The 72,089-nt window shown below is 47.4% G+C and overlaps 1 pseudogene; it reads left to right on the top strand.

The window, feature by feature from the left end:
- Positions 1–19,105: 19,105 nt before the first annotated feature.
- Positions 19,106–61,824, top strand: LOC146184856 (uncharacterized; annotated as a pseudogene).
- The last annotated feature ends 10,265 nt before the right edge of the window (positions 61,825–72,089 follow it).

Below are 72,089 nucleotides of genomic sequence, written 5' to 3'. Positions count from 1 at the left end.
CGGGCAAAGTTACATTTTCCGCTATCTAACGACACCAGCACTCTCGTCTATCTCATGCAAGTCTGTATCCTGGCCCTTGCCGTGCATGTGCCGGGTATAGATATTGCAACTGACATCAGGTGTAGGGTCTACTACTCGCGCACCAAGGTCCTTTAAGGTTAGCGCATGCGCCAGTCACTGTGATCGCTTTTTGTGCAGTTTGGAGGAACACTAGCAATATATTAAGTTTCTGTGTACGTTTTTTTTTTCTTTCCTGGTCTAAATCCTTGAACTTTTTACCACGTATTCCGCCCTGCTTGCAGCTTTAGTGTTAGCTGACTGAGGGGCAGCATATCGTTTTTCTTCTTTTTTTTTTTGCCTGAGCTCAGCCTTCACACATCCTACCGTTTAATCCAAAACTCCTCCAATCAGGGACTACTTTCAAAACAACGCCAACTTGGAGAACATAGTTGCCGAAGCTGTCGTCAAGCAATACTTTCTCTGTTCCGGTAATTCCTAAAATAATTCAAATCTTTGCTTTAGTTCTTCGGTATTTTTAGGTACTCGAGGGGTCCTTTGCTATCAGAGCAGCTTACTATCTCGGAATTGGAGTTTCGCTAACATTTAGTCTAGCGACCAAGAATCCTGAAAACCACGCCTCTTAAGAGCACGAGAGCAAGCCGAAAGCGAAAAATACACGTATTCAAGCTGCCTTCTTCCCTTTTTTCCAATAGATGGAGTTATTGAAAAGAAAGGCAGTGAGGTTGGCCGGAATGTTTAAAATCTGGCCTCCTACTCTTCTGCACTGGGGAAGGGGAGAAGAAAGAGGATCGTGGTGGGTGGAAATTTGGGAGAAGGCATATGAAGGAATATACAGACACGACTGTTCGCTTTACAAGCGCGAATTGGGCCCGGTGGCGCACAAAAAACGACAAAGATCCTGCGCTGCCTGAACACCCTTCCCCTTGTCCTGCCAAGCGCCCAGCAACAACTCCTCCGACAGATGCCTCTTGTGCAAACGCTTCAAGGAAACTGCTAGCACACTTCTTTCACGCGCATACACTGGGCAAATCAATAATATATGGTCCACAGTCTTTGGGATGCCACAAGCGGAACATTCCGCGGAGTCCCCCTGTCCAATTAAATGCAAGTACCAGCGCGTAAATGCCACGTTTAAACGCAGTTTGTGTAACAATTCATGATGGCGCGGAATTATGCCAACGTATGTAAGCGTCAAATGGTTTGAACCTACCACTTCGTCTCGTGTGTAATACACAGACTGGCCCGCTTTTAGGGCATCTGTGGAGACTCCCTGCATGCATCTCCAGTCACCATCTGAAATGGAGGATCTGATTACGCCCTCTCTCCGTGAGCACACTCGCGATGTTTGCGTACCTGCGTATCGACGTAGAATTCGAGAGGCTTCGCGCGGTCAGTCGGCGGCTGAAAGGAAGTACAGAAGAATGAAATCCGCGTACGATCTCGCACTATGTCGCCGAGCTAAACGACAAGTTTTGCGCCACCTGGAGAGGTTAGGATGACAACGTTAGAGACAGTTCTGCTCATCACTGGATCCCTATAAGCCACTGTCACGTATCTGGCATGTTGCGAGAAGTTTGCGCTCACCTCCGCAAGAAAGGTACCCTTTTTGTGCCTAGCTCTTTATCAACGCCGCAATGAAGTTGACGTAGCTGATGATTTCCGTAAAATGGTTGTGGGCACAAACCATTTTGCGAACCTCTCAGCCCTACTAAAGGCAGCGCGTGGTCTGTTTCGGCGATTACACCGGATAGCGCAAACGCTCAACATAGGTTGTCTCGGTGCTCAAATTATCGAAGCGGCACCTGATGCCACTTTCTAGTTGTGAACGGCTAGTTTACAGTAAGAGTGAGGATACATAGCTGCCTGGAAGTGACGAGAGAGCGGACGTTTGGCATCAGGGGCCGTGGAACACAGGTATGCCATGCTCTCCCTCGTCGAGCAATATTGTATTCTCCAGAGTGTACACTCATTAGTGTGCAGTCGTAATTTACCACATTATGTGAAAGGCAACCCGACATCGATATGAAGCCCCATTTTAATCTGTGTGTAGCGTTGGAATAGGTATCCAAGAATCCCGATGGCTTGAATTCGCATATCAAAAATACTGGCTATGTTGGCAGGTCCTGCCAATTCGGCCGTGAAATGCGGTATTATGACGCCACACAAACCGCTGACAAAGGCGTGTCCCACGAGCGCCACTGCTGCGCGAGCCTGTAGGGTTCAGGCATCACACAATGGCTAAATGGCTACGTGACCTCTCTAGTACTAACACACTAAAACCTCACAACATATGGTGTAAACATTTCTATGGTACCTACATTTGGAATCGAGAACCTTGAAGTGTTTTGTGTTCGCCCTCATCCTTATGTGTGATGTGTTTGCGGGCAGCATTCCACGCTCTTTCCTTTTTTTTTTAATTTTGCGTTAGCATTAACATTTCATAAAGGAAAGTAAATACAAGCTCTGGGGCATCGGAAGCGCGGTCGAAGTGCCATAAAAGAGAGCACTTAAATGAGACAAAATAACTACGTACTACATGACCATACCGCGTCCAACGCAGCAAGTGCACATATGGCCTGCCTGTCCTTATAGCCTCTTTGCAGCTTGTAAGCAATGGTACTGCCGCCACTGTGAGCGCAAGTCCTGTCCAAAGTGATCGCAGAACTAGGCATTTAAAAAAAATGGTGTCTCACGAGTCAGTGGACGAAGTTGTCGCCATCTTTCCAATCAGTCCTGGTGATTCTGTGGCGTCACCGTCAGTAGCCCTGCCGCTTTATTTATGTCTATAACCCAGCGACCCACGACGCGGCAGAAATCTCCCGCGAGACGTCATTCAGCCAGCACAGGACGGCAGAGGCGTTTCATAATAACGGCCGGGACAAGGGAGCAAGTATCTGCCAATCTCCACGGATTGATGGGTTTTCGTTTGGTTGTCAGGGACTCTGGCTCAGCAGTAATGACCCAGACCAGGGAGCCGATGACCAAGACAACACTGGCCATGCTTTATTACTGACGTCGCTGTGTAGTAACAGTGTGAGGTATAGGAATCCTCCAGACAATTACAATGAGACGGATGACGTCTTTATTGAAAAACTTCGCTATCAGCAGCAAGAGAAGAAACACATTTCTCGACTCTCGCCTTCCTTCTATACTCCTTTTCGTCTGGTTTGACAACTTTGTGATGCAACCCAACACGGGTAGTTTTCTGCCAAGAAACTAGAGCAATCTTTTATCGAATTGGCGGCGCATGAGTATCTTATCGTACGTCCAAGGCCATTGTAACTACTTTTGAGCTCGAAGTATGCGCGCTTGATTCTCCTGTGGCGGCAGGGATGTCAAACAAATGATTTCGTGCATTTCCTTTACTAATTAACAAAGTTGACATAGTTTCTGTGCACTTGGCAAAAAAAAATGAATCAAAGCCCAGCAATAGTCTAATGTAACACCATCTCAACTCCTCCCACCCACCTTTCCTCTACCACTGCTCTGTGTGCATGTGTATGTATTTTTTAGTCGGTAATTAATGTTCGCTTTGCTATAAGCAGGTAATTGTAGGGACAGGTTTCAAACCCATATGTGATTATGTTACTCGACGTTTCCGAACTTTCCATCACTTGTTTCTGCACGAGTACAAATATCCCTTTACAATATACCGCTTTTTCTTTCATTAAAGCTAGTCGTTTTACTTATCAGATGCCTAGCGAGAGCAATAAAAAAAATTTCTATGAAAAAGGGTAAATTGTTCATAGCTTATGTAACAACGCGCTTTCAAAATCGTTCAAAATTTTCGCCGTCATATTGTGGGGCCGTGTTGCGTCTTTATTGTTTCATACCGCGCGAGCTTTTTCTTGTTTGTATTAGTGTTCGCCCGGGCAGCACGAGTGCGCATGAGCGAGCGGGAAATCGTGGGGGCGGACTTTTATTTGCGGGGAAACGAAGGTAGATAAACGCATCGAAAGCGAGGCTTGTGGCTTTTGCCCGGCAGGAGGCCAGCAAGGAGCGGCCAGAAAGCGTCATAGGCCAGCGGGATGTGCACGGACGACGGAACAAAGACCTGCAAGACGAAGACTGCAGCAGTGCCTGCAAGGATGGCTTCGGCGTATTTGAGTGAGTTGTCTCCACGCGAGGAGCAATGTTTGTTGTGCCGCCGTTAGCGCTTTGGCCCTATTCCTCGCCCTATTCTCGCCGCAGTGTGTTTTGTCTTGCCGCGGTAAAGCTCTGACCCTCGTTTTGTTTATCCGATGTTGTTTCCTTTAGAGCGAGGCGGTTTGGCGCCCCTTCCTACGTTTCGCGTCGCCGTTGTCCCTCATAACCAGATCCGTAGCCGGGGTACCACGCGCTCATCCCGCCCCCCGCCCCTCTTTCTCCGTGACGGCTATCGCGCGTGTTTTGCTGCGCGCACCTGCCACCAAAGTTCGCTGCTGGGTGCGAACACCAAATTCCTATAAAAAAAGGATCGGATTTTTATTCAAGTTCATTATTCGTCTGCTGACAGAACATTCACTCCCTGTCAGGGTTAAAGGGGAGTCTAATATGCATTTTCACCAAAACCAGTTTAATTTCCGCTGCAGCCACTCAATTTCTTAATGTGAATGTGCGAAACGAAAAGCGAAAATCTTGCTGATACGCAAAACTTCACGTGTTATATCGACGTCACCTTCTTGCTCATGCGCGAAGAGACAAAATTTGTTTTTTGGCCTTTTGTCGTGGAGACTCTGCATGGCCCCCGTCCTCTAGGCCTGCGTTCCGTCGGTGGGGAGTAGGGGGCCTCCATTTCCGGGGGACATAAGTTATCTATCCATCCATCCATGCATGTGCAACATATTCTCATATTACAATTTTTCCACGCCTGTCCGCGATACATTATGAAATATCCTCCTGGGTACTCAACCGTATGTGTTGTGCGTGCTCTGCGGTGTCGTGTATAGGAGGTGAGCGTTGAAAAGAACTGCAAAATTGGTCTACAGGCAAAGTCTGCTGTGCGGGCGGAGCATACCGAAATCTCGCAGGTGCTTTCACTTATTGTCACTAAGGTTCCTCTATTTTTTATAGGTAGCGACAGGTCTTGATCCAGCGGCCCCTCCCTCCGATAGGCCGGTTGGCTGCACGTGACCTCTTCGCCGCCAAGCTCCGCCCAAAGGGTCCAGCGGAGCTCGCTGCGCCGCTGAAATGCATGGCGGTCTGCGCTTGCCAGCGTGATATTAGCCGATTAGTTAAGCAAAAAGTACTTCATATGCGTTTATTGCATCTTTAGGAGTGCATAAGAAGTACTTAATGTTTAAGCGGTGTCAAGAATTACATCACTGAACTCAAATCTTAAGAGTGCGCGTGACATGCGGCTGCGTCGGGCTGCTGTGCTTTCGGCTGCCGGAACATTTCTGAAGACGCAAAAAACATTCTTCGCGGTGACGATAATAGCAACAGAAGAAAGCTATGGCCTCATGAAATCAGGCGTAAAATTTTAATGGCCACGGAAAACACCCGACTATGCGAAGGGATTTCTGTCTGCTTAAAAAGCCGTTCGCTTACCCGGGATGGCCTTTGTTTGGGCATATGTTATTTCATGAGCAAACTATCAAGAACGCTATGACTATGTAGTCATTACTTGTACTGTGGATGTCTAGTGAAAAGTCACTGCCGTTTCGAGCCCCCTTACTTTCCCGAACATATCAGGACTGCAATATTACGCGTGGAATCAATGCTGCCAAAATGCTCAGAATGAAAAGCCAATGCTTGATTATGCTTATTACGAAAATTTAGTCCGTACTATTGATCAGTTAATTGAAATAAAAGAAAAATCAAACATTGGAAAAAAAAGGAGGGTGCGAATGTGTCAAAGTGATCGAGATGGAACGTCAAAATTTGCCTATGCTAAATATCGGTGTATAAAATTAAAAAATAAAAACAAAACCTTGTACCATAAAAAGTGGAAAAACAACCGTGAGTGTGAAACGCTATAGAGCCATTGTTTTAACGGAGGAGTCTCGCGGCGTTGCATCGAATGCAAACATGTTCCGCTGAACGCGCGCAGGGTCTCGTCAAGTTTCAAGAGGCGGCACCCAAGCTTACTGGTGACATTATTGCTCAACAGGCTATAAGGAAAAGAATATAAAGCAAATAAAGAATAGAAAGTCAGAAAACATTATCCGCAAGCTTTGTATCACATCATACCCGATATTTTTTTTTGTATTTGTTGGAAGATATACATGCCTTGGTAATGCACAGCTGCAAAGAAACTGACTTTTTCTCCAAAATAAAGCTATTGGAATACTGTAAACGAAATAAACTCGAGCCAAGAAAGTGTGTACAACGGAGTATACCCGAACAGTTACAAACGCAATGACGCCCTTATTTCATCAGAGCTCTGTGCGCAACGACGTTCCCAAAAATTGCAAACTCGCTGTCTACTTATTTTTTGGTAAGGAAACGAGCCCAATAAGTTTACTGAAATGTCGTTTCTACTTAAAGTTTGCTACTAATTTCAAAGCATAATTATTGTACAGTTTCCTAGCCGCTTTACTGAGTCGAGAATGGTTCAGAAGAATGAGCTGGCTTTTTAACGCACGCGTTTTTTTTTTAACGTTTATGCTGCACACGCATGTTTAAGTTATTATTCCTGTCTTTTGCAGTTGCCTGAGCAGCAGAGGACACAAATTTGTTGAATTCATCGGTTTATATGTGCACCGAGCGCGGCTTCACGAGTACGCGGTATACGCTCGAAAGAGTGCCACGCGTCGTCTGCTAGCGCTGCCCCTGGACCCCTCGAGAGGGCGCTCGGGTAGTTGTCGCTACCTTTAAAAAAATAGAGGAGCCTTAATTGTCACTGGGATCCCAGGCCATCTTTCGGGCAGCGCCTCAACTACGACGCTATAACGACGTTTGTTCTTAATGGGGGGAAAGCAACAAATAAAATCTTGGAAGACGCCATGGAGTAAGATAGACAGGAGCGCCGACTCCGCTTTTCTGAAGGGCGAAATTTTGCTAAATCGGAAAAAGTTTGGTGACAGATCCAATAGATGGCGCTAGGGTTTATCACCGAAGTCGATGCAGGCGCTGTCACTCTTCCTAAAGCTCTGGGATTTAGAGATACAAGTGGCGGGGTGAATGAGCCAGCGGTGGAAGCTAGCAAAATACTTTTGGAAAATTGGTGGTTTAAAAGCAGGAAAGTGACAATGTTAATAATGTAGAAACAAAAATTCAATACACTGATGGTATAGTGAACCAATCTAAAACAAAAAGATATAGGGGGAAAAAATGAGCATGATAGCAACTGCTACCACCCCGTTTCAAATGGGACGCTCTTACATTCCATCCATCCACCCATCCATCCATCCATCCATCGACTTATCACAGATTCTGCTTAAAGGGACACAGCAGCACTTTTTGCAAAAGTTGGGCTTTCAGCAGAAAGTCAGTTTTTCATGTTGCGAACGCAAATATCAGATTAAAAGTACGCACAATAAAGCAGAAATAGCCTTTTTTCAGCAGAAATACGCAGCCCGTGCGACGGGGCTTACCGCTGGTCGCGCCGCCGCCCGTGATTGGCCATTACGTCGCGTGACGACATTCTGAGGACAGGGGGAGCTGCCGATGAGACTCCTTCACTGCGCGGTGTTGATCGCAGCTCTCTGCGGCTTTGTGAATGTCATTACGGCATGCCATTTCCACAAGAATGACAATCGGGAATTTTACCGCATGTATCCGTACTAGATACGCCCATGCGATGAGGTAGACAACAGACGACACCTCAGTGCGGACACCACGATTTCAAGGGATATATTCCCGCGGCGATGCAGGCGATTCGCAAGTCCAGCGACAGGAAGCAGACGACAAACGCTGCGGCAGCACGGCACCGCCGGAGCGGCGGCGGCACGCTTCATCAGCGTCTGTCATCTGCTTCCTGTTGCTGGACTTGCGAATCGCCTGCATCGCCGCGGGAATATATCCCTTGAAATCGTGGTGTCTGCACTGAGGTGTCGTCTGATGCCTGCCTCTTCTCTAGCATAAATCTTTCTGTCGCGTTGCGCTCGTATGCTTCATTCAGCTGACCTGACGCGTCCCGCTGACTCTTTCCTATATGCGAAGATCCCCATGCAGACAGCGCGTTTTATGTCTGTTTTCTCTTGTGTGCTGTGGATGGAAGTGTTGTGAGTGTTACGATTCGGTGTCTGGCGCATGCACATAGGTGAACAGAAGCTGAAGTAGGTGTTTCTGGATCAATTTGGGCAACCTAGGTCTCTTGAATGTGCGCTGACATCGCACAGTGAGCGCATAATCTGCGTGCCTATTAAATTCCCGCACCTCAACGTTGTAGATGCGGCATCGGTGGCAGAAGTCTAGTTCACCGCGGATCAAACATTTTATGGTGCAAATGACTGAGGGTATGTCTGAAGACGTAAAATTGAGCAGCTTTTCGGCCATGTAGCCAAGGCCATGTAAACCCACAGCGGGGAAAAAGTACTTTAATTCAGAGCGACTGCTGGAAGCTTCTGTGAATATTTAGAACTTTATTCATTCCATAAAAAGAAAAAAAGAAACAGACCACTGCAGTGTGCACTGACCTTCACCCATCATACAAGAACAGCGAGTAGCAAGGACACTCCAACAGACTAATATTTCTGATGCACTAGAAGCGTCATTTCAAGTTTTCCCCATGATGCTGAGCGGACAACAGCTTTGAGTTCTCGATTTTGCTGAAATCCGGTGGGAATTGCGCCCTTGACGAGTGAGCCAGTTTTTCTTCATCAAGTAATAAATTTCATTTATAGCTGCTGGGGTATTTTAGGGAAAGAAATTCATCCTTGAAATGCCGCGCACACACTCTGTGCTTTTGAGTTAATTCTCGGCCAATCTAGGGATTGTTCCGCTTCCACAGCTCGAAAAGCTTGGAATCAGATGGTGGCCAAAACAAGGTGACTTTTTCGTTTCCTTTGCCGCCGCCTGAAAAACAGCAAACGACAAAACACTTCACCGCCTATCCTACCATCCGTATATAAAAAAAAAGTGCACAGTATTCGCTGCTACCACGTCTGCCGTCCTGCGTGCCGTACCGTTTGCGTATACTGGTGCATCTCGCTGCGTGGTTTGTCGTCTGCATGTCCCGTTCGACTCATTCTCAGCGGAATACGCAGACGACAAAATAAAAACGACACTCGCTGAGCTTTATATTACTTTTATCTAAAAAAAAAACACACAGGTTGGCGTACGGGCAATGATGACCACGATTCCACTTATGCGTTTTCCGGCTAGCAGACGGTGCGCAAAGCTACCACTCCGTCTACTCCGCCCGTTTTTACGCGACGCTAGGCGGTCGCCTGGATCGAGCTCGGGGGCGTTTCGTTTCGCAGCACTGTCTAGAGGTGGTGCACCTATTTCTCTTTCAGAAAGGACTGGGGAAGGAGGAAAGCGTGACCAAAGTCGCGTCAGAGAGGAAAGGGGAGCGGAGAGAAAGAACAGTGCGAAGCTGAGCGCCGGACACGGGTTCGGCGTTCGTGTAGAAAAATCGGCCTACGCCGATTGCTTTACAGCGCGCCAGAGTCGGCACTCCTTGTCTTGTCTTACCTTACTCGCTCCATAGGGCGCACGAGCAAGGCGCCTACGCGCCCAGTGCCGTGCTCTCACAACGCTGGAAAAAGTACGCATCTCGATGAGGCGTCTCTGGCGCGCGCGCTCCTGTGTTGTTGCAAGACATCGTACGCTGAAACCGGCCAAAGCACTTCGACTGCTACTTGCCGGAGCGACTTCCATCGCCTTTGCACACGCTCGATGCTGTCTGCGCGATTGCAGTACGAAGATTTTTAAACACATTTCACTTATTCAATGCTTGCCGTAAACAATGCACCTACCTACGCGCGGTGCTCCCGGCAGCACCTCAGACGCCACTTTTCGCTATAAAGCTTCTTTAACTTGTTAATCATATGCGGTTTGTAGCTGGCGAGCCACAGCGAGTGGCGCCGCTACACTGCGGCGATGAACCTTTCCTTGTTGATCGACAAACTGTACGCACACCTCTACGTACCGCAGCCATAGAGAAACATACTTGCGTAAAGAACAGACACTGCTATAGACCTTTTTAGTTTAGATGCCTGCGTGCAGCCATATTAGTTTGATGGTGGCGCCCCGTATCAGCCAAACTGCGGAACGTCCGCTCCGGCGCCTCTTGACGCCATCTTGGACTGTGCTGTGCGTGTTGATGCTGCGGTGCGGCAGTGTAAAAGCGTCGTTTCTCGGTGCGCGTGAAAGCTATCCGACACCTTGGTGCTATTTGTGCTTTGAGCGCGCCAGGAAACCGTATATCATCCGTTTGACATAGCGGCTGCTATTGGAAACAGCAGAGCAGCCGGAGTGGCTGCGAAGGACTGCGCTCCACTTCCGCAATGAGGATGTATCTGTCATATCTTTCACGACACATGTATTTTGAATTATATTTTATTATCGCAATGGTAACTGCACACACAAACACACTGCGAATGAACCGTATGGGCAGCTACCGAATTCGGAATGCAGATACTGCGAAAGATGCTTTCCTGTTATCGCCGCATTAATTTAACATGAAGTGCGACCCATTTCGATATACGATCGAGCTGTCCTGCTTCAACAATGTATACTTTCAAGTTAAACTGCAGTTCAAGACTAGCACTTAAAAAAAGTAGGGTCTAAAGTACCATCCTTCGACGTTTTTATAGAGCCTCGATGTTCGGCCTGCGGCGAGACAACATCGTATACCCCCGTCCCGTACGTCGTAGCAGCATCGTTTGGACGACGTATTGTTGAGCAAAACGTCAAAAAACGTGCGCTCTCAGCGGCACCATGAAAGAAAACGACAAATTCACAGCACATACAGCACCGCTTACGAAAGCGGCGCCGCCCGCTGGCGCGGCGTACTATGGCACTCTCGTCGAGCGCTACTCCCTAGTCGTCACTAGGCCTAAATTGTTTCGCATTGAAGGCAGATCCGACGACGCTTTGCAATTGCTCAGCGCTTGAGTAAATGGTCTCTCATGAAACTGCCTTACTGCCGATCCCATAGTATCAGTAAAAGAAAGATGTAAATTTCGGTGACTACTTAGCAGCGCGGAGCCAGCGTGCAGACGATGAGCCGTGCGCCGCACCAGCGGTAATGTGCTGCGTAACTTATTTGTATGGCAATTATCAATACCACGGTATGGGTCAGAAATCCGCAAGAACTTTTTTTTTTTTGCTGTCGGCTTATTGTTTAAGTGAAGAACAGATTTTAGCACGCTCTTGCGTTGGCGGAAAAGATCCACCGTATCGTTGGCGCGAAGGGCTTGCGGGAGGCACGGCCTGCCCGGCGTGCATGGCTACTACAGCGGAGGAAGTGAAGTGGGCATCATATTCGCGAGTCCGTCATTGGTACTAAGTTTATCTGGCTTACATAAAACGTTCATAAGCGAATTAAATAAGGTTGGACTGGAAAGCGGTGAAGCAGAAACATATCACAGCCGAACTCTGACTGTCGATGCATGCTTCCCGCATACGCTCTCGGCAATCATGTTGCAATTTCTTTGATTCTTTGCGCAGTCCACGATCACGCATTGCTGTCCCGATGACATTACCACTAAAAGGGGCGCTAATAAAGGTGTTTAAGTCTCTCAAAAGACAATATACAGAGGTGCAAGGCCGCTCTGCTATGCATGAAGCGTGCGAATGCACAGCCCACTCGGTACTGGCAACAATGGGCCGGCGCAAGGAATCTGGTTAGAGTATTTTCCTCCTCTCCTGCTCGCAATCGGTAAAACGGTCTATTGGCCTCGAGATCGAGCAGAGTCGCCACCTTGCGGCTCAGCAGCGAAACCTACTCAGTGTGGATGCGTTTTCGCGTCGCATGCCAGCCCGCAGTGATTTACGCGCGCGCATGCGGCGTGTACAGGAGTGCTTTTGTTTGTTTCGCGGTTCCTGTGAGCTTTTGCTTACCTATATGCCTCTTGCAAAATAAATATGAAGTCTATAACCCCACGCTTCATTAATAAAAAAATACTTGTCCGTATCGAGCATGTCATGCTTGGATAAGGACATCATCCATCGCGGTTTTCGGCGCTTCAGATCCTTTGACATGCAATGTCTCAAACAAAATGTTACTGTCGTTACCGCCGTGTCAAAGCAAAACAGGTTGTTGCCGTCAATAAAAGTTAATGCAAACGCTCAGAAATCGCATATTCCCGTTTCTGTTTGGAATACCGCAGCTACTAAAACATATGCCACCGCAGACTGCTTCATATAGCAGAATGCAGTTTGAACAGACCACTGTTTGCCTACTATGCCGTCTGTATGCAAATAGAGTTGTGTGAGTTATATTTTTTTTTTCTTTTAAACCTCTGACGCGGTGTCTCAATGGTAAGGGCGCTCGACTGCTGATTTCGAGAACGGGGGATTCAATCACAACAGTTTTTGAAGGCGTCACTGTTGTGGGATTTTACTGCACAATAAACAATCCCACGTAGTAAATGTGGTGTTAATAATGAAAAAAAAACTACACCAAAACCAGTCTCTGCAATCATCCCTCATAGCCCGGGTTTCATGCGTTAAACCCGGACCAATATACATTTCTTTTCGTTTTTTTTTTTGTTGTTGTTGAAGGCTTCTGTGCATCCATAAAAGTTTTAGTGAACACATTTTGCTTTAGAGAAATGCTCGAATGTTTGGGAAACATATTCCCTGCACCTAATTGTTACCCTAAATATTACATAATACACCTAGATCAATGTACTTTACTGGTAGCCTATTATAATCAATATAATCCCTTTTTGTCCAAGTGCGCTCTTCCGAGCAAACTCGTCATTTCTGACAAGGGGAGTAAAACAGCTTCATGCGGGCTTAAATATGTGTTTAGTTCGGGAATAAATACATTTTTATAGTCGCATGATATGATGACCTCCATTTCCTTCGGAATAGTTTTATATCCGGCATCTGTTTTGGAAGCAACCCTAATATTCTACTCCGCATAAGATTTGTTCACTGCTAAATAATTAGTGATAAAGAAACTTTCAGCCTGTAAAATTGCTTCCCAGAACATGACAGTGCCCATGCGCAGTTTATAACGATGTCTTCGTAGCGAGTAATTCGTAGCTTGCACTTAAACGTTACTGCAAATTAATCGCTGAATATTGTAAATTCTGTCAAGTGTGTAAAAGTTCTCTCACACGGTGAAATTTATTTGCATTGCAAAACAAAATAACTACACTACTAATTTACCGTTATATATTAACATCACACACATCAGAAATCCCTTATTCTTTCCTCGGTTTCAGGAAATCATATACATTTAGTGGCGCATGCAGTAATACACTCTCACGTTCTATGACAGCGGCCGCAAAAAGCTACTCGGCAAATTAAATCCACTCAGCGCAGTACACGGGAACAATCAACTTTCCTGTGCGGCGAGGTTTCCTGTATAGTGTAGGCGTGATCTCATTTTTAAGGAATACTTGTGCCTGGTTTTCTAGGCCAGAGCTGATGTGCACTCAGTCTAAAGCAACTCGCCATGCAGTGCGCTGCCAATGCTACATTTAACCTGCTTATTCCTCGAGTCAAGTACGATATAATGAACCAGACTTTCTCGATTCATTCTAAAGTACTGCAGGTCAGAGCACGAACCTTGTATCTGCGTGGGCTTGACACTAAATTCGCCAGTCTCACTCGCATGAGACACGCGCAAACTGTTTAAAAGCCGATAAGGAAAACAAAGCTGTCATTAGGCAGGCCCAAGCATTAGGCGCGTGAGCGCGGTGCAGCGCCGGAAACGTGCAAAGTAAATCTAGAAATCTGGTGGCTGCGTGCTTTGTTTTCCTAAAATCCGCTCTTCTGCTGCATTGGCGATATCCTTGGATTTGTTTCTGCAATATTGCAGAAATACTCCAGAAGACACGCTTTCATCGCCAACAAACCCGCCGTAAACTCGGAAGCAGACCTACGCTGCGTGCGTGTCTGCGAGCGCCGCCGGTCGCCGATGCATACTACCGGAGTGACGGTGGCGCCACCTCTAGGTCGATCTCGCGTCGAATAGGGCCCTGCGGCCGAGCTACTGCACTGGCGTCAGCGCTCCAAGCGGCTGGTCAGACCGCATTACGTCCTCCGAGATTTTAGGCGTGTGCTTTTGCTGTTACGGTTTCGAAAGCAATGCTTTCTATTCTGATTTACCTTTGGCTGTTAAAATATTCAACTACAACGTCTATAGTGGCGCGTAAGGTCTTCAAAGATGTCATGCGTACAAACGTAATAAAGTCGCGGATCGCAGCCTTCTTACTGGAAATACCAACAAGGATCTCGAAGAATCTAAGCGCAGCTTACTTTATTCAAGCAGGCTGGAATAGTACGATAGAGGCTGTTTTTATCGTACTTTTTTGATGTGATTTAGACGGTTTTCTCAGTTGAACACATAGGAGGCATGGGTTTCACACAAAAAGTTTATTTCTCTTGTTTTTATTTTGAATTGTACAAAACGAATACTGGATCACACATTTTATAAAATGCAAAAAAGCACAAAAAGTAATAAGAAAGAGGGCATAGTAAAACACCCTGCATAGTGTCACGAAGAAAAGAAAACTTTGCGTATACTCGCTCTGTTTTTCCTCCAAAACATCACCAGTGAGAGCAGCTCAAAAGGAGTTGTGAACGGTTGGACACAAGGATGAAAATATGCAAGTACAGCTCACGTGGAACTTCTATACTTCGACTTTGAGCAATGTATGCTGTTCAAACATTTAAACACAACAGGCTGAATACATAATAGTATCACAATAATATGCTTATACTCCTGATCCTGGTCAAAACTGCTCTCTGCCCGTATCAGCATTACAGGGAGCCCATTGTACGCGGCTAATGGCACTAGATGTCCTCAAAAATGCAGGCCACGAACAGGCAGCAGTGCTTTTCAGACCACAACGAGAATGATTTAAACTTGGCTAGTAAAAACGGTGCTTACGAAACGTCAAAAGCGCATACATTGTGCTAATACAGCGTAGTAAACATCATTCACAAGACGATCTCAAATGCGCATACGGTGTTCTTGTAGTGCGAAATAAATGTTTGTGTCATGATACGTATAACCCACCGATAAATTCAGTGTTTGTTATGGGTTATTTCAGAAAATTACGAAATACAAGCAAGCACATGTTCTTCCGAAAAACACGATCAAAAATCAAACAGTAACTACACACTATACATTAAAAGGGCATCATGGCTCATATTCTATGCTACATGTAGAAAATACGCCCACGCAGCGCAATAAAGTTCAGTTCAGTCGTTCAGTCGTGTCCGACTCTTCGTGACCCTATGGACCATGTCACGCCACGCTTTCCGGTCTCTCACTATCTTCCTAACATCACATAACTTCAGTGCCTCGAGGATGCCATCTAACCATCGCGTTCGCTGCCTACCCCTTCTCCGGTGACCCTCAACCTTTCCCAACATCAAATCTTTCTCCAGCGACTCCAGTCTGCTCATCAGATGACCAAAGTAGCTGAGCTTTAACTTTAGAATTTGACCCTCCAATGAGCAGTCAGGGTATATGGACGACAATATCGACTGATTTGATCTTCTGGCAGTCCAAGGAACTCTCAAGAGTCTTCGCCAGCACCACAATTCAAACGCGTCAATTCTTCGGCGGTCAGCCTTTTTCACAGTCCAACTCTCGCATCCATACATCACAACTGGAAAGACCATGGCACGAGTTATACGGATCTTGGTTGGCAGACTAATGTATCTGCTCTTTACTAGGCGGTCAAGGCTAACCATTGCTCTCTTTCCCAGAAGCAGGCGTCTCCTAATTTCATGGCTGCAGTCTCCTTCCGAGGTAATCTTGGAGCCCAAGAAGAGAAAATCTGTCACCGCTTCCACTTCTTGTCCCTTGATGCTCCAGGACTTGATAGGGCAAGACGTCATGATCTTTGTCTTTTTGATGTTCAGTTCAAGCCCAAACTTCTCACTCTCTTCTTGTACGCGCATCAGAAGTCTCTTGACTTCCACTTCACTTTCTGCCATTAAAGTGGTATCATCCGCATATCTAAGGTTGTTGATACGTTTTCCAGCAATCTTCATTCCAGCTGAAGACTCGTCCAGACCGGCCTTCCTCATGATGCACTCTGCATCATATAGGTTAAATAGGCAGGGCGACAGTATGCAGCCTTGCCTCACTCCTTTCTCAATCGGAAACCAATTAGTAAGACCATGCCCAGTTCTGACTGTGGCCTCTTGTCCTTCATACAGCTTCCTGAGGAGACAGATGAGGTGAATTGGAACTCCCATCTCTTAGAGCTTGCCACAATCTGCTGTGATCTACGCAGTCAAATGCTTTCGCATAATCAATGAAGCAGAAGTAGATGGGTTTCTGGAACTCTCTTGCTTTTTCCATGATCCAGCTAAGGTTGGCAATCTGGTTTCTAGTTCCTCGGTCCTTGCGAAACCCAGCTTGCATGACCGGAAGCTCGCAATCCACATACTGCTGCAACCTACCGTGGAGGATTTTCAACATCACCTTGCTAGCATGCGAAATAAGCGCGATCGTGTGGTAGTTGGAACAATCTTTGGCACTGCCTTTCTTTGGAATGGGGATGTAAACTGACCTCCTCCAATCCTGTGGCCACTGCAGGGTTGTCCAAATCTGCTGACATAATGTATGCAGAATGTTAACAGAGTCATGGTTGAGGTTTTGAAGCAACACAGCTGGAATGCCATCAATTCCGCTAGCTTTGTTCTTAGCAAGGCTGGCTAAGGCCCATTCAACTTCTCTTCAGGATGCCCGGCTCGAGATCAGTAATCACAACCGTCTTATGTTGGGTTTGCACATACGGGTCCTTCTTGTACAGTTCTTCTGTGTATTCCTGCCACCTCTTCTTTATCTCTGAGGCTTCAGTGAGGTCCTTGCCTCATTTGTCCTTTATCACCCCCGCTTATAGCACAGAAGCTTCCTTTGATATCTTTGATTGTCTTATACAGAGCTCTTGTGTTCCTAAATTGGCTGTTATCCTCAACTGCTTGGCACTGTATGTTCAGGAAGGCATTCTTATCTCTCCTTGCTATTTTCTGAAAATCCGCATTGAGAATCTTGTATTGGGTAAAAAATTGCGCAAAAAAACACAAAGGACAAAGAAGAACACATAAGACATGTGACAAGCGCTAACTACCAACTCTTTATTCAAGCCGAAGACACAGCTTATAAATGAAAAAATCGAGCATGCGCAGGAGGGGGCAGATAAAACAGTAGCAGTCAACACAAAAACATGTCAAGAAAGGCACATTCCGCCGAGTACATGTGTACAGACGTATCGCTAACACAACGATCGGATAGCTTATCGATATGATATGCCTCTAATAGAAGTCTAGCCTTATAATTCCCACTTCTGCCCAGAATCGTCGTCTTCCCAAATCCTGCCCTACACTTACAAGAGGCAATGTGCCGCACAAGGTTGGCGTTTTCATCTTTAACTTCAACGTTTCGAGCATGCTCCCTCAACCGGTCATTGACACAGCGGCCAGTTTGTCCAACATATGAGGCACCACAAGAGAGGGGGATTCGGTAAACCACTCCCACTGCACAGTTCACATAGGGTGACACGTGTTTTTTGCTGCAACCCCCGCCGGCACACCCAGTGATGCGTGGGCAAAGCTTAGAAAGCTTGTTGGGTGCTGTAAACACCAGGGGCACGTTGTGCCTGCCCGCAACTTTTCTAAGGTTGTGTGACAAACGGTGAACATAGGGCACCGCAACCGGCTTGGAAGGAAGGGGTTCAGCTCTTCTTCGGGTGCCCTTCTCTTTTTGCAGGATGGCCTCAGCTACAGCTGATATGACCGGTTTTGGGTAACCTGCTGCTACTAGCCTCAAAACCTGATCATTTAGGCTAGCTTGCATTTTGTGAGGACAAGACTTTTGAAGCGCCGACTCCAGGCAAAGTGAGGCTATGGCTCTTTTAACCACTTTAGAATGCGCCGAATCATAACTTAATAAATCTTTCCTGGATCGGGGGGAGTACATCCAGCAAAGATGGTCATCGCAGAACATCAGCTTGAGGTCTAAAAAACGCAAAGTATTATTATCGGGAAGTTCGTAGGTGAACACTAACCCTTGTCCAAGTTGATTAAAATAAGATAAAACTAGATTAATAGCATGGTCGGGGGATGTAAAGGTCCCCCTTTCTAAAAGAATTAAAAAGTCATCGACATATCTAAAAACTTTAAAAACAGGCCCCCCTTGAACAGACTGTGCAAGTAGGCGGTCAATTGAAGATAAAAAAATGTCACATAAAATGGGCGCCACGCAAGAGCCAATACAAATGCCTTTTCGCTGCAGAAAAAACTGATTGTCATGAGAGATAAAAGTAACCTGTAAATAACGTTCTAGTAATGTTAAAAAATTATCAAGAGAAATCCCAGCTGAGTTCTGGAAAGCCACCGCCCCCGAAGCTTCAATGCAGTCTCTCACAGAAATTAACAATTCGGCATGCGGCACTGAGTAGAAGATTTGTTTTACTCAGTGCCGCATGCCGAATTGTTAATTTCTGTGAGAGACTGCATTGAAGCTTCGGGGGCGGTGGCTTTCCAGAACTCAGCTGGGATTTCTCTTGATAATTTTTTAACATTACTAGAACGTTATTTACAGGTTACTTTTATCTCTCATGACAATCAGTTTTTTCTGCAGCGAAAAGGCATTTGTATTGGCTCTTGCGTGGCGCCCATTTTATGTGACATTTTTTTATCTTCAATTGACCGCCTACTTGCACAGTCTGTTCAAGGGGGGCCTGTTTTTAAAGTTTTTAGATATGTCGATGACTTTTTAATTCTTTTAGAAAGGGGGACCTTTACATCCCCCGACCATGCTATTAATCTAGTTTTATCTTATTTTAATCAACTTGGACAAGGGTTAGTGTTCACCTACGAACTTCCCGATAATAATACTTTGCGTTTTTTAGACCTCAAGCTGATGTTCTGCGATGACCATCTTTGCTGGATGTACTCCCCCCGATCCAGGAAAGATTTATTAAGTTATGATTCGGCGCATTCTAAAGTGGTTAAAAGAGCCATAGCCTCACTTTGCCTGGAGTCGGCGCTTCAAAAGTCTTGTCCTCACAAAATGCAAGCTAGCCTAAATGATCAGGTTTTGAGGCTAGTAGCAGCAGGTTACCCAAAACCGGTCATATCAGCTGTAGCTGAGGCCATCCTGCAAAAAGAGAAGGGCACCCGAAGAAGAGCTGAACCCCTTCCTTCCAAGCCGGTTGCGGTGCCCTATGTTCACCGTTTGTCACACAACCTTAGAAAAGTTGCGGGCAGGCACAACGTGCCCCTGGTGTTTACAGCACCCAACAAGCTTTCTAAGCTTTGCCCACGCATCACTGGGTGTGCCGGCGGGGGTTGCAGCAAAAAACACGTGTCACCCTATGTGAACTGTGCAGTGGGAGTGGTTTACCGAATCCCCCTCTCTTGTGGTGCCTCATATGTTGGACAAACTGGCCGCTGTGTCAATGACCGGTTGAGGGAGCATGCTCGAAACGTTGAAGTTAAAGATGAAAACGCCAACCTTGTGCGGCACATTGCCTCTTGTAAGTGTAGGGCAGGATTTGGGAAGACGACGATTCTGGGCAGAAGTGGGAATTATAAGGCTAGACTTCTATTAGAGGCATATCATATCGATAAGCTATCCGATCGTTGTGTTAGCGATACGTCTGTACACATGTACTCGGCGGAATGTGCCTTTCTTGACATGTTTTTGTGTTGACTGCTACTGTTTTATCTGCCCCCTCCTGCGCATGCTCGATTTTTTCATTTATAAGCTGTGTCTTCGGCTTGAATAAAGAGTTGGTAGTTAGCGCTTGTCACATGTCTTATGTGTTCTTCTTTGTCCTTTGTGTTTTTTTGCGCAATTTTTTACCCAATGGATCACCAACTAGCCCGGCAATACGCTCTTCTCAGAATCTTGTATCTTTCTCTTTCCCCCATAACTTTTGCCATCCTCCTTTCCTCAGCTATTTGCAAAGCCTCTTCAGATAACCAGTTTGCTTTCTTGCATTTCTTTTGCTTTGGAACTACCTTAGTTGCAACTTCTTGTATTATATCACGAACATCAGTCCACATCTCTTCAGGCTCTCTGTCTTCTAGATCTAATTCTTGAAATCGATTCCTCACTTCCACAGCATATTCTAATGGAATTTGATCCAGATCATACCTGAAAGGCCTTCTAGTTTTCTGCGTTTTTCTCAATCGAAGCTTAATTTTGACAACAAGAAGCTGATGATCGGTGCCACAATCGGCCCCAGGCCAGCGCAATAAAGAACTTACTTAAATCATTCTTTGCTCAAGAAGCACCAAAATATTTCTGCAGGCGAAAGGAAATAAGTTACCGGCAAAACGAGGCGACGCATTGAAAAGCGCGGTGATGTGGGCGTACCCGGCTGCCCGTGACCGGCGCAGCATCAACGCTTGTATGGAATGGGTAAGGAAAGGGGAAGCGTACACGCCAAGGTATATGTTCTATGGTAGCGAAGGCTCCATAGACGCCCATACGTACAAAACATGGCGGCTCATGGGCTCCAGGGACCAATGAAAATTGGGGGCCATGACGTCAATTGACGTCACCCATACGTTCACTTTGGCGCGAATTGCAAACAAGTTTTCGTTTTTTTTTTAAACCGCCGCGTTGCATTGACGAGCCTGCATTTTTTGAAGGTTGTTGCCTTTCAGCGCGCCAACCTTTGCCATCTAAAAGAACTCGAGTTTCTGTTGTTTACGCCCTTGTTTATAAGCAGTTGCTCCAGCACAATGAAAGTGGTTGGCAAAGGTGGCGACATAGAAAGGCAGCAACACTTCCAAATAGAGACCACGCATGCAAATTCATAATACAAATACTGCTGCAAGTCATGAAAGTGCTTTGCCCATTTACTTTGTCCCTCAGCACAGTAAGGTGCGGTCCAGAAACACTGGTGCAACGGGGAAGTCGTGCCCAGTTCGCAACAGAGTGCACCAAGTGAACAATTATGGTTTTCATGTCCATGGTTTATTGCATCAACCAATAAAATACAGCAACAAATCACAACAATAAAAATGCATGTCGCTGACAGCACAAACAGTAGCGCTGTTTAAGCGCGCTAATCATCTCAATGATCACAGCCGAGGCATGGCAAAGGCTTGAAGTGCCTGCCACAAAACATCACCAGATAAGAAACATGCATGTACAGAAAACAAAGCTATGACAGCTGCAGTTGAAATAAAAATGTCATGAATTAGTAGGTGCATCAAAACATACGTGCAGCATAGAGCACTGGGATCACTCTTCACATTTAAATTCTTCGGCAGGAAGCATACAGCAGTTTTCAAGGCAACTTCATGATTGCACCAGTCCAGACAGCTTTAGAATCAACAAACGTGCTTAACACAGGAGCATTAGAGCATACATTGAGTCTGGGTGCAACCTCCAGATCTGCTCAACGTTGAAAGTCAGCCGGGAAGGGGTAAGACACCCACGGTTGAGTCCACGCTGTCGCAACGTACCACAGAGCAACGCTTTCTCACTTTGTGCGGGCTCATCTTGCGATAAAACGCTAAGCGCAATAAAATGCTGCAAAAAGACATCGCACTGCCCGCACGACGAAGGGGACGAAACCAAAAAAAACACGGCTGCAGGGGCATATTAAATCTCATCAAACGGCGACAGAGCAGCGACCAGCAAGGACGTCGAAATCTTCGCAAACGGGACATTTTCAGACTTCCGAACTAAATTACGCTTTCCTGGGAGCACCAAGGCCCGCACCACAGCAGAAGAGCAGCAGACAGCGATAAGAAATCTTTGCGCGCTTCGTCAGTTTCGTTATCTCCATTGCCTTGGTTACCTTTGGCAGCGCTCCTGACCGATGCAACATCAAGGGGGTGGGGCAACAAGAGTGCTGAAAGATTTTTTTTTTTAATTTAAGAATGTATTTATAAAATACCTTACCTCATTCACAAGTGAAGCATTCAAAATGTCTATTCTTTTTATGGTGATTGATACTTTTTAATTTGTAGTATAATTTCTTAATCTGAGTGGTTGGCCCCCCGACCTGTGGCTATGCTGCGCTACCGCTGAACCGCTTTTGGGCCCAGCCTTCGCCACCATTCTACTTCCGCCATGGTCGAGTGACGAACAAAGAATGCTCGTCGCATTCGTCCAAGCTCAATTTAGCGGCTGCTCAGAACGATCTAGATAACGTCGCAAACTGCCACTAGCACAACCTGCAACATTGTAGAAAAATGCGCGAGTGATCGGAATCATTGAGACAGATCTCGGTGCATCGTTCGCGCGACAAAGATAATGATAACACATCGTATCACAACAACGAGCATGAACAAACACGGGATACAGAACTGATAAGTGCGCCAGAATCACAATGATAAGCCCGCCTGCCAGCGGTTGTCGAACAGGAACAAATAAAGATTTAAACAGTTCGCCGCATTACTCCCCCTTAAAAAAACATCGCCCCCATGTTTCAAAATAAGCAGACATGAATTAACATAAACTTTGCAAAGCTAACATGAATATCCTTTAGCGCGCATAATATGGCTTAAGGCGTACAATATGCGCAATTTCTGGATGCCTTCGGCGCCGCTGCGATGCGGCCGCGCCGTCGGGAACGACCTCGTAGTTCAATTGTCCTAGTCGGCGAAGCACCTTGTAAGGGCCGAAGTATCGGCGTAAAAGCTTTTTGCTCAATCCGCGGCGGAGAATCGGCGTCCAAACCCACACTTGATCTCCCGGCTTGTACTCAGCATCGCGTCGTCGTAACGTTGGGCGTCGGTTCGTTGCTGATCTTTAATGCGCATTTGGGCGAGTCTTCGGGCTTCCTCTGCACGTTGAAGGTAGGCGGCGACGTCCAGGTTCTCCTCGTCGGTTACGTGTGGCAGCATTGCGTCAAGCGTCGTCGTGGGCTCCCTGCCGTATACAAGGCAGAACGGGGTCGACCTGGTTGTCTCCTGGACGGCAGATTATAAGCGAAGATGACGTAGGGTAGAATGGCGTCCCGTGTCTTATGTTCGGCGTCGACATACATTGCAATCATATCCCCAATAGTTTTGTTGAGACGCTCCGTAAGTCCATTTGTCTGGAAATTGTACGCAGTAGTTCGTCGATGGCTTCTGTGACTATTCCAGAATGGCTTGCGTCAGCCCTGTCTGCGATGAGCACTGCGGGGGCGCCGTGTCGCAAAATAACTTGTTCAACAAAAAACTTCTTCCGCAGTACCATTGGGCAGTGCTTTTGCTTCGGCATAGCGGATAAGGTAGTCGGTGGCCACGATGATCCACTTGTTACCCGAAGATGATGGAAAGGGGCTCAAAACGATCTAGATAACGTCGCAAACTGCTACTAGCACAACCTGCAACATTGTAGAAACATACGCGAGTGATCGGAATCTTCGAGACAGATCTCGGTGCATCGTTCGTGACAAAGAAAATGATAACGCGTCGTATCGCAACAACGAGCATGAATGAACACTGGGTACAGAATTGATAAGCGCGCCAGAATCACAATGACAAGGCCGCATGCTAGCCGCTGTCGAACAGGAACAGATAAAGATTGAAACAATTCGCGGCAATAACACGATGGTCGCATTGTGTCGCAGCCACAGGAGTGAGACAAATTAATCCGCTTTTTTCGGCTAATACGATAACGTCTACAACACCGATACGTGGCGGAGGGGACCTCTTTCAGCGCCTTTCGGGCCACAGCACACGGGAGCCTTTGCTTTTCTCCTTCATATAAACGCTAAATGCAACGGCGTCCACGTGCTGTGCTATATACATAGGGACACATATTATATATACATCTTTAGTCATGGGGGGCGCTTGGTTTGACCCTGGTATGATTTCAACACCATTTAGTGCGAGCCGGACGAAGCATTGTTTTACATGTAGTAGCGGAGGTTTCATTCTAAAATAAAATTGATGCGAAATTCAGCGCACCTCAAAAGCGCAACAGGAAATATTATTTTATTTTAACTTTTTTTCGACGCTTAGCCGCTGTATAGTTAGCTATGTGCCAATGAAAATAACATTTATTTTTCCCCATCCTGCTCTAATTGTCACACACTCATTATAAACAGTTTGCTCAGGCCTTTACATCCAGTGAAGCCGGTCATATCTGACGACAAAATCGATAGACGTACTACTCTGTGAATTTTCTGCTTTTATTATGTGCTTGAACAGGAAAGAAAACTCAGTATTAAAGAAGTGGAGTAAAAAGGAACGACACCCGAAGGTGTTGCTTTTTTCTGAACTCGTTTGAACCTGTTCGGGCAGGGTCGAACCGATTCAAACCGTAATTGAATGTCTCCGGAACTGAAACCAAATCCGAAAACGAAAGGCGTGAACCCGAAAAAAAATGCTGGTAGGCACTTTGCAAACCATCGAACTGAGTAATCACTAAGAAGACTTGAAAATCTGCCTGCAAGGAACGATGCGGTAAAATTTCGCAATCTTAAAGGGAAATGCAGCATGTCATTAGAATCCACAGTGGCAGCATGACTTGATATATGGTAAGGCTCTCCGTCACTCATGACGAGAGAAGCAGGTAAATTGCTGATGCTGCATAATGCGAGAACTGATGACACCAAGACACCCAACCTTTTTTTGAGTACGTATGGATGCACCGACGGCAAAATTGATGATGTGGTAGAACCGTGGTGCTTCAGCCACCTCTATTCTTGTGTGGGGAACTTTTTTCTTTTTCGCAAGCTTGTACAGCGCTGATGTTAGGGAGATAGGACGCCAGTTCTCAAAGTGCGTAGGTTGCTTCCCTGTTTTTCAATGGAGATGAAAGTGGCCGATTTTTAGGTTGCAGATACGACAGTATCTAACCGTACTCTGATGGTTAGACGCCAAATCTGTTGTAGTATAAATAAGTTCATGTATTACAAGGCTACTAATATTCTTCTAAACCACATATGGGCTGGACTTCGGAGATATAGGTGATGCCATTTGATTATTTCCATCTGTTGCTTCACGAAACTCTGGTATAGATTATAGATCGAGAAAGGACTCGTAATGCTGTAGGAGTTGGCTGCTATGGCATTCATTTATATGTGCTGATTGCCTGCATTTAAGAAGCTGTCCCTGATGTATGCAAAACATCACGCCTTGGAAACCTTCCGCGCTGCTTCTTTAGGGAGATCATCCGGTGATAACTTAGCTCGAAGGAGGCGGTGGCCGTTGAATCTTGGCGACGGTGACATTACTCTAGTGCACTTCGCGCGAATCGGAGACCTCTCAGCGCCGAATATACACACGCCTTTTGTGTTCCCAACATTCATTTCAACAATGATGAACCAGAGGCGCCTATTAACACGGGCCGCAGCAGAGGCAGTGACAAAGACAACCCCGTATATCTTTGTTTGCCGGTACAAGAGCCGCAGACCAACATCTTCGGCTGAAGGAAAGCAGGTGCTTGACCGTCCGGAATAACTGTGTTCTTGGGTGAAACAGGCTTGTTTTTAGCCCCTTTGCCGCGCGCTGAGAATAAAAAGGAAGAATACATTCTCCCCAGAGCATCATAGTCTGTTTTCCGGAACACTGCTGTTTCCGGAGCAGTGCTGGAAAAAGTGTTTCTCCGTAGCCGTGGTTGATAACGGCTTCTATCAGCGATGGACTACGGAGGAGGCAGAAAATCGCCATCGTCACGAGAAAGGTTGACCCTCGCCACCGAAATATCTGAGGGGAGGATCCATTGAGCCTCCAGCTCTGGGCGGCTCAAAATCTTCGTGTGCTGGTAGCTTGTTTAATTTTGCCGCATCAGGGATATTTCAGAGCTATGGAGCTCGAGACCGCGAAGCGTACAAATCGAGCTGGACTGCAGGTTGGATACGTAGGCTTTGAGTCAGGCACTTCCGCCATTCTTTTGCTTATAAATTTTAACTTTACTCGTTCATCATGTAATTGTGTAGAACCAACCTGTAGAGAACTCCCTCGCATCCCTTCGGCTCTCTTTGATTCCATCAAATTTTGTGGTGATCTGGAACATATACGAGCCTGAAACGTTCAGGCAACATCAGAGTCCCCATCTCTAGCAACGGAAATTCCGCAAGAAATAATTATTCAGGAACTTCGTAGAGAAATTCTCAATTCATAAACGATATTGTCCAGTAATAAATCGCGTTAGAGCTGTGCTCGGGCTCTGGCCTGCCCAAAAGCCCTCATTCTGTCCGGCCTGATGGCAGCTGTCGGTTAACCATGAAGTTCTCGGCCTCGAGCTCGGGTACACACCAGGCCAGGATATTATTTTATCAGTGCAGCGCATACGACGAGGACGCGAGGAGATACGGGCACAGCGCTGAACTTAACTTACAACTGACGTTTATTGGGGCTCTGCCTTCGTTTAAATACAATCGCGAGATGTCTTAAAAAGAAAAGAAGACACACACATTGAAAACAACATGAAAGGCATGACAAGAACTCGGCACGTGGCAAGAAATGTACATGGAAGGCTCAGAGCATTTATTATCGATGGTTAAAGGGACAGAACACAAGAATATAGGTGTCAATTTTTTTTCGCCGCAGTGGAAAGATTGATGTCTAAAATGTTCGATTCCATAACTTTTTTATTAAAAACGCTGTAGAAAATTTTTACCTGAAATTTTTCGATCAATGCGTGCGCCAGTTTTTATGTAGTCCGATGCTGGAAACCATCAGCAGCGACTGCGATGACGACTGGTGGTGAACAAAAAAGACGTACTATCGAAAACGAATACCACTTTCACTCGCCAGACAGTAATCAGGCATTTTTTGCGTAAAGTAACGTCCTTTTCTGTTTCACACTCAAAACTGTTACGGCACAATAACTAACGCACGCCCTCGTCGAAGGAAGTTTGAGTGGTCACTGTCATTGCTTCATTCATGAAATAGCAAACACTGTGGCGCCATCTAGGGGCAAAACCTGGAAGCATACCTCTAGTGGTGCGAAAGCAGGGGTGGTTTTTATTTAAGGGCGCACTGGAGAGAGCGTAAAATATAATAAATTATGGCAAGCACTCCTAGAAGAAAAAAGAACAATGTGCAATAACGAAAATCGGCGATATTTTGCGGACATGTAGTCACGTGGGGGGCTACACTGAAAGTACTAGGGCTTCTCCGCTAGATAGTGCCTCGGTTGTATTTATGCGATTTTCAATGGCAAATTAAAATTGTAAAGCCTCTTTTTTTGATATTGTAGTGCTCGATCGGTACTATATAAGGCAAGATCTTTTCATCTGCCCCATAATCTCATGACATATTTTGGCCAGTGTTCTGTCCCATTAAGAAAGTGTATTTCTTTTTCGGACAGAACAACTGACGCGGGGCTTGTGCATTGGTTTCGGTGTTTGTGAATTTGGCAGGCTTCTATGAGTTCTCTAGGAATCTAAACGCAACTATCGATGAAAACTTTGCACTGGCTAAAAATGTGTGTACAAGATTCCTTCTTTTCCTTCATTTTTTTCTTGAAGGTGAAACAAAGAGGCGTCTGTGTGCTGTGCGATGTCAGCGCACGTTAAAGATTCTCAATGGTCAAAATTACTCCGTAGTCCTCAAATACGGCTCCTCTGTCTCTCTTTCCACTTTCACTCCCACCTTGCTCCCTTCCCTTACAGCGCGAGTCAGGTGTCCACAGAAGCAAGTGTGACAGATACTGCGCCTTTCCCTTCCTGTGAACCAATTGCTATTATTTTTTTTTTCTTTTGTAAAGTCCCTGTAGTGAATGTGATGATGACCGGCTACAGGGGTGTTCACTTTGTTTTTTTTTTTGTTTTTTTTGTTCTTTTAATTAGTCGTTGAGACATCTACCGGTTTGCCGTAGGAAAGAAGGCTGTATACTACACTGATAGTACATTCTTGAAATCGTTCACTATGCTTCTTGGTGCAGCTGCCTTGCTTGTGTCAGAGTTTACCGACTGACAGTGGTAAGAGAGTTTAAGAAACTCAGAAAAAAAAACATTCACATTGGCACCTGAGCCCATCCTTCTTGAGATTGTGCGAGATCTTAAGCACGGGTTAACGTGAGCTGTCGTTTTTCTTCTTATTTCCTTTCAACGGCTCCAATGTTGACTTAACTCAAGGTATCTTTTAACAGCTTCTCTGAAACAAAAGTGAACAGGACAGTTGGGTATCCTGCCGCTTCTAAGCGCTCTACATGATTTCGCAAGCTGCCTTCTGCCCGATTGAAGCGGCCGTAGGAAAGTTTGCTGGATGGGTGCTGCAAAATGGTGGAGGTTTGAACTAGTTGAGGTGGTATAGCGTTGGATAAACAGCATGCGGGAGCCACAAGACGCAAGCTGGAGAGACACGAAAGAGCTGTGGATGGCTGCTCGGCGTTTACGTCAAAGCTGCAAACATGATAAGCTGGGAAGACGAGAAAAGGAGGGGAACGCTCAAGAAAACGGAAGGCAAAGCAGCCAAGACAGGGTAATAAAAAAAGATCCGATGAAAAAAAGAAGCAGGGAAGTACTCAACATTTCTGCGGAACACCCCTCTACATGTGGCACAATTCCACACAAAGTCAGCCCCGAACACGTCGGCCAAGCAGGAACGGCGTTCCGGCTGAGGTCGTATCCTACGCAAAGACTAAACGAGCGAAAAAAAAAACAAAAAACGCTGCATGGAAATTGGCGGTAGATGGAGAAGAACATATCGAAATAGAAGAGGAAGAATTAATGAGGTGGTAGCTTAAAAAGAGAGCCAAAAAGAAGCCCGAAAAAAAAAATATAGATTTCCCCGCTCCAATAAAAAAACGAGAACAAAAAAAAAAAACACGAAGCGGGAGAAAGCAACAGATAAAAATTCGAGAAGCTAACGAGGACTGAAAACGTGCGAATAAAAAGCGGCTATGAATTACGGGGGCAATTGTGGCAAAGTACTTAGGCAGGTGTCATTTTAAAATCTTCAGCCATCTTTCTGGTAAGTCATTTGCCGCTTTTCTCGACGATTAAGCTCTTAGCACGGCAGATTCACACTGATTGCTCTTTCCATATTGAGTAGAGGTACTCACGCAAGCGCGCACGAAATGGACCGACGTTTAATATTATAGTAGCGACTATTTGGTGGCTGGGAGTTGGGGAGACGCGAAGTCCGGGGAAAATAAAACGAAGTTGGGGACCCCTCAAGCGAGAGCGGAATTGGCGGCAGAACGTGGACGGAAAGGGTGGAAAAACAAAATGAAATAAGCCGAGCAGAAGGACAAAGAAGTGAAGAAAAAGGCACAAAAAAAAGCAGCGAAAAGATTTTTCGAAACTTTAAAGCAGTATAGCGGTGAGCAAATGCGCAATTAAAAGCGCTAGATGCCCGCTGATAACTGCCTTTAGATCACACTGATGCTCATATTTGCAATCGTGGACAGTGACCCTTTTGGCAAATATAAACCACCAGTTAGGTTAAATAATGTTTTACAGTAATCAACTGCATCAACAAGCACACCTCTGTACACTCACCGTGGTCCTGCAGTGGACACGCCTTCTTCTGTTGGGGAGACTATAATTGGCGCGATATAATATAACGGCATCATTGATGAGTTGCCCGATTTCTTCTTTTTTTTTCGCATTCTGTTAAGAATTATGAATGCCGGAGATAGCAGTGTGGTCTCCTTTTGGAAAGAAGCCTTGTGACTAATCCGGGCATCATTGTCGGCTTTCTGCTCGATGGGACGACAGCGACCCAATGTTGCCATTGCTTTGCTTCGTAGAGCTTGTTTGGGCGCTTAACACATTTCATCTGGCTAGTACAAATGTGTGCTTCAGCAGACTGAAAAGCAGAAATCTATGTGTGGCCAAAAAGTGCCGCGGGCACAAATAAAGAAAATACGCCCCAGCAGCTTCACACAGTCTGTGTAGCGCGGCCGGGCGGCATCTCATATATCTGCTCTTGCCGCCGCAAGGTGCTCGCGCATCGAGGCCAGAGCTTATACCACGCTTCACAAGTTTCGAATGCATCAAACCAATAATGTCTAACATGTCCAAGCATCCAACGTATCAGGATACGTTTGTCTCGAGGCGGACCAGGCCGGGCCTGGCTCACCAATTCTAAGAGCACCCTACTTTTGTGAAAACTCGAATACGGCAATGATGCGCTAAGCGTCTGTAATGAAGAGCGACAAGAGATGTCTACAGTCCACCAAGCGCGATAAGAGTTCTGAGCCGACCTCGATCTCTCTTCCTCTAAGCGCACTCGTTATGAACTGATCTTTGCTCGGCGTCAGTGACAGAACAGAGAGGCCGCTTGTGGGCTGTTTGGTTTATGACCTTCCCGTCTCTCGCTTCGATCACACCAGCGCTTGATATTTAGGTACCAGTGTCGAGATTCGCGCTTTGCTGTCGCCTCTCACGCGTCTCTGTGCTGAGTTGCTGCTGGCCTCGACATAGCCTCGGTAGTAGCGGGGCATATCACCTATAGTCATAGGAACCATGGTGCTTGAGTTGCCTCTTTGTTCTAGGCCTAGGCATGCATGGCCGTGAAGATGCCTTGCTGACGCCGTAAAAGTGCAGCCTTTATCAAAAGTTTACATCCCGAAGGGTTTCCTTTAAGCCGTATAATATCACTTCTGTAATAATCGTGGAAGTTTTAGCCATTGGAGAGGGTAGGACGAAAACTCTTCTTGCCTTAAGCAAGTATGGAAACCTGGGAATGCATTACGAGCCACATAGTATCGCTCAGAAGTAGACTCCCTGGGCTGTAAATTTTTGATAAAGGCTGTACATGTGAAAGGCACGTACTTACATCGTGAGTACCAAGCTCACAGAGGACTTGGTCACAGAATCAGCCATTGCTTATGTTAGACTTCTAAACTTGCCAGCGGAGTTTTGGAGGAGCAAGAAAGCCGTATACCCAACACCTGCTCTTCTTGGGAAGAAATTTTTCTCCCTGACTTCTTGGAAAGAAGTCAGCCGTTAGAGTAGGAAAATAAACTTCAACGCTGTTTGATTCATAATGTACGATAGCGGCTCAGGGTTATAATAAACACTGTGTAATTATTACTTAGGCATTCACGAAGAATACAGCCGCTTACTTGCAACACGCTGTAGTGAAGAGCTCCGGAAAATTTCGACCACCTTAACGTGCACTGACATCGCACAGCACACGGGCGTCTTGCTTTTCGCCCCCAGAGAAAAGCGGCCGCTGCGACCGAAATTCGATCCCGCATCCTTGGGTTCAGCAGTCGAGTGCCGTAACCAGACATGGGCATCCTCACGAGGGTGAACCCTCATGAGGGCGTCCTCACCCTCACCTCGTGAGGATCTGAGTCGGTGAGGTGAGGGCGAGGGAGGATCGGCGCTGAAAAATTTTTGAGGACGAGGGTGAGGGAGGGCAGAGGCGGTGAGGGGAGGGTGAGGGAGGGAAAGATACAGAGTTTGAGGGGCGAGGGCAAATGTTCAACGAAAGGCATAGTTTCTGCAGTACGAAAAAACGCGGCAACCCGAAAGGCAAGAGTGACAACACACGTTCCCCTCCACTATGCATGTGTTGTATAGAAAACAGATGTAATGGAACGGGACACGGGCGCTGCAGCTATAGAGGAAGCAGGAACGAAAGCCACAAAATTGCCCCGGCGCTCGTGGTGAAGAAAAGTCTAAAAACGACCCTAGGAAGCTACAGGGAGTCACCGAGAGCGATGTCGCTGCTTCCAGTCTCACAGAACACGACGGGACCGGCAAAGTACACAGGACAACCGTTTCTAACTGCTAACGTTCTTGCCATTTAGGGAAAAACACGCTCAGAAAAAAAAAAGCGCGTCCGAAATAGAGGGGACGCGCAGAGAAACGAACACAAAAAAGCGAGGTGGGGTGATCTTATCTGCTGGGACCCTGCCACATGTTTTTATTTTTTTTTCTCCCGTCCAGATAGCTTGCATGAGTAGCCGACGCATGAGAAGCATTTCTTGACAGTGTTACTTGACTGTGGTTTTACATAAAGCTTTCATAAGCTGTGTAAATTACAATTCGCAGCAAAACCAAAGGAAAATGAACAGCAGTGAATTTGTGCTGATAATAGCTGCGATAAAATAAACCGAAGTTCAATATCAGTTGCAATCTTTGTCATGTGTTTGAAGTATTTTCTCATTTCTTTTACCGTTTTTCGCTTTGTTGTAAATTAGCAAAATTGGTTTGGCGCGCAAGGGTGCTTGCAGTTTTTAGATACATGTGTTTCTGTTTGCAAAATCAAAGCGTGCTGGAGGTATCAGCCTCGCTATAAAAAATGAGGTATTTTAAGCCACCAGTTAGCTCATTCCAAGGTTCCTAAGAAGAGCATTGCTAAAAACTACCTGCATGCCGCTCTTTACAAAGCCTGCCTACATGAAATGACATGTATAGCGTGGATGTCTGGTTCCAAACACTGACCAGTGCAGGATTTCCCTTTGAGGTGGTCACCTCTGTTCTAAAGAACCTTGCCAGGGATGCTAGGGATGTAGAGCAACACCGCTGCGCTGAAGAAGCGCAAGGTACAAGATCCGTTGTCATTCCATATTACTATCAAATCTCCCACCGCTTAAAAAACGTGGCTCAGAAAGGTGACGTCCTGGTAGTCATCACTGCACCAGAAAAACTGGCTGGCTCGTGCAATATGGTGCAAGGAAAGCACAAACAGCTAAGGATCCAGTATCAAACACTTAGACAGGTTCATCCCGAGGGAGATTGCCGTCGTTTACCATATACCGATGTCCCGTGTCAGGAACTACACAGAACAAATTGGATGTTGCAGAAACGCCCCACTTCAGAGCTCCACGCATGAGTAGACGCACTGGCGGGGTGGTGGGGACCTGGCCGTCTATGTCGTCAGTGTCATGGTTCTGTTCCAAAGGCGTGCGCCTCTTTCCGTGAAACGACAATCTTGAAGAAGTTTGCGTTCAAACTGAGCAGAAAAGAATACGAAGCATACTACATTAAGATAGAATTCACCACTTGTGTTAGCAAAAAGCCTCCGATAACTTAAGGAGTCGTACGTACGGCAACGTGCCAGTGTTTTTATTTTGCCATTACTTCATTTGCCAAGATCAGCTTCACTGTAGGGGTAGACCACGTTTATGTCGGCTTTCAACAGCTTCTTATCCAAAGCATGGCTTCCTGTGCTTGGTATGTCACGATATAAAGCGAAAAAGTGATGTAAGTTCAATGCTGCCGAATAAGGCAATCGTTGAACTTGAATTTTTAACTGACGCAAAGCAGGGTTTTGATTCGAGGAAAGCTACAAAACATAGATTCACATTCGGTTAGAGAGGTCCGTACTGAGTGTTTTTGACCTATGAGATGAGAGGGTGACGTCGAAGTCCAACCCTCCAGGACGCTTAAACCTCGAGTAAGACCCGCTGCCCCAAAGCCACGCAGGCACATTTGTTGGGTTTGATTAAATCGGGCTGTAATTGTAGCTTCGGACTTTATGAGAACGTTTTAATAAGTGTCCCTACATTTTCTTAACATAAAGATGACCAGCTGAGATGAAATACCTTTATGCATGCCGCTAAGGCTAGAGTCGCGCCAGAGAGCACCTGTCTCGCATACTGTTAAAACGTCTGCCAGGTCTGAAGAAGAGGAAGACTCTTCGAGGGTTTGCGTGATACCTGCTCTCGAACGCGCAGCATTACCTCAGCTTCAGCGCCCCACATTCACTCTAAGACTGACTCAATATTAATAAAGCAGACAGCTGAGATAAAAGTAAACCCGATTCCGCGTAGTCATGGTATGTCCTAGGATCTCCAGCTGGCAGGTTGAAACTATGACCGCACTGATTTTTGTACACCTGATTGTGCTTAGCCATTTCTGTGGAAGGAAAGAGGCCTCCTCTCTTCCGCGGATTTCCCGTGTTGTTGTGCAAGCAGTTGATCGCTTCTCATGTGAAGCAGTGGAATGATCAGCGAGATGTCTGCTACTTTTTCTGTCTTGTGCCAAACACACGCATACACCAAGTGTGTGTTGCTAAGCAAACTAAAAACGAAGCAACGAACGCCACTACTCGTACTAGGCCGCAGGAAGACGTTACATTCGGCGGGCTACAGTGTTCTACAAGGCTGTAAGCAGGAACATTGTTAGCCGGGGCGCACCTCAGCCTGCACGCCAGAGAGCTTTGGTTGGCGGCTCTTCGTTTGAAGACCGCTTGGGAGGGCGACAGATAACACACAAAACAATCAGCGTGCGCCTGGCTTTGCACCTTGTGGCAATGCGCCGACGACAGGCGCTAGACTCCCCCCACAGCGAAGGCAGCTGTCATTAGGAAAGCTGTTCAAAAAAGAAAAAAATATCCGAGCGGTGGGCAGACCACGCACGCTAGCCCACGGCTGGGCTAAAGAGGCGGCTGTGGCTGGTCTTATCAGATCTCCCTGAGGCACCGGGTGGAGACGTGAATGGACGTGACAGCATTGCTCTCGGAAGGAAACACACGCGTCCACCACCGTGCGTTCCTTTCCCGCTCTCTCTGTCCAAAGAAAGGGTCTTTCTTCAGCCCAATCTCTCCCCCCCCTCCCCCCTCAAAAAAAAAAGAAAGAAAGAAACAGCGAGCGGCAGGAACGGCTGGGGAAGCCCTTCAGTTTGTGTTGCTGTGTCCTTTCGGTTGGACCACTCAAGTTGCTCACGCTTGTTGAAACAACACTTTGGTGCGCTGTTGCAAATTCTATATGCTCAAGGACGTCCTTGTAATATGTGCGCGAATAAGTTTGAATTGTGGCAGTGTCCTCGGATATTATTGGGAAATGCGCGGTCCAAGTGAAAGATGTGTACAACGCCATGCAGGTTCCAGGTGAGTTTCATTATTTTGCCGCTCTTGCCTTCACAGTGCAGACAATCCGTTTTCCGGCTTTTGCATATGCGGGTTCTGTCCGGAATGAAGCAGATCAGCTAGAAGATGTGAACTTAGACGAACTGATGCAGAGTGCTGACTCCCGCTAGTTGGCGCATATGTGTTGCTCTTCCGTTCCCGTTTTATAAGCACTGCTTCTTTCATAAGTAATCCTAGATTTAAGAGCACTATTCAGGAAGCATAATAAAACCTTATGCATGAAATTCTGGCCTGTTCACTTTGCACATCGTACTGCTCTAGTTAGGCGCTGTCTCGCCTGTTCCCGTATAACTTTAATAAAAAGTGAAAAAAAAAACGATTTTACGCAACACTGAGGCGGCGTTCGTGAACACCAGAAGTGCAACAGAGTTACGTGTTTCACTTTGCGTTTTCGGTTTATTCTTGGGGGAAGGCGGGATGCGATCGGGGCACATCATCGGTGGTACCTGCGACGCCGTGTCTTAACAATCGCATTTTTACGCGGCGTTTCCCAAATGACACTACATGTACATGACTGAAATTGTCGAGCATGGCGCCGGGCTCGCATGCCATGTCCCTCCATCACCCCCCCCCCTTCCCCCTGCGAAGCGATCGAGGTTCATGAACCCCTGACTTCCTCGAAATTTACGCTTCTGTGTGATAGCGTTTTTCTGTTACTTGAATTAGATTACATTGTTCTGTTGTCTAATATGCCGTATACGCCTCATGCCTTCCGTCTGCGGCTGGTTAGAAGTTAGAACCTCCTCCTTCCTCATGCGCGGTGTAAAAGCATTTTATCACTCTATCTCCTTCAAACACATGGAGTGTGAACCGGTGGGCATGTTTGCCCTGTAAATTACTGCCGTGGTTATTTTTCTTCCTCCTCGAAGTTTCGCCTTTGATTGGCATGCTTAGGGCACTGCCAGAATTGTTCTTTGCACTTTTCACAACCTGTGGTTTCCATGTGCAGTGCATATCTTAATCTCAGCAACTGTCGATCGGAACAATTAAGTACCAGAGGGCTCTTGCTAGTGATACGCTACAGCATGAACGCAGCCCCGTCATTTATTTAGGTCCATTGTTAGCTCGAGAAATTCGGATTGCTAAATGATCAACGCGGCTTGACACTGCCGAAAACAGACGCAGAGAAGAATAGTTTGCGCTTACTTTGACTCACTGTAACATTGCCACAGATCGAAAATAATGAAAAATAACAAATATAAAAACTGCTGGGCAAATGAGATGAGGGTGAGTGAAGACCAGCAATTTTTTTTAAGTGAGGATGAGGGCGAGGGAGGGCGAAGAAACTTTTTTAAGTGAGGGTGAGGGAGGGCTGCCGATTTGAAATTGAGGGCGAGGGAGGAAAGGCCAAAATGAGGGCATTTGCCCACCTCTGGCCGTAACTACTGAGCCACCCCGGCGGGGAATACGTCCACAGAGAAGAAAGTCGGGTAGGCGGATTGATATGCGCTCGGGTAAATCGATTAAAATAGGACTTCTCCTTATTATTCCCGCTGTTTGTAGTTTTAGCGAGCTACTTTTAACTGCTACGCGAAGCGGCCTCTTTTACATGTGAATGTTTCTTCCGCTCTATATTCACGATTCGTTCAGGGAAAGAGAGACGCATGCAGGCATGCTGACATGAGGAAAGAACATTTATTTTTTGCCAAGTAAATTATTTTTCGACGCAGGGCAAGCCTGGCTGCATACCGCACAAAACCTGTCATCTTACAGCGTATTTCGACTGCCAATTCATTTAAATTGTTATGCTTTTTTACACTGGTCGTGTGGCTGATGTATCCTTACGACTGATATCATTCGCTTCATGAGATGATTAACACTTAAACACGCAGCGCTTTCCTTATGCGCTGCAGCCAATATCGACGCCGTTCCTCCAGTGTGACTGCGATAGAGTTCAGCTAGATGAGTAGGTGTTTTCAGCATTATTTAATAGATGGCAGCACAAATGCGTAGAATAATTGCATCTACTGTTACCTCTCCTCAAGCGTAGGCGCTGTCGTGACGCTGGGACTAAGTCGACCCGGCCTTCACTTGGTAGCGTGCAGACTCGGGGTTGATGAAGGATTGAATCTTCGAAGTTGGTAAAATATATACAAGCAGGTTTAATGGCACTTTGAGAAAACTTATTTACATGATTATTTACATGAAAAAGAAGGGTACATCAGCAAAATGGCAAGCGTTAAGAGTTCATAGTGAGAAGCGTCTGGATGAGCCGTTTACCCAGGGCTCAGAGCCTCATTTCGTGCTCTGCAATGTCCTTAAAACCCCCTATGTCCAGCCCCTCTCTGAATATGCTGACCAACCAGTTCCAGGGCACGCCCCTCAGATATCGGCATCCAATCGAACACATCACTGCACTGATGGTCTGATGCACTGACTGGTCCGGCATTGTTTCGTTGGGCGTGGTCACTTGTTGGCGGGAAGAGCTTGGGAACGGCGAGGAGGTACATTTCTATTCTTCAGCAAAGATCCGGTAGGCTGGTTCCGGTAAGTGGATTTCCTTCTCAGAAACCCAAGTGCGCGTGCGCGCCACATACTGCTCCCAGCATTGTCCCTTTCCAGCAATTGCAAATCTTTCCTGCATTCCCGGGAAATCCTCTAATGGCCGTAATCACCTTGCTCCTTTTTTGTCCTGTACGTCAGCGGACGTGTCACTCTGTCGTCTCCTTTGGACAGTAGACATTCCTCACTGGACAATAGCGCTTCTCGACGTGAAGGGTGAACAATTGAAGGAAAGCACATCCGGCTATTTCCCGCAGGGGGACATTTCTTTGTATTTTTCTAGACGTTCCCCTGACAGGGCCAATTTGGCATTTGCAGGGTCTCGACAAAGCAAATCCGGCTTACACAAAAGGATTCATGGAAACAGGCTCACTTAGCGCCCTTGCACCAACACCACATATCCACAGCACTTATCCATGCCCACAGGCGAACAATAGAGCGCGCAAGTGCGGATGATGCACGGTCATAACAGCCTCCTCCCCCGCCAGAAGAGTCTCGGTGGGCAGCAGTCGCAGCTGCTGCATGAAGAGACGACTTAATGGCCTGCACATGAATGCTTGAAGCTCGCTGTTGCTTGTCGCGTTGTCTTGATTGTCGTAGGCCAAATTGCTTGAGCTGTCTGAAACTCAACCACATGTCCAAGCAAGCACTCGGCTCCCGTCTGAAGAGACCAGGTTAAAAGAAAACTGTCATCGTTGTTCGAGAAAAGCCCACACTCAAGACGCTCAGGACCCACGTATTCCTAGAAAACCAAACGTGCTGCTTTACATAGTCACACATATACAAGTGCACGAAAAAAAAACCTGATTATCAATTTGGATACATGGTGAGGAACACCTCGGACCGCTTAGAAACAGCGGCTAAGCGCGTCCGCATTCCCATTTAATTTACCCCTTTTTGTATCTTATTTCAAAATTGTACTGCTGTAAAATCAAGCTCCACCTAAGAAGGCGACTGTTCTTCGATGTCGCAGTTTGCAGCCAAGCCAGGGGACAATGGTCCGTCTCTACGGTGAATTTGGCCCCTCCAAGATAGCACTGCAATTTTTGAATGGCCCACATAATGCAAGTGCACTCTTTCTCTGACGCGCAATAAGCCCTTTCTCTAGAACTCAGTTTCCTGCTCAGGTAGAGCACGGGGTGCTCATTACCGTCGTCATCTCTCTGGCAGAGAACAGCACCTAGCCCTCGATCACTGGCATCACACTGGACCGTGAATTCTCGGTCATAGTCTGGAGCTCGCAATACCGGACGGCTAATCAGCACAGCCTTCAGGTTTACGAAGGAGGCTTCCTTTTGTTCGTCCCAGACTACATTTGTCGGCTCTGTCCTGCGGAGAGCGTCGGTCAGGGGGCTAGCCAAAGATGAATAGTTAGGGATGTAGTGATTGTAGTATCCCGTCAGCCCCAAGAATGCCCGAATTTCCGTCTTCGTGCTCGGCCGCGGGTAGTCTGCTACCGCAGAAATCTTAATCTCGCTGGGTTTCCTGAAACCTTGACCTACATTGTGACCCAAGTAGTTCATGGTCGCCCTTGCCAGGCAGGTATCTCATTCGCACTTGTTTTCATAGCACAGTCCCCTCAGGACGCGTTTGAGAACAGAATGCCATCTTTCTACGCTGTTGCTCTGCGGATGGTGGATAGAGCTGTGCACTACCTTAATGCCGCATCGCTCGAAAAATGAGGTGGTGAGGACACTTGTGAAAACGCTACCCTGATCATTTGGACCTCGGAAGGGAATCCAACTCGTGCAAACACTGGCAGCAGCGAATCCACTACACTCTCGGACGTCACCTCGCGCAGCGGAACAGCTTCTGGAAACTTTGTGGCTGGGCATAACATAGTGAGGATATAACGGTACCCTGACTCTGTCACAGGAAGGGGCCCAACTACATCTATTACTAACCGGTGAAACGGCTCGGTAATGATTGGCACTAACACCATCGGAGCTTTCCACTTATCTTGCGCCTTTCCAACCCGCTGGCACGTGTCGCATGACCGTACAAAATTTTCCGTGTCCTTAAAACATCCAGGCCAATAGTATTCTTGCAACAGTCTCTGCTTTGTTTTCCTTATTCCAAGGTGACATGACCACGAGCTGCCATGGGAAAGTCGCAGTAAGTCTTCGCGGTACTCTTGGGGAGCGACTAATTGGTCCCGCTCTACTCCGCGCTTATTCTTGAATAAGCGATACAGCACTCCCTTTCTCATTTCAAAAGAAATATTCTTTGCTGTCTTAGTGGCGCGGTGGCGCTCGCTTATCTCCTGTATCTTGGGATCATTGGCTTGCTCCATAGCTAAGTCCTCTCGGGTTCCACTTAAAAGTCTCGTGAGATTACTAGACAATGGCGGCAAGAGGTTACTCTCAAGAACGTCCTGATTCCGCGTCTCATCAAGCTCACTTTCAAGTTGACTTATCTGAGATGCCTCGCTCTCAAAGTTTTCTGACCTGCTATCTTCCGCATTTACCACTGTTTTAACTGCCGTTTCCTCCGCTGTGGATTTTTCTGGAATGAGCAGTGTAGCTAGTACTCGCGCCTTTGAACGTGTTAAGGCTTGCACAACTCTGTCTCCGAAAAGGATGCCCCTCTTTCGCAGTACCATGTCCGATTTGTTGGAAAACAAATACGGATAGCACTTAGGAAGCTTTCCTGAAACGGCAGCCTCGGTTGTTAATTCGCCGAAAGGGCCCTCGATGACCACGTTCGCGATTGGCAAGCACACACTCTGTTCCTCCACTACCTGGCGGATCCATGCACACTGTCCTGTATAGTCGGAAGGCGACACATACGCCGGATGGACAACATCCATCGTTGCAGCCGAATCGCGCAGTACCTTGCAAGGCTTCCCGTTGACTACTAGGTCATGCATGTAAGGTTCCAAAAGCTGCATATTTTCATCGCAGTCACTGACATACGAGAAAGCAATCTTTTCTTTCCGGCAGTTGACGGCAATGTGACCCTGCTCATTACACCTAAAGCATGTGAGCGGCTTCCTAGCCTCAAGCTTATTCTTTGTGTTCTGCGCGTTGGTCACTTCCCCACTTTTCTCACTGCCGTCCTTTCTAGGAAGTTAGCCTGAAGAAACCTTCCTTTCTTCGTTTCCAACTCTAGCAAAGTGCCTTTCCTGACGGTTATTCACACTCAACTTGGGATTGCGGGGCCTATCCACTGCTGGGTTGCTTAATTGTCGTCGCGAAGCATACTCCTCAATGAGTTCGGCAGCTTCAGTTGCCGACTTAATGTCGCCTCGGTCCTGTAACCAATTTCTTTCTTTTTCTGGGAGGCAGTTATAAAACTGCTCCAAAAGAATTCGCTCGACTACAGCGTCCCTATCACTGTAGGAATCTGTGCTCTTTAGCCATTCGCCCAAATTGACTCTTAAATTGTACAGGAATTCAGGGTAACTCTCGTCCCTGGACTTAGTAGCGTTCCGAAAACGTTGTCTGAACGCCTCGGCGCTAAGCCTATACTTTCTCAGAAGGCAAGCTTTGACCTTCTCGTAGTTGTCCGCGTCCTCCTTGCTTAGCCGCGCGGCAACCTCCGCTGCCTCGCAGGGCAGAACCGTCAATAATCTCTGAGACCAAGTGTCTCGCTGGAAGGACAGTTTTTCGCAGGTTCGCTCAAAGTTAGCCAGATACAGACAGATATCCCCTGATATCACATATGGCTGCATGTACTTTGACATCTTGAAATCTGTCTCCTTGTTGAGAAGAGGTACAGTTAGCTGGGGACAATTGCCCGACCTCTTGCTCAACTCTAGTTCTAATTTCCGGAGCTCAATTTCTAGCTCCAGCCTTCTTGCTTCTCTTTCAATTTCGATTTCACGCTCACGCCTCTTTTCCTCTTTTTCCCGCTCTTTCTGCTGTCTGAGCTGCTCCTTTTTTTGTCCTATGAGGTTCCATGCTTCACTGAGCTCCTCATCATCGGTTCCCAGGTCAGTGATTGCCTTTATAATCAAGGGTTTTCGTGCCAAACCACTTGTATCAATTCCCAATTCCTCACACAATAGCAACAGTTCCGGTTTCTGCAGCTTTTGTAGGTCCATGATCGCTCCGAGTGTCGGCTACTTCCAAAACAACTGTGCAAACTACCAAACCTAAAGGCGTTTCAACACTATTTACCAGTTCTAAAATCTAACCCTGTTCTAGAACCTGGTCCACATCAGAAGAAAAGCCAAGCACTCACCCACACATGCGATCGATGTTCCGAGCTGCTCTCTTGTTGGCCGATTGCTGCTCCTGCTTGTTGCTTGGGATGCCACCTCCGATCACAAGATGTTGTGGCTTGTAGCTTCAGATCCACCTCCAATCACCAGATGTTGTGGCTTGTAGATTCAGATCCCAACGCTGGTCACCAGTTGTTGTGACGCTGGGACTAAGTCGACCCGGCCTTCACTTGGTAGCATGCAGAGACTCGGGGTTGATGAAGGATTGAATCTTCGAAGTTGGTAAAATATATACAAGCAGGTTTATTGGCACTTTGAGAAAACTTATTTACATGATTATTTACATGAAAAAGAAGGGTACATCAGCAAAATGGCAAGCGTTAAGAGTTCATAGTGAGAAGCGTCTGGATGAGCCGTTTACCCAGGGCTCAGAGCCTCATTTCGTGCTCTGCAATGTCCTTAAAACCCCCTATGTCCAGCCCCTCTCTGAAGATGCTGACCAACCAGTTCCAGGGCACGCCCCTCAGATATCGGCATCCCATCGAACACATCAATGCACTGATGGTCTGATGCACTGACTGGTCCGGCATTGTTTCGTTGGGCGTGGTCACTTGTTGGCGGGAAGAGCTTGGGAACGGCGAGGAGGTACATTTCTATTCTTCAGCAAAGATCTGGTATGCTGGTTCCGGTAAGTGGATTTCCTTCTCAGAAACCCAAGTGCACGTGCGCGCCACATACTGCTCCCAGCATTGTCCCTTTCCAGCAATTGCAAATCTTTCCTGCATTCCCGGGAAATCCTCTAATGGCCGTAATCACCTTGCTCCTTTCTTGTCCTGTACGTCAGCGGACGTGTCACTCTGTCGTCTCCTTTGGACAGTAGGCATTCCTCACTGGACAATAGCGCTTCTCGACGGGAAGGGTGAACAATTGAACGAAAGCACTTCCGGCTATTTCCCGCAGGGGGACATTTCTTTGTATTTTTCTAGACGTTCCCCTGACAGGGCCAATTTGGCATTTGCAGGGTCTCGACAAAGCAAATCCGGCTTACACAAAAGGATTCATGGAAAGAGGCTCACTTAGCGCCCTTGCACCAACACCACATATCCACAGCACTTATCCATGCCCACAGGCGAACAATAGAGCGCGCAAGTGCGGATGATGCACGGTCATAACAGCGCCGAGATGAAAGGATGCCGACCGTCGAATTCAAGGTACGTCACCCGAACCTCCGCCAAGGCTGTTTCTTCGGCCCATTAAGGACTGTGTCTATCTCATCCGTCTAGAAGACACCGAAAAGATTCTGCTGCACCTGAACCCGCTAAAAGAACGCGCATAGCTCGCAACGGAAAAAGAAATCAACGGGTGCCTCCCATTCCTAGACGTCCTTGTCAAAATAACAGCAAAAGGTCTCACGATGAGTGTGCACAGGAAGCCCATCCACACGGTTGAGTACCTGAATTATCAGTCAACCCACCCAGCATCACAAAAACGATCAGTTGCCTTGGCACTTTTCAATCGGTCCTTCAAGCATTGCTCAAGACGAAAAAAGACAGCTCGTGAGCACAGCAGCACAAGAAAGTACCTCAAAGCAAACGCATACCAATGTCAAGTGCTCAATTCACAAGAACGACGTGCTGCAGCCCCTCAAGTCGGAGCAAGAAGAGAAAAGAAGAAAAAGCGCACCTCTATTTTCTATGCCCGGGGTTTCTGCAAAACTGCATGCTTGATACTCACTGCCTACGACGCCCAAGTGGCCCACGTACAATTCGGCAAACTATGAAATTACCTGGTGCTGGTGAAAGGCCCGCTCGAGACAAACTACCCTAGAGACTCCAAAATTCCTTGCAAAGACAGACGATAGACTGGCAAGTTCAAAAGAGGCTTAATAGAACACCAGCGTGACGTCAAGAACAAAAAAAGTGACTTTTAACGCTCTAGCAGAGCCCCGTCAAAACACAGACCACCTGAATGGCTGGGATTCCGCACGGATACTTAAGGAGAAACTGCTATTTATACTCGCCCACTCGAGGAATCATTGCGCATCCAAATGACAAGCGAAACGATAAAACAGACGCGGAGAAATCTATCCGAGATATGCATGCACTCTGTACGCAATATTTTCACCTCATAAACAACGGCCCATCTTGTTTCGTTTTCACTGCGAACAAGACATCCGTATAGCGGTGCCGAAACTACAACGTTTTTTTATGTTTTTCTTTTTCTTGTTACCTCAGCGAGCGCCTTTTTCTATAAATATGCATTCAAGAAAACTGTGGAAGAACATGGGCTGTCGGCTCGCCCACGCTTGGATAATATAGCGAATACTAGTTTGCGCCGCATTTCGTAGCTCGGGATCAAGTGTTCTTGCTTTCCGCTTAGTCTGCTCTTCCTACTTTGCCGAGGCACTCGCGCTGAAGTTTTACGACCTCTGATAGCAGAAAATCCTGCAACATAGAAGATTGCCTTTTCTAGTAATTTAAGCGCTAGCTCAAAGCCGGTATAGCAGCTTTAATGCCACTCTCTGTCGATAGCACTGAAGGTTCAAACGCATGGATATGTGTTGTCTGCTCGAACAGCTATGAAGACAACACCACAGGAGCCTTCAGTGCTAGGCTGCCTAGTCTGGCCTTGTAAAGCGCCGTTTGGTAACCTCGTGTACCTGACAATCTCTAGTAGTACGATCGACCACTCAGCTGACAGAGGTATATGGCGAAGTGGAGGGCAGACTCTGGCATTCTCTCGAACTGCAACTGCAGACTGGTGCCTTGAACTATTATTTCGAATATTTTATGTGTTTAGCTGCGACATCCATAGCACATTTATGTGCTCAGCAGGAAGAAGTGCCATGTACGTTGCTGCGTTCGCCTCTACGCTGCCAGTGAGTAGATGATATCGCTCTCTACTTTTTCTGAAGGCGGAATTCGGAGCGCCGGACTATTGGCAGCGCAACCTAGAAACGGTCATCTGAGGCCCACGAACATTATATATTGTAGTAGAAGGCTAGGTCAAGACGGCGAGGTCGTGGCGGCAAGGACAGCCAAGCCTTGTCTAGCGTTTTAATCCGGTCACTAACCCAGGCACGCGCCGGAGCCGGCGCCGCGGGACGATGATGATGGTATGTACAAATGAAAGAAGATGATGATGGCATGTACAAATGAAAGAAGGTCCACAGAAGGTTCACACAATCTGCCCGGGGGGTCGGAAGCGGCCAGCCTGGCCGCTCCTAACTAACCGATGTACCGCGGCGCACAAACGGTTTCAAGCGAGAGACGTGAACAATTTCAGTTCCACGGTGGCGTCGATCGGCTGGGGTATCAACAGGCGTGACTTTGTAGTTAACTGGAGAAGTTTGGCTGATGATCTTGTAGGGACCAAGGTAGCGGTGGTGGAATTTGTCACTAAGGCCAGGGGTGCGCAGTGGAGTATAAAGCAGTACTTCGTCACCGGGACGATAAGAGACTACGCGATGCGTAGAATCGTAGCGGCTCTTGCGGTCTTCCTGGCACGCTGCTGTGTTGAGGCGGGCAAGATGACGGCATCTGGCCACACGAGATAAGAACTGGGTAGGTACCGATGTGGAGTAGTCGGGCGTAGAGAAGAAGGAAGCGTCAAGAATTGTAGTGGGAGGACGGCCATAAACGAGGAAAAATGGAGAATAACCGGTAGTCCGCTGTACTGCTGTGTTATAGGCGAAAGTGACGAATGGTAGAATAGTGTCCCAATTTCGATGATCCGGTGTGATATGCATGGAAATCATATCCGATAAGGTGCGGTGAAATCGCTCAGTCAGCCCGTTAGTCTGGGGATGGTAGCTCGAGGTTGTCTTATGAAGGGTGGATGACGCGTAAAGAACTTCGGCAACAACTGTCGATAAGAAGGCCGTCCCGCGGTCACTTAGGAGCACCCGAGGAGCGCCATGACGCAATACAATTGACTGCAAAAAGAAATTTGCTACTTCTTGAGCGGAACCGGTCGGTACAGGTGCTGTCTCAGCGTAGCGTGTAAGGTGGTCGACAGCTGTTATAATCCAATGGTTACCCCCATCGGAGAGAGGTAGGGGACCATATAAATCGATGCCGACTACGTCGAATGGCGTGGCGGGACAGGGAACAGGTTGTAGAAGGCCAGCGGGTGAAGAAGTCGGCCGTTTGCGACGTTGGCATAGAGGGCAGGATGCGACGTATTTGGCAACGCTGGAAGATAGGCCGGGCCAAAAGAATCGTTTTTTCACGTGGTCGTAGGTTTTGTCAACACCAAGGTGACCTGCAGTAGCGTCATCGTGGAGAGCCGCCAGTATACGTTGACGAAGCACACGCGGCACGACTGGTATCCAGCGAGTGCCATCAGGGCAATACACGAAGCGGAGTAGGATGCCATCTTCGAGCTTGAAATTGCGAAGTTGTCGGCGAAGCCGAGCATTGGGTGGGTCCGAAGCGCCAGTAAGGCGGTGGATGATGGGACGGCAGTAGGCATCGGCTAATTGCTGTGAGCGGAGAGCGTGTTTGTTCTCTGAGTCGTGAAATGAAACTGTTGTGATATACGTCGGGAAAAGAGATGGTCGGCTGTGGTCATAGGTGGAAATGCATTGGGAAGAAAAACAGCAAGCCGATTCCGAAAGTGGACAGCGAGAAAGAGCGTCGGCGTCTTGGTGTTGGCGACCCGATTTATAAATGACGTCAAAATTGTATTCTTGCAGACGTAGAATCCAACGGCCAAGTCGGCCTGTCAAATTTTTGAGCGAAGACAACCAGCAAAGAGCATGGTGATCGGTCACAACTGTGAAGTGCCGACCGTATAGGTAAGGGCGAAACTTTTGGACAGCCCAGACGACGGCAAGGCACTCCTGTTCAGTAATAGTGTAGTTTTTCTCAGCTGGAGTCATAGTCCGACTGGCGAAGGCAATCACTTTCTCACGCGAAGTTGCATCGCGCTGCAGAAGTACAGCGCCAAGACTGATACCACTGGCATCAGTGTGCAGGATGGTTGGAGCGCTGTCACTGAAGTGACCAAGAACAGGGTCTGATGTGAGGGCGTGCTTCAGGTTATTAAAAGCAGCTTCGCACTGTTCAGTCCCCACGAAAGGGCTGCGTGCTTTAAGTAGTTGATGAAGTGGAGCAGCAATACTTGCAAAATGCTTTATAAAACGCCGGAAATAGGACGCCAGGCCGAGAAAACTGCGCAATTCTGTAGTCCGTTGTGGACGAGCAAATTTCAAGACCGCGATGATTTTTTCAGGGTCTGGAGGAATGCCGTCATGGCTGACTAGATGTCCCAATATTTTAATTTCCTTCTGTGCAAAGTGGCACTTCTTGGTGTTGAGCTGAAGGCCCGCTGAAGCGAGACACGTGAGGACCTCATTCAGGCGCGTGAGATGGTCGTTAAAAGTTGACGAAAAGATGACAATGTCATCCAAGTAACATAAACAGGTTCTCCATTTTAGGCCACGAAGCACAGTATCGATCATTCTTTCAAATGTCGCTGGTGCGTTACAAAGTCCGAAAGGCATAACATTAAATTCGTAAAGGCCATCGGGAGTTGCGAAAGCGGTTTTTTCTTTATCGTCCTCATGCATAGGTATTTGCCAAAAACCTGAGCGGAGGTCCAAAGTCGAGAAATATTCGGCAGCTTGGAGAGAGTCAAGGGCGTCATCAATTCTTGGCATTGGGTATACATCTCTGCGGGTAATTTTGTTGAGTGCGCGGTAATCAACACAAAAGCGTACCGAGCCGTCCTTTTTTTTTAACTAACACTACTGGGGAGGACCATGGACTTGTCGAGGGACGAATAATATTGCGATGGAGCATGTCATTTACATTTTCTTCAATTACTTTTCGTTCAGAGAGGGAAACCCGATAAGGCCGTCGGCGAACGATAGAGTTACCTTCAGTAATGATGCGATGGTGCGCAACACTAGTCCGTCCCAGTGGTGGGGAAGTGGCATCAAAAATGGCTTGGTGTTGTCGAAGCAATGTCAGCAGTTCTTGGCGTTGGTTCGGCGTGAGGTTAGGATTAATAGTCTTTGTGAGAACAGAAAGAGAGACGTCTGTCGAAACACGGTGCTGAGGTTGAGGGGCGGTGAGCACCATCAAGGACAAAGGTTGAACATCCACCTTGCAGGGGAGAGAAGTTCCTTTTCGGAGCACGAGGGATTCACGTGAAGTGTTAGTGGCCGCTACTGTCGCTGAGCCGTTGCAGAACCTCACAAGACTAGACGGGAAGGCGATACCGCGTTCAAGATGACGATAAGATGGTGCGATGAGTACGTCCCCGTCAGCGATGTGGTCAGAAACAACGGTAAGCAGTTTTTCGCACTGAGGAGGCAGAACAGTATCAGCGGCGGCAACGAGGGGATGATGTCGTTCAGAAACTTCAGATGAAAAATCGCTGTCTGTCATATGAATAACACAGTCGCCACAAGAAATTAACGCCGAAGCGGTTGACAAAAAATCCCATCCAAAAATCATCAGATGCGCACATGGAGAGAGCACAGCAAACTGCACATGATGGCGGACGCCGTCAATAACAACTCGTACGGTGCACTTTGCTAAAGGGCGCAAAGGGACGTTATTGGCTCCACGGAGTTCAGGCCCATCATATGGTGTCGTAACTTTTCGCAAACGGTAGCACAAATCAGCGTGAATGATAGAAATTGCAGCCCCTGTATCAATCAATGCTTCGACCGGTAATCCTTCAGCGAAAACAGAAATCACATTATACGGGCGATCTGGAGGACTTTTGGTAAGTTCGCAGACTGCAGTTTGACCTCCGGAAACTGCAATGCTTAGTTTTCCGGATGGCGGACAGGGAGAGTTGTTGCGGGTCGGAGAGGGGAAACTGAGCGGCGGTATGGGGATAGGGACCGACGTCGGGATGCATGGGTTCCACGAGGCTCAGACGAGGATTCTGGAGGTGGGGATTATCTTCGAGGTGGGCTGGAAATAGGAGGTCGTCGCTGATAATATGAGGGTACGTCACTTTCGAAGGCGTCATAACCATGCCGCTCGTTCTGAATACGGCGACGGCAGAAGCGGGATATATGTCCTCGTATTCCACAGTAGTAGCACACTGGGCGAGAGGGGCGCCAGGGTGCGTAATAGGGTGGCGTAGGTTGAGCCGTCGTCACGGCGTTGATGTGGTTGTAGGGCGATGCCAGTTGGGGCGGCGGAACAAAAGGAGGGGGTGATGCTGCGACGTGCGCGTAAGTCGGTGCTTGGCGGGGTGCAGGAGGGTCGGACGGCATAGGTCGCGTTATTGTTGCCAGCTCATCTTTAATGATGTTGCGTAGACCGGCGTCATTAGATGGTACGGAAGAATGATCGCACCCGTGTCGACAGACAGGCTTGAGGGCTTGGAGCTCCTCCCGGATGATGGCTCGAATCAGTGCCCGTAGATCCAGCTCAGCATAGGTCGGGCCAGTAGCAATGCCGGGCTGCAATCGGGAGGACTGCAGCTGGTCGATGCGTTGGCAGGTCGCAATAATGGCGTCAACAGTAGAAGGATTCTGGGCAATCAGGGTATTATAAGCCACAGAATTAATTCCTTTTAAGATGTGGTGTACGCGTTCAGGTTCCGGCATGGTGGGACTAACACGCCGGCAGAGTGCAAGTATGGCCTCTATGTAAGACGCGTAGGACTCATCGGGACCTTGGAGGCGAGAGGCGAGCTTGTTCTTCGCGACCTCAGTGCGAACTGCTGGGTCGACGAAATATTGGCGGAACTGCTGCTTGAATGTTGTCCAGTTAGTGGTGTGGGGTTCGCGGTTAATAAACCAGGTTCTGGCGAGCTCAATGAGGTAGAAAGAAACGTTCAGAAATTTTAGAGCGTCGTCCCACCGGTTGTAGTTACTGCAGCGTTCATAGGTGTCCAGCCAATCATCGACGTCTTCGTCGCGACGACCAGCGAACAGCGGCGGGTCGCGTTGTCGTGCGGGCACAGTCGGAGGGGGTGGTGCAGCCTAGGTAGAGGGTCCTGCCGATTCTTGGGTGCTCTCGGTAGACATAACGATGGTGGCAGGCGGTAAACAGCGACCGGAACGTAGCTCCAGCGAGAGGCAGGGCACAAAACAGCAAGGGGATCAATTCTCACCACCACCACTTGTGGAAGAAGGCTAGGTCAAGACGGCGAGGTCGTGGCGGCAAGGACAGCCAAGCCTTGTCTAGCGTTTTAATCCGGTCACCAACCCAGGCACGCGCCGGAGCCGGCGCCGCGGGACGATGATGACGGTATGTACAAATGAAAGAAGATGATGATGGCATGTACAAATGAAAGAAGGTCCACAGAAGGTTCACAATATGCATCAAAATTCATCGATTCTAACAAAAGCCCATATTGGAGAAAGTCCCTCAGAAACTGGTACTATTCCGTGCCGCCACGTGATGCATAGAATTAAAACTACCTGCATGCGCCTCGCGGCTCTGTCGCGTGGCCTCTTCTATGCTGACTGTTAGGCAGCCGGCCTTGGCAGACGGGAGTACGCTTTACCAATGCGCTTGCTTTTACGACGCTTGGTAATGGGCTTTTGCTTAATCGTGAATTTACGTTCACATAGGCGTCCAATGGCGTAAAAATCATATTGCTGCGCTGTTGGTGGCTCTAAAATATTTAATTAAAGAGAAAGTACGAACAGAACCCAAACCGTAACTGGAGCCAGAAAAGCGGAAGCTACCTACTGTATTAACACTCTGAGGAAAGCTCTGCCGCCGTAGATGTGGCACGGAAAAGTCTCGACGAGTATAGCTTTGTCTGTACACGCAAAGAGGCGCTCGCCGCCGAGTTCTCCCACCCACCTACTCAGGCAGCCTAACATCCTCGATCTTGCAGCGCCGCGAGCTGCATGAAGTCAGCCGTATCAAGACGCGGCCGCATGCGCAAGCTCTAAGCTCTGCTCACTTTCGGTGCATATACCACGTTCGCGTGTTTTGAAGGACTGGTTTCAGGCTACAAGCTCGTCCCGTTTTAGCTCTGTGCTCTGATTTTCTTATTTAGGTGCGCTGAAGGGCGGTGCCATCTCCTTGACTGGCGTATACCCGTTACTATAGCAACGAGCAAAACACTTCATGTGAGCACATAATTGTCCTCATACCATGCAAAATGCACAAAATATTCTATTCCGCGGCTCAAGGTTCCAACCGGCTGATGTATTCGAAAGGAACACGCAGGTAGACCCCGTACATCGCCATATCTCGATATCTGAGCTGCCGCTCATGTGTTGTTATTGACACGAAGTCGCTAAAGGGCTCTTTGATTTGGCAGACGAGTCAATCTACCACTGAAGGCTTCTCTGGTGCCTTTTGCATAGATGCTCAAGCAGAATACCCGTATCTCTGCGGTCGAAAATTGATTTGGACAGTAAGGTGCATGAAACTTTCTAGCAGCTTAAAGTGTTTTTTTCTTAAATAACTAGAACACAATATTTCACACATTTCAATATTTCAGCGTGTAGTTGCTGGAAGAAGCCGTAAAATTACAGCGCGCGCGCATTCTTGCGTAGATATAGTACATTCGGCGGAAAGTGTAGCCATCAAAAGAGTTCTGAACAGAGTTTATGGCCTTCTTTTGCCGTGTAAATCGCTATTTTTTTTCTTTGGAGACATAATCCTGTGTTCCTAAACGGGGAAAAGTGGCTAATTTACACGACAGGCTTAAATACGATTGCACTTAAGCAAGGTCACCAGACTAAACAGTGCTTAACGGAATCGTGATTTGTCTTTGTTACATAGCTCACATTTTTTTTTCCGTTGTGGCAGTTATTGCCCCTTGTGTGTAACAAAAGGAATGACGCGGTGATCTGCAGAACGAAGCTGCATTTATAAATGTATTACTTATTAAGCACGCAGAGTCCGGAGTGCGATCCGTCTTCCGCGCCCATAGCGCACTCACGTAAAGTCCGATAGTAGAGCGCTGTCTCCACTGCCGTGTAGGCCGCGCCTCCCGCAAGCCGTCCGCGCCAAAGATGCGGTGGATGTCTTGCGCCAGAGTCAGAAAATGCTTAAAATTCATTTGATTGCTTTAATATTAACCACTGGGGTATAGAACTGCTTAACTGTACCGAGTTACTGGGACTGGTGATAACAGTGACAAAAGCAAGTTTTGGCTCAGTACAGGTGAACCGCTATCGCTGCTTTGGTGCGCGCTCATTCCGGGCAGACTAGCTCTGCGGCTCAAGCGAAGACGAAAGTAATCGCATTAACCTTCTATTGTGTTCTATTGTGACGAGACCAACAACTGAACTTGATAGCAAATAAACTGAAGCTGATAGAGAAGTGTACATGTTTAAAACAGGTTGAAAAACGGCACGTAAACATTGAATTGGGCATTCTTTTCGACACAGTCGATGAGGCAGCAAATGTACGAGATCTGCCCGCGAGATCCCGCATGCGCCAGATCTGCGCACGAGAACTGCCCGCGAGATTCCGCGAGATGAGTTTTCCTTGTCGAGAGTCCTTGCCGTCTCCAAGGCAACATATGGGGAACGACGACGGGCGACGCCGTACCGCCAATCCTACACTTGCAGAAGCACAGCAAATGACGCGTGCCAAAGAAAGGCAATTACCACCGTGCGGCTCTCGCCCGGTCTTTGCTAGCAAAAGCTGTGAAAGGGGCGCCGATGTACCGTGTCCAGCAGGAACGCTCTGGTTTTCGCAGTTTTTTCAATGTGCTTTCGGAATTGTTTTCCGTTGTGTCTCCATCGTTGAGAAAGAAAACGGAAAGCGTATAAAAACATATGAAAACACATTCCCACGTGTGCACCAGTTTTCCGAAGGAAATCATCAGCCTCAAGTGAGTCGTCGTCGCCGCGAGCAATAAACAAAAGCGCTGATTCGCGTTCTCATGCTACGCATCTTTCCACTCACTGTTCACCAGTGTACCTCGACATCCGGCCATCGCCGCTGTCTTTTAGAAGGGCGGCTGCATTCACTGTGTCCCACGACGTTTCCCGCTGTCAGCACATTTCCCAGAACTGTTGACATGCAGGGCTGGAGCCATCACGGAGCCACTCTTAACCGCGTGTTTGCCGGCTATTCGTCACTTCCACGCTTCCCCGGGAAGAACGAGGGCCTGACCTCATTCCTCCTGGCAGCATTTGGTCTTCGAACGCTCTGCTTATCTTAATTTCAAGCCTGTGCGGCCTCCGGGCGAAGATGATTACGGTCGGCTTGCTATGGCGTTGTCGGTGTAACGGCTCTTTATGCTCTTTTAGAGCCTGGTGTGAATCAGCCTAGAAGAGCGCAAACAAGGCGCGCGTCCCTGCTGCCAGCCTCCACAAGCGTGGCCGTGGCTGACGTTGCCAGAACAGGGGACTTCCTCGGCTTCTCTGGCGAGCCCACTTTCCTCCTTTCGCTACGTTTCGGCTAGGCTGGTCCCTGCCATGTCTACGTCATTGGGCAACCGGGGTGTATCGTAGCGGGGAGCCGAGAATACAAAACAAAGGACGGACTGTCCTATTAGCGCGCGAGCATTCATCGGTCCCTTTCAGTATCTTTCTTTTAAAATGACACCAGAGAGTGTACACAAGACAGTTCTAGGAGTAGGAGATGCTCTATAGTGCTGATCAGTTCCAATGCACCGGCCTCCATGCCTGTGATTTGAAACAGTCGATAGGTCTGTAGACGAGGAGACAGTAGCGAAGAGCCTGAGCGACATCGTCCATCAAACTTTCGGGTGGCCTCTTAGTGGCAAGTTTGAGGCATCCAGTGCTGTAAGCAGTGCTACGGTAACCTATCCTGTGCTTTCATTATACGTCTGAGAGCGACCTTGTTTAAACGACTGCTTAACAGCACTCTGAGCAAACGATACTGCAAAGACGGAACAGGAGTGCACTACGTTGTTCTTGTGCGCCAGGCAGTGCTGCAAGGCTGCACCCAAGTGTCATCGGATGGCACTCTATATACGGCCTGCCTATCTATTGCTACGTGACTTCATGTGGACGTTGTTGAAACAGACTAGCTTGCAGACGTCGCACTTGGACACTTTTGCGACCTTCTGTCACAGGCACTGTAGTTACCTCGTTTAACCACACAAACCGAGGTCGCCAAAATCGGTTCGCATGCAATAAAGCCCAGATTATATATGCAGAGTTCTTTCCCCACGATATTTGCTCGTCGAAAACTGCCGCGCCGACGCGACGCCCAGTGCATCCCTCGCGAATCCCTCGATGCGAAAGCAAATATACCAGCGAGCGGAAATAACCGCAGAGCGAAGTACGCTAGACAAGCGACGGTGTCCATTGTGTTAAAATCGCGAAATTGCTCATTCCAACGCTACGGTGCTAAATGTAGACAGCGTACATAAGTTGCACAAGGATTTTGCGTGCTCGCATGAAGAAAGATACCTCAGAATGCCCACTCAGATACCAGCGACGCGATTCTTTATTTACTTTTTTTTTGTTTTTACAAATTTCGTTTCAGGGAGAAACCAAATACATTATGATCCAAGGGTAGGTCGTATACTCGCACAAAAGGTGACATTCTGTGCTTGATTAGGCGTTTATTTTCACGATAACCACATTTCTGCGACCAAATTGCCGCAAACCTCGTCGGCCGTGGCGGCCATGTTGACAGCGGCCGTTCAAACCGGAAATGCTAGTTACTATATATGCTACCAAAGGTAGCAGAGTTGCGCGTCTGTTCTCAAAATGCCGCTCGCGCCTTCATTGGTAGAACGCCAGCACGTGGTGACCAGCAACCGTGCACTGCAGACAAGGTGAAACAAGGGACACTTTTTAGCAATTCCCTCCGCCGCCGCTGCAGCGAACTGGATTGACGGCCAGCCAAGTTCGAAGCGTAACTACTATCCAACCGCTGTTTACGTTCGCCGGTACTCACGCTAACGCTACCTTGGCTCATGTGCGTATCAGTCGCGTTGAAGCAAGTGTATATATAACATGGGCTGTTCAGCTCCAAACTACAGCAATCGTTCTGAAAGCGGAAAACAGAAGAACTGTTATCCGCCGGTGACTGCAGTGGTTGTTACGTATGTGCCGCGACAATCCTACATCAAGAGGAGCAAGGATATGTGATGTAAGCTTATACTTCGATCAACTTTTGGAAGTACTGTTGATATGAAGTAATCGACAGATGGAGCTGTCGATGTTGTTTAACTGCTTAGATTGTAACTAAATGCACTGTTTTTACGCTCGACGTCGTGCATCGGCGCGGCCTCTAAATCAAGTCATATAGGAGAGCAAGCCGATGGAACTAATAAAGGACCGCAAACTGCTATGATAGCCTAGGTACTGTGTGGGCACGGTACAAAAAGCGGTCATGTATGCTTCATGATATCGCGCCTTGTGGAGAGCAAGTACTCTACGAGCGACAGTGTGAACAAGTCGTCGCTTTCTTTTTGCTGCACTCCACGTGGTTTCAGGTAGCATACATGTGCAACTCGAGACAGTGTAGTTCCATGGAAATGGTAGCCATGGAGGGCGCCTGCTAAAGATCATGCATTATCACTGTCATATATAGCATGGCTTGCTTGGAAGTCTTGGCCCTTTAACATGGCAACTTACAGGGAGCCACATAAAACTGGAGAAGGAAAAACTGAGGTCCATTTAGCGTATTAATTTGTTGTATCCGTTACATAAGCCAAAAGTGATTGAGTTGGTGAACAAACACTGAATGAAATCTGGGTTGCTGTGCTTTTCAAGTGTTTTTAAATAATCGCTTTTCTTAGAGCTCTATAATATTAGTACTCATTATCACCATTTGCAATTTCCATCTACGTGGTATGTCCTTCAATTGTCCTTCACTTGTCATTCATTGTTCACTTACATGCAGGATCACTTTACACGTGATCAGTTTCTGCAAGAAAAGGTGAATCAAGAAAAAAGGACTGAAACCAGATGCAGTCCCAAGCATATTTTCCTGTAAGTCACAGCAGATTGGGCTAATGCTTATGCTGTTAAAAATGGGACTGCTATACGTTGAGTGGATATTTCCCAATAACTTACTTTCAGTTGTTTTGCCTGTAGATTCACCTTTGCAAGTAACACCAGGTGCAGCATCTCATGGTGTCACCTCGACAAGATCAGGTCTGACCGGAATGAAACTAGGCATTCTCACTGCCAATGACCTAGATGTTTCTGGTTAAAGCAACATGTCTTTTTTTCTCTGTTCTCCTAATGTGTGCTTCTTTATCATGCAGGTTGCTCAGTGCTGGAAGTGTCAAAAGAGACATCTGACACCTTGCAAGCTGCTTCGGTACCTTTAGGTGCGGTAGTACTCTTTCCGAGTACCTGAAGTCTTCCACCTGAGAAGCCATGCATAAGTGAAATCAGTAACTTTTCTTTATTCATGCAAAACTTCTTTTCATTTTACCAATGTATGATTCTTTAGCATGAAAACTTTTCAGTGGCTGAATTGTCGAAAGCAAATGCATCTGCCATGATTCAGGCTGCTTCAGCACGTTCAGGTGACATAGTGCTCTGTGCTGTCTTAGTACCTAGTCCAAAAACAGGTTTTATCACTTCTCCAAGCCTGAACTGCAGTTTTCATGTATGGAGACAAACGTTTGCTAGCATTCCGATGGACAGATGCAGCACATATCCTCAACGGAAGTGACTTAGCAGTTTCTAGTTCAAGTGATGCCTGTTCTCTCTGTTTTTCTGATTAGTGTTTCCTTTATCGTGCAGAGATGCACAGTACTGAAAGTCCCAGAAGAGGAGACCCCTGGCACCATACAAGTGGTAATGCTTCTGGTCAACACCTTGCAGATCGTGGGTAGGTCTTGTCACTTTCCAAAGCCTGCGTTGCAGTTGCCGTGAGTGAAGACGAATGCTTGCTAATGTCAACATGCATAGCAAACGATGAAAGCAGCAGGAATTGCAATTACCATTGATGTAGGTTTTTTGTGTTCTACTGACCCTTGCTGTCCTTTTTTTTTCTGGAGTATACTTCCTTGTTATGCAAATTACTCAGCGTACCAAGTGCCACAACATAAATCTGATACCTTCAAGACTGCCTCAACACTATCAAGTGAGTGTGAATCTATTTCCTTAATTGCTTCCATGTCACACTTTCTGATGTCATTTATCTTGCATTTGTTTATCAGCTTTGCTATTTTAAAGAGTTGTGCTTCATATCGTGATTGAAAACCTTCATATTCTGATGGATCTAGGTACGGTCCCTCATATATTGATAGTTTACTGGAATCCCTTCCAAGGTGCTTCGTCCCCTGTATATAATGCAGATTGTCTGATTTCTCTGATGGAGTTCTCAATCATTGTCTTTGTTAATATCATTGCCTGCATCTAGCTCATTATTGTTTGTATAACAAATGATGGCATTTCGCAAAACCATTGCTTCTCTCTGAATGTACGTATACTCGTGACTATGCAAATTTTTGTCTTTTACTGCCTGAAATTGTTTTCAATTTATCTCCACTGTTTGGCTTCGTTTATGAGGTTTAGCATCCCAAAGTGACTCGGGCAATGAGACGCCGTAGTGGACGGCTCCAGAAATTCAGAAATTTTGACCACCTGTGGTTCTTTAACGTGCACTGACATCATGCATTACACTGGCACCTTGCTTCTCTCCTCATTTGAAAAGCAGCCGCCACAGCCAGGATTCGATCCCGCATCCTTGGGCACAGACATCGAGCACCCTAACCAATGCACCACTGTGGCGGGTCATTTATTCCCACTGTATTCCTAAAGCATTGCCTTCCTGTTCATTTGTGTTCATTTCAATGCACTTGTAATTTCTTTGTCTCTTTGTTTTTGATGTATAGTATTTTTGTGTATCCACACTGCCCTTATGCAATGCCCCTCCCCATATGTTCAAAAAAATAAATGACCTGATCTCCCTCTCTCTCACAGCACTTGGGCTGTTAGTAACATGTTGGTGTACTGCACTCTGTCCTTTCATGTACAAAGCTGCGTGCATAAGGCTTACAAACTGATCGGGCTTTTTAACAGTTTATAGCGGCTATTTTGGCCTTCATCATAGCTCAACTCAAACACCTTTCTGAAACACTTGTCTTAGCTGTGGGGCACAACAAACGATGTTCGTCACCAGAGTGGTGTACCTGCAGCCACCTAAATTGCTCCAAACCCATTACACGCAGTAGGAGAAGCGCCATGTCTGGCTGGCCTTGATTTGGCTGGCATTAGCAGTAGTGTATAGGGGTGCTACACAAGGGCTCCTATTTGATAATGAAAAAAGAAAAAGAAAGAAAAGAAAAGCCAAGAAATGACTGTTTCGGGTGCCTTACCAAAATTTGGAGCATGGTAAATACAACAGGTTTTCATAAGACTGTAGCAGTTTGGAAACAGCTGGTGTATATTCCTTGCTGTGGCCTGTACCAGTGTACCCTACTTCTACATCTTTTCTAAACTCTTTGTTTGCCGTCCGGCATAATGTCATGAATAAATACAATCACACTTCAGTCCTATTTGTTAGTTGTCTGTTTCTGCCATAAAAATAGAATGAAGTGATGTTCTTATACACCTACAAGGGCTGTTATTTTAGTGTTAAGCTATACAATTTTCAAAACAGGACCGCCTTACAGCATGAACTGTTGTTCTGACATTACTGAAGGCTCTCTATGTAAGGATACCTGAACAGACATCAGTTTTCATTCACCTGCCCATTACATCAAGTATCGTTCAGGTGAGATTCCTTGACTCACAGCAAGGTGCCTTTGTCAGCTAATTGTGCGCATGAAATGCACCACGATGCTTATTCTTAATGCAGAACTCGAGATGTCAACACTCTGTAGATCACTACTAGGTAAGAATATTTCTTCCACTACTGCTTTCGTGAAGAAGACACTAAAATAAACATGGCGTGATACCAAATATATGTTTATAACTAATCTACTTTATTGCATAATGCCGTACAACTGCCTTTTGAGAAATGAACTGTGGTCTGCTACACTCCAACAAGTTATGTTTCGAATCACCAGAGCTGTAAAGCAATTAACAAAATGACTTTCGTGGAAATGTGGCTGTGACACGCGCTTAGTGGGAGGAAGCCGCAAGGTACATGTCTGCTGAAAATCTGAAGATATGCCCTAGTTTAAATACCATTGGCAACTGGTCGTTGTTTCATAAGTGATATGATCTCAGAGAACCTAGATGTTGAGAGCTGCTGCACATAAATAGGTACAGACCTGATTTGTTACAATTTTCCATGCAAATTTTGCATCAATTTTATACAGCTAGCTAGATCAAAATATCTGGTTATTTTGCACTCTGTTCGTGTTTTGTCGAAGTACAGGCACTTTTTTTTTTTTGCTAAAACTTGCATTTGGGTTTCTTTATCGAAAACAAGCCGGATTTTCAGCTCAGTGCTTTTTCATTTACACTGTTTAGGCGCTAAAATACAGCTCCGCGCTACTTTGCATTGTGAATTTATCCATGTTGGCATAAAACTTGTATGCAAACAATTTTTAGGCGAAGCCAACCATGCTTAGGCATCTGATTGTTTACTTCAGATGCCAAAGTTCGTACAGTTTCGAATAAACAGTCTTTTAGATGTTATATGATCTCCTTGATATAGTTTTCGATCGTAACATTTTAAATGTCTTGCGCATCCAATAAAAAGATATATAAACAGGTTTCCTAATGCAGATCAGGCGGCCAAATATTGGCCCAAAGAAGAATGCTGCATATGTATGGCGCCTGTGTACAATATTAAGACTGTCCTCCTTCACAAAATCCGGATACGTCTGTGCAAAGCACCGGTGCACTGGAGGCGAGCTGTGCCAAGGGGAGAGAAGCGACGTGTTTGAACATGAGCTGAGCATCCAGACAGCCCGGCGCCGTGGCCCTGGCGGTGGACCCCTTCTCGCCCCGCGACATATTTGAAGCAAGAGCACAGCAAGCTCTCCCATTGGCCCTGCGAAAGTGCTGCCGTCGGATTGGACAATTTGAGCGTCAACGGTTTCTCGGTTTACGGAGCCTCAAGTGCTTCCGTTCGAGACTCCGAGCGTGAGTTCGTCACTAGCGTCCATCGGGAGCAGTTCGCCCCCTGAGAGAGCGGGCGCGACGGAGTCTCCCCGACCGTCGCTGCGCGAGAACAGTCGCGTATGGCTATATTAGCTTTCGGCCCTAGAGCCGATCTCGTTGTGTAAATGCCTGTAAATAGAGAATAAAGCCTTTTCTTCATCTCACCAGCGCCGACTCGGATTCATCGCTACCGCCCGGGGAGCTGACAGCCCTCGTTCACGAAACTGGTGACGAGCGCTAAGCAACCAACTCCTTGGCACAACCCTGTTGACGGTGGGCTACTGTGTGATAACCCAACCGGCACAACATTGGTGGCAGCGGTGGGATTGACCTGCGTCAGGCACCTCGGCGCGGTGAGTACCTGAAGTTTCCCTCAAACGCCAGACTTTATCTGACACACAGGGTAGCTTAGAGAAAGGCTGATCGTAGCATTGTGTTGACCTTGCGTGTTTCAAGCCGACAGGAAGTGTTTTGAAAACCAAGGGTTGCTGAGAGGGCAATCAGTGTGAGAAAAGCTTGCGCGTCTCTTGCTAGGAGCGAGACAGCGAACGTCTAGTACACTATTCTAAAAGGCAAACAACAAACAACAAGAGGCCGGTGTAAAAGATGGAGAGTACAAGGTCAAAGAACTCCAAATTTGTGAGGAGTTGGGCATCGATTTGGGCTCAAGGAAAAGAAAGAAGGCGATCCTTGAGATCATGCAGACTAAGGACGTGACGGTTGAGGAAGTCGCAGAGGCCTGGGCTTCTATCGGGTAGCACCATAAACGGGAGGAAGAGAAGGAACGTAGTGAGCGGGAGGAGGAGAATGAACTCCGCACGAAAGAGAAAGAGAGGGAACGTCGCAAGGAAGAAATGCAGTAGTGTGAGGCGCTTAGACAGATGGAGCTTAAAATGAAAGAATTGGAGCTCCGCAGAAGCTCGCCAGCACCTAGCTTAGCTTCTGGACAGTCCCCTCCAACAGTTCCGAAACCCGTAATCAACTACCGCCTTTTGCCATTGGCGAGGATATGGCTAAATGCCTCGTGAAATTTGAGCATGTGTGCGAACGGAATGACATCGAGCCATCCCTCTGGGTACAGAATTTGTAGGCTTTGCTTCCTGGGGAGGCATCTGACGTAATCACGTGTCTGTCGAAAGAGGCTTTCGAAATCTACAGTGATGTCAAGGAAGCACTACTGCGGAAGTACACATTGTCGCCCGAAGCCTTCCGGCAGAGGTTCCGGTATGCTCATAAGGGTAAGGAGTCGCATGCTGACTTCGCGTTCCGTCTGAAAGCCGACCTAGTTCAGTGGCTCAAGGGCGAAGAGGTCTACGACGATCGCGATAAGGTCGTGGAATGCATCGCATTAGAGCAATTCTACCGTGGCATCGATGATGATGTCAGCCTCTGGTTGCTAGATAAGCTAACGGAGGTTAAGCTAAACAAGGCAGGTTAGCGGAAGAATATTACGCCCGCCGAAGCTTGCACAACAAGGCAGTGCGCGCAGAGAAACCTGACAGGAAAGATGGCTTTCCGAGGAGGCCCGACGAACGGAAGCCATTCACGCGTCGCGAGTCTCCTAAAGACTCGTCTTTTACAAAAGAAACTCTAAGGGAGGGGCAGAATGAGTCTCAGAGGGCTAATGTTCGCAAACAGGGCAACGATGCGACACATTATTTTGAAAAACGCAAGCCGTTGAAAAGCTATAACTGCAAAAGGGAAGGGCACCTCGCAACGTAAAGCAAATTGAGAGTTGTGTTGGCGATCATTCGGGAAACAGACAAAAACCTGTGACTGTTGGAGCCATATATGCAGGAGATTAAGGTAAACTGAAAAAAATGTAAAGCACTTCGGGACTCGGCAGCAACTATGGACGTTAACCACCAGTCTTTGGTATCCCCGAATGAGTTTACGGGAGAATGTGCTTGGATACAGCAAGTGGCCGAAGAGCAGAGCATCTGTCTACCGATAGCGATGGTCACCATTGAAGAAGAATTTGGTAAACTAAACACAGAAGCCGCTGTGTCTGCTGTCGTTCCGGAGCAATTTCCCTACCTCTTCTCAAACAGTTCGGAGCAGTTTCTGAAGAATCAGGGCAAATCATTTTTTTGCCGATGTGGCATACATAGCCCTCACGCGATTAAAAGCGCGCAATCTGTCGAAGCAACTTGATCTTGCGTCGGTGAGCGAACCGCGCTGCGGCACACTGGACGAGCAGGGTAACTTGAGTGGTGAGACCTCACGGCAGGGAACGCGGGGCGCGGGAGCAGGTGTGAGCGAGCCGTGTTTAGACGTGGCTGAGAATGATGCCTGCGCTGTAGACGCGGCGCCGCCAGGCGGCGTGGGCTCTATACTTTCGCTCCTATTTCCACCGGCTGGCAAGTGCTGGCTGAAGTTGAGAAGGAAACTCTCATTCTCGAGCAGCAGGAGGACTGTTCGATCGCCGGTTTAATGAAAAGCGTCAAACTGGGTGTGAAGAAAAAGGGAGTTGAATTTTATGACAGATCAGGCTTATTGTACCGCAGCTACACGGATAAGCAGGGGCTCAAATATGAGCAGCTTTTGATTCCTCAGAAGTATGGCGGTCAGCTACTGAAACTCTCGCATGAAAATGCGTGGGCAGGGCATCTTGGCTTGAAAAAGATCAAATCTAGAATTGCTCAGGAGCTTTATTGGCCGCACTGTTGGAAAGATGTTGAACAATTCGTGCGCTCTTGCGACACCTGCCAGAGAGTGGGCCAGCCAGAGAGTTGGTGCCTGTCATAACAGAACCTTTTCGGCGACTGGTAATCGATATAGTAGGTCCTCTGCCAAGATCAGCGAACGGTTGCCGGTATGTTGTGTGTCGCGACCAGGCTCCCAGAGGCGGTACCACTTAAGGAGTTAAATTCTCTCCAGGTCGTGGACGCTCTGCTCTCAATTTTTGCACGCGTAGGGTTCCCTTCCGAGATTCAGTGCGACAATGGCAGCGTATTCACCAGCTAACTTCCACCTTTTTAGATAAATGCGGAATCAAAGAGGTATACAGTTCGATCCATCACCCGCAATCTAACCCAGTGGAACGACTGCACTCGGTACTCAAGCGAATAGTGAGAGCCGTGTGTTTTGAGCGCAAGTATGATTGGGAGGCCTCCATTCTCGCCGCTATGTTCGCCTTGAGATCTGCTCCCCACGAGACGACAGGTTTTAGCCCAGCAGAGCTTGTGTATGGCCGAAGCTTGTGAACTCCACAGCGCATGCTGCGAGTCTTGGGAAGGCAGCGATGAAGACTCAAATGTAGTCTCATACGTCCTCAGCCTACTTCAGAGGCTTGGAAAAACAAAGTATATTGTAGAAAGCCATATGAAGGCGGCGCAAATCTTGCCGAAGGAGTACTACGACGTCAGCAAAAAAACGCACCATTGAAGTAGGCAGCCAAGTGATGCTTCTTCGGCCATCAAAGAAAAACAAGCTCGAAGTTCCATGGGAAGGGCCCGCAAAGATCGTGTCGAAGCTTTCTGATACTAACTATCAAGTGAAATTGGGAAGACGGCTCAACAAAATTTATCACAGCAACCTGATGAAACCATACATTCAGCGTCAGGCAATTGTAAAGTTGACTTTGAACGCGGCCGATGAGGAAGGGGAGGAAATCCTGACGACGACCGAAATGAAAGGGTGTGGTTGAGAGGTAATGTTGGATCAGTTGATGTTGGATGCACGTCTAGGCGCAGCCCAAAAGAAAGATATAAAGGGAATCGTTTAAGAATTTCAAGAGGTTTTTTCGAACCGTCCCGGAAAACCAACGGTCGTAGAGCAGGACATCGAGCTGACATCGCAGAAACCGATTCGTAGTAAACCGTATCGATGTTCACCTGTGCAAAAGAAATTCATGGCTGAAGAGATCCAGCGCATGCGTGACTTGGGGGTTACAGTACCACGTGAGAGCGACTACACATCGCCCCTAATACTAGTCCAGGATCCAGGAAAGGATCCGAGGCCATGCGTTGATTATCGGCGTCTGAACGCAATAACCCGAGATCAGACATATCCAATACCGAACCTGGAAGAAAGGGTGGAGGCAGTGTCGAAGGCAAATTACACCTCTGTGCTAGGCCTAGTGAGAGGGTATTGGCAAGTTCCCCTTACAGAGCAAGCTAGCCGTTACGCCGCATTTGCTTCTTCATTCGGAACATTCCGCCCAGTTATGTTTAGTTTTGGGCTCAAAAACGCGCCGTATTGTTTTTCCAGTCTGATGGATCGAGTGCTTCATGGCTTGGGCGATTTCGCGTTATCATACCTCGACGATGTGGGCATCTTTTTAGATACTTGGGAGGAACATGTGGAGCACTTGCGAATCGTGTTGAGCAGGTTGAAAGAGGCAGGTCTTACTGCGAAACCGGCTAAATATCACCTAGGTTATGCAGAAGGGACGTATCTGGGCCATGTGGTAGGGCGCGGCCTGCGTAGACCTTCAGACATCAAGGTAGCAGCTATTGTGAACTATCCCCAGCCAACCACTAAGACTGAGATAAGGGCCTTTTTGGGTTTAGCTGGTTATTACCAACACTATGTGAGAGACTACTCTCACCTTGCCAGCCCGCTAACAGACGCACTCCGGAAATCTGAGCCCGTCAAAGTGACGTGGGACTCAAAGGCGGAGAACGCGTTTCAAAGGCTGAAGCAAGTCTTGAGCAACAAGGCAGTTATAACGGCGCCAGACGTTTCCAAGGGCTTCAATATTCAGTGTGACGCGAGTGATCGCGGCATGGGAGCGGTGCTAAGCCAAGAAGATGCTAATGGTCATGAACGACCAGTTTTATTCTTGAGCCGCAAACTCAGTTGTAGAGAGGAGGCGTACAGCACCTCTGAAAAAGAGTGCGTCTGCCTTGTGTGGGCCGTTCAGAGGCTCGCCTGCTATGTCTCCGGTTCTAAGTTTATTGTGGAAACGGATCATTGCCCGCTAACATGGTTAATTAACATGTCGTCTAAAAGCGGCCGTTTGCTCAGGTGGAACATGACATTCCACCAGCACAATCTCGTTGTCCGCTATAAAAAGGGGAGGTTGAACACGAGCGCAGACGCTCTACATCGGGGCTTCTAGGCCGCGCTTCCTGCAGTGACTCGGCGTTGCTTACCTTCTCTTACTTCGCGACAGACTGTCATGTTCGCAGGTAGACCGGGAAAAATTAAAGGACCTCCTTGCTTCCTCAGTTGTGGTTTACGGTCAAAGTGACTTCAAGGGGGCTTTTACATTGTTGATTATTACTTTTCCCTGCTATTTAATGTATCATTATTGTGCAAAACTGTTTTTTGAACCTTGTGTACTGCATCCTATACACTTGTCTCTTGTAGAGGGAGCAAAAAGGGGATAATAATTTAGCTAACTGAATTTGACATTTTGCCTCTGTCTGGTGGTTGACGGGTGACCGAGGGTACTTGCTTGTGTTGGGTGTTGCCTGTTTTCGGTCGGTTTTGCAAGCCGCAGAACAGTCTACCACTACCAGTGGCGAGAGGCAAGGGCATCGGAGCGACTCGAGCGAAGTTGGTCGACGTGCCCGGCAACAAGGCAGAGATCCTGACCTGGCGAGTGGAACCCGAGGCACGTGAGGCTACCTGGCGCCCGGACACTGAACGTGAGCTTGGCGGAACCTGGCGAACGAGCGCGCCCGGCATCCGAGACCCATGCGAGCAGCTCGTCTTCCCGCTGAATTGTCTCATGACGGGAGTGCTGTTGTGCCCGGCCAAAGCCGCCCAGAAATTCAGCCGGACGCCAAACTTCTTCGGCGAACGCCTCCTTCACAAAATCCGGATACTTCTGTGCATAGCACCGGTGCACTTTATCTTCTTTATTCAATGATTACCGCGCTTATCCCGAGGGCGCTACAGCAGGAGGGTTACAGAGTGAAAAACAAAACACATCTTCGTTTATGGAGCTTCTGTGCATAGCACCGGTGCACTGGAGGCGAGCCGTGCCAAGGGGAGAGAAGCGACGTGTTTGAACATGAGCTGAGCATCCAGACAGCTCGGCGCCGTGTCCTTGGCGGTTGACCCCTTCTCGCCCCGCGGCATATTTGAAGCAAGAGCGCAGCAAGCGCTCCCATTGGCCCTGCTAAAGTGCTGCCGTCGGATTGGACCATTTGAGCGTCAACGGTTTCTCGGTTTACGGAGCCTCAAGTGCTTCCGTTCGAGACTCCGAGTGTGAGTTCGTCACTAGCGTCCATCGGGAGCAGTTCACCCCCTGAGAGAGCGGACGCGGCGGAATCTCCCCGGCTCTTTGTGTATATGCCTGTAAATATTGTATAAAGTCTTTTCTTCATCTCACCAGCGCCGACACGGATTCATCGCTACCGCCCAGGGAGCTAACAGCCCTCGTTCACGAAACGGGTGACGAGCGCTACGCAACCAACTCCTTGGCACAACCCTGTTGATGGTGGGCTACCGTGTGATAACCCCACCGGCACAACACCACCCACACGTCAAATATCTGGCACGGCCAGATCGGCGGCGGCGCGCGTCTTTTCCGACACCGGATGTCGAGTGCGCGCCGTCTTGAGGCGGCAAAAACGCTCCATGTATTCTAGCCTGTGCAACATGGGCTATCACGAAGACGCGTAAGGTGGAGGTGTAAACTTTATTGACCATTAAAATGCAGATGAGGGTCCTAGTCCTCCCTCCCCCCCCCCCCCGTTTTCTTTGGGAGGGGCCCGCGCAACGGCTCCTCCCATGCAAATGGTGTGGTATCAGTATAGTATACAATTTTGGGACCCTCTTCATGCAGTCTGCGCAACGGAAAGGCCCGGACCTTACTGCGTTTTTCATCGCATTCTGGATGCATGTGTTTTAGGAGGGGGGGAGTTGGGGTATTGGAGCGCAGCTCGTGTGGTAGTGGGGATTGGGTCGGATTTTCCACCGGCGAGTGATAGGTGAAGTGACTGCAGAAGAGCTCGTCCCGTGGGGGTTGTTGTGAGTCTGGCTAGTTGTGTCGTTTTGGTTGCTTCATAGAGTTCCTCGAAAGCGGTGTGCATTCCTAGTCGTAGGAGGCGCTGTGCGGAAGCGCTCGGGGGAAGGCATTAATCGGCACACATGCTGCTCCTAATCAGGCCATCTAAACGTTCCCTATCGTTTGCTACGAGGGTAGTGCGTATGTGATTCTGTTGGTAATGTAAGCCTGTGTAAGTCGAAGCGTGTTCGATTCCCGTAAGCCAGTTTTCCTGTGTGCCAGCCGTTTGATCAGCCTGATTGTCTGTTGGGTGGGCTTTTGGACGGCTTGAATTGTATCAGTGTGAGATCCGTGGGTCATGAGAAACATGCCTAGTATACGAATGTTTTGGACGGTAGGAACTGATCCTGTGTTCAAACTGATCTGAATATTGGGTAGTGTACCAGACGTTCGGTAAGGTTTGTGTATGAAAAGTGCTGATTTCGTAGGAGAGCATGACAGCCCTTTCTCATTTACATAGGTGAAAATTATATTTAATGCTGTTTGTAAACGGTGCTCTATCACCGTGTTGCTACCTCTGCATGTAAAGCTGTAGTGCAGGTTAGGTATCGAATAAAGTAATTTGGGTAACCCCAGCAGGTCTATATTGACCAGAGTCGGAGAGAGGACCGCTCCCTGTGGAGAACCTCGTGCACCGAGGGAAATGTCGCTGAGGGAGTACGGGCCGTATGAAAGATGAGTGGAACGGTTACTGAGGAAATCACGAATGAAGTTGTAGATTTGTCTTCCAACACCAAGAGATTGAAGGTTCGCTAAGATAGCCACATAGGTAACTTGATCAAAGGCCTTATTGATGTCTACCGCCAATATGGCTTTGGTGCCCTTCGTTTTGGATTCTAGTGTATGATGTAATCGTAGGAATATGTCTTGTGCAGGCCAAGCTGGTCTGAAACCGAACATACTGGAAGGCAGGAGCTCATTACCTTCCAAGTAGCTGCTCAGTCGTGTCTGAACAACATGCTCGAAGAGTTTGGCTACGCATGAAGTAAGATGAGTCGGAAATTAGTCTGGTGGATCGGCTTTCGTGAAATTAGAATAAAAACAACTTTCAATGTTTTCCCCTGAGGAGGTAGGGAGCCATTTTTCCAGCAGTCATTAAAATAGGCTGTTAACGCTAGTCCAGCACTTAACACACAAATGGTCCTCATGCGGCTTTGGTAACATAAAGAGATAATATTGTCATAGAAACACAAGTAAAATACTATTATAAAATGGGAAATTTCAAATTAATTCTATTCAGTCAAGAATCTTCGAGATTTTCAGTCGCTATCGATATCGGAGTTGTATCGCTGTTATACGCGACAATATCGCCACCGTCGAGAAATTCTATCATGGCACACCAACGTGGGGCGACACTGTCGCCGACAATACTATTACGGGGACACAAGCAACCAGACAATATTGATTCATTGTACTATATTCATAGCCCTTGAAATTAAATTCCTTCTTTTGAAGCAGCTTAGAACAAACTGCATGTTTCAGGTTGCCGGTCCAATAGTACACGCTGCCACCGCTCCAAGTTCTTCGAAGTTTATATTCTCCGCTTTGCTCCGTGTCCCGCGTTGCTCCGTGACCATTGGAACTACTCGAATAACAGGAGCCAGTGGTTTTCGAGTCGATTGAATATTAGGCCAGTCACCTTCATAAGGCCGAGGCTACTGGGGTATAACACCGGTTCCCTACTAGCTTTTCTGGTGGGCTTGTGAAGTGTCCGTAACATTTGCGGTTAAAATCGAATTTGAAAAAAAAAAAAAAATGACCGCAACGATTGGTTATAATGTTTCTCTTTTTACAACCTTCAGTCGCCGCCTCCTAGTGTACGTAAATATAGATATGCGGAAGTGAGCTGGCTAGGGTTGCTTAATGTGTTTTTTCTTGCAGGCATGCGTTACCGTCCTTGTGTTGTGGTTTTAGCAATTTTCGTCGGTTTTTTCAAGTTACTTTTTCTTTGCGTGCATACATGCTACAGCATTGAAGCTGGTATGACTTGATTATTTGTGTTTAACTTTCTAGAGTGGCATCGGCTTTGAAGAACCTGATAGTCGAGTTCTTAGCAAATTTCGCCGCAGTAGTTTTTTTTGCACAGCTGTAGCACACTACATGGTCGCGTTGCAATTTGCCTCCATCGAAACGCTGCCGTCGCTGCCAGGATCGAACCCACGTCCCCGGGATCAGCAGTATAGCGCCGACTAAGCCACAACTGTTACATTGGATGTAAAGAACCCCTCGATGTACGCTGGCCAGGAATGGTGGTGCTAAAATCTTTACGAATTCCTCGCACATAGCTAGAAAGTGTCTCGATGTTCGAGTCTTTTCTTAGCGCTTTTAAGTTGAAGTGACCCTCGACCTAACTCAGTATTCCGCTGTTAATGCTGAGTTTTAATGCGAATCTTAAAATATCGGGCCGACAAGTTGTGCTTCGTGCCGGCCTTGTCAAATGGGAGCCCTGCACGGAAAAGATCGTATGCGAGGCTTCTACGTAGGACGATGTCGCAACGGACACAACCGCTCAAAGCATATTCCGCAGGCGCCGGTTTTCCTTCGTTTTATAGCGAAGCTAAAGCTTCAAAAGCGTAACGTATTGATCCTTAACAATTGATGATACAAAATAATTTAATTACCTCGAATAGTGCCGCTTTCGGCAAGTAATGGAGTCTTGCTAAATTCAAAGGATTTGTAATTCTTTATAATCAACACTTTTTCACGCATTACGTACATCCTTGATTGTCAAGCAATCTTTTCATCCCTACAGATGGTACACTCACTCCTCCTTGACAGCTTGCATCGGGACTCGTTTTGCTGCTTGAGGCGCCGTTATAACAAACGAAGCCCAGGTAGAAGTTTGTAAACAATCATTTCCTGATTCAATGCCAACATCATGCAGTAGGCACGTTATGAAACTCTCTCTCTCCCCCAGGAGGCTTGCGTGCCTTGAATTCTTCGTGAAATCAAGTTTTTCCTCCACCTCGTTCTTCTCCTCCTCCTCCTCCTCTCACGCTTGTGTTATGTCATGAAGACAGATGGGGCTGAAACATGGAGGCTAACGAAAAGGGTTCTTAATTTGAGGACAACGCAGAGGGCTATTGAACAAAAAATGGTAGGGGTGACGTTACAATATAGGAACCGTGCAGAGTGGGTCAGAGAAATAACTCTAGTTAATGACACCCTTATGGATATCAAGAAGGAATGTCAATTGGCAGGGCACGTATTGCGAAGAAATGATAACCAATAGTCCAATAGGTTTGCAAATTGGATGCCAAGGAATGGAAAGCGTAGCAGCGGCCGCGGAAAGTCATGTGAACGGATGGTGGAAAGAAGTTTACAGGGGTCAGCTGGGCGCAGCTAGCACAGGACCAGGTTAATTGCGAGAATTGAGAGAAAGGCCTTTGCCCTGCAATGGTATATCCCGGTTAATGATGATAACAGATGATGTCACTGTCAATTTCTATCGAGTTTTCAAGTTGTTGTCAGACGTCTTGAGAATGGCGCTGAAAATCGCTGGACTGACTGGTGCCGATCGGAGGCTCACAGATACCCCCAGAAAGGAAAGAAAATCTGCGCGGCAATTTAAAGGACAGCCGTTCGGCTTCAATGACTGTGGAATGCAGAAAAGATATTTTCCAAGTGTGTGCCTACTTAACATTTTGTCCCATATATATATATATATATATATATATATATATATATATATATATATATATATATATATATATATATATATATATATATATATATATATATATATATAATCACTCTGGAATGCAGAAAAGATATTTTCCAAGTGTGTGCCTACTTAACATTTTGGCCCATATATATATATATATATATATATATATATATATATATATATATATATATATATATATAATGCCAGGGGGCGCTCGGAGCGAAAGACGTTGAAGTGGCGCTCGGAGAAAAAGGACGAAGTGAATCGGCTCCGGACTCGCAGGACGTACCAGACGTATTCCACCTGCACCGGCTCTGATAAACTAGCCCTAGTCGCCAACACCGTGACAAATCTGGTGGAGGTGCGGGGTAGAAGCTAGTTGAGGTGCGCCATACAGCAGTCTGAGTTCGTCGCGCACAATCGAACGTACGAGCTCCCGTAGCGCCGATGCGTCCATGCCATGCGATGGTAACTCGGCAGAGACGGAGGTGGCGTGGACGGTACGATTCTGTGCCGAAGCTCGCTGCTGAAGCACTTTTTCTATCGTGGATGTTTCCGCAAGGAATTCTGCGACAGTTTTAGGTGGGCTGCGCACCAGGCCAGCAAAAAGCTGCTCTTTAACGCCAAGCATGAGGTAGCGCAGCTTTTTGTCCTCGGACATTGTAGGGTCTGCCCGCTTGAAGAGGCGTGTCATGTCCTCGATATATGCCGCGACAGCTTCGTTAGGCATTTGAACTCGAGATTGGAGGGCGCGTTCGGCCCGTTCGCGGCGATCTGAGCTACCGTAAGTAACCGCAAGATGACGCTTGAATTCACTCCAGGAAGACAGCTGGTCTTCATGGTTCTCGAACCATGTCCGAGCGCCATCTTCAAGGCTGAAGTAGACGTTGCGAAGCCGGGCGGCGTCATCCCAGAGGTTGAAGGCAGCTACCCTTTCGTAGTGCTGCAACCAGTCGTCGACGTCTTCAATCGCCGCCTATTCTAGCCCATTTCGATGAGCACGGTGAGACAGAAATCCACACTGACGCCAGTAACATTGGCCTTGGGGCGGTTCTCGTGCAACGTCAAGAGGGTGTGGAACGAGTCGTCGCCTATGCCAGCCGTACTTTATCCCGCGCGGAGATGAACTATTCAACTACTGAGAAGGAATGCCTCGCCATTATTTGGGCTGCTGCAAAATTTCGCCCCTACCTTTATGGTCGCCCATTTAAAGTGGTCACTGACCACCATTCCTTGTGTTGGCTGGCCAACCTGCGTGACCCATGCGGCCGCCTGGCGCGATGGAGCCTTCGCCTACAGGAGTTTGACCTCACTATAGTCTATAAGTCCGGACATAAGCATGAAGATGCTGACGCGCTCTCTCGTGCGCCCGTCGAGCTCGCTTCACCACACAAGGGTGACTCTGGCAGTTTTCTCGGAGCTGTTGATGATTCAGATATGTCTCATCAGCAGCGTGCTGATCCAGAGTTACGAGCCCTGATCGATTATTTAGAAGGTAAGCCAGCCACAATACCTAAGTGCTTTTCTCGGAGCCTATCAACTTTCTGCCTGAGAAGTGGTGTACTCTATAAGCACAGCTCTAGATCCGAATCGAGAACCTACCTCCTCGTGGTACCCGCAGCTCTGCGAGAGGAAATCCTTTCCGCGTGCCACGATGAACCAACTTCTGGCCACTTGGGCTATACTCGCACACTTGCTAGAATACGAAAGACATTCTACTGGCCCAACCTTGCCACTGTTGTCAAGCGCTATGTTAAGACCTGTCGGCAATGTCAGCGTCGGAAGGTTCCGCAATCAAAGCCCGCAGGCCTCCTCGTGCCCATAATGCCACCACGCGCACCGTTTGATCAAGTCGGCATGGACCTTCTCGGTCCTTTCCCTCGATCTTCCGGGGGCAACCGCTGGATAATCATCGCCACAGACTACCTGACTCGATATGCCGAGACCAAAGCGTTACCTAGTGGTACAGCATCTGAAGTTGCCCATTTCTTTGTACACCAGATCATGCTGCGGCACGGTGCTCCGACCTGTATTATTACTGACAGAGGGACTGCCTTTACTTCACAAA

Source organism: Amblyomma maculatum, chromosome 7 (assembly GCF_055883805.1).
Source record: "Amblyomma maculatum isolate TAMU_Amacu chromosome 7, ASM5588380v1, whole genome shotgun sequence".
NCBI lineage: Eukaryota > Metazoa > Arthropoda > Arachnida > Ixodida > Ixodidae > Amblyomma > Amblyomma maculatum.
This window is presented reverse-complemented; position numbering and strand designations above follow the sequence as displayed.